The 65,972-nt window shown below is 37.2% G+C and overlaps 1 protein-coding gene and 1 long non-coding RNA gene across 2 annotated transcripts; one reads left to right on the forward strand and one right to left on the reverse strand.

Moving 5' to 3' along the window:
* Positions 1-7,265: 7,265 nt before the first annotated feature.
* EPYC (epiphycan) lies at positions 7,266-24,732 on the forward strand. Its single transcript, XM_054632085.2, has 6 exons — positions 7,266-7,433; positions 17,887-18,040; positions 20,528-20,686; positions 21,312-21,514; positions 23,105-23,200; positions 24,447-24,732. The coding sequence occupies exons 1-6, from the start codon at positions 7,266-7,268 to the stop codon at positions 24,615-24,617; spliced, it is 951 nt and encodes a 316-aa protein (XP_054488060.2). The 3' UTR covers positions 24,618-24,732.
* LOC143694047 (uncharacterized) lies at positions 22,503-34,209 on the reverse strand. The gene is made up of 3 exons (XR_013182222.1): positions 34,059-34,209; positions 23,045-23,205; positions 22,503-22,714 (listed from the first exon to the last, which is right to left on the reverse strand). It is a non-coding gene; the product is annotated as an uncharacterized LOC143694047 (long non-coding RNA).
* Between the last annotated feature and the right edge of the window lie 31,763 nt (positions 34,210-65,972).

Here is a 65,972-nt window from a genome sequence, read left to right on the forward strand (position 1 = left end):
TATCTGCCTCCATTAGCCATGGAAGTAAGAGGTAATAATTAAAGTAAACACAGAGGAAGAGAATAACAGACTTTAAGAGTATGTGAATTGAAAAGGAATCTGCCATCAAGAACAAAAATCAGGCAAATATGAGAAATAACACCCTTTAGTAGATCTTTATGTAAAGAGTAGTTTTTTCTGTGACTCATTAAAAAGCTTCTTTTTATTGCTTGCATTCACTGTTTATGCAGAAATAATTAAATCTAAACAAGACTTTGCTAGCAAAAACAGTTGTAGCTATCTCACATTTTCTGTTTAACTCTCTTTTCCCTGCTGTTTATGCTAATTTGCACAGGGGATGGAACAGTTGGAGCACTCTAAATCCTTCTTTTGTACTTCTTTTAACTTTGATGAGCAAAATGGAAATGCTAATCCCTTCTGCAGACACATGATTTCCTTCCTTTCTCCTCTCTCTGAGATATTTGTTTTTCTGTTATCCAACCTTTGTTCCCTAGTCCCATCAAGCTTCATAGGATGCTGTCCTTTTCCCAGGGCCCTAGGGTGAACGAAATTCCACAACCAGCAATTCATGAATTGCAACTGGTACTGAGACAGGCAAGGGATCTATCAAAGCAGATTCCTACCTCTCCATCCTCTTCCTATGCCTACAGAACAAACAAACAAACAAACAAATAAAAGAGTCAAGAGTGTTCAGTACTGCAGAAGGAATCAGTCTAAAATACTGGCCTGAATTTTAGCCCTGGAAATGATCGTAGTGCCTTCAATGATTCCAGAATTTCACATTGTGCTTTTCCTTTGTTCAGTATAATTCTGACCACATATTTCAGATTGGAAAATGAATGATAAATAATGATTCAGGAAATAATAAAATCATTTAAAAAAAGGTGAGAAAAGCTTTTATTTGGACATGAAGCAGACACACTGGTACATCATGTAACGTCTGTGAAAATGTTGGAGGATTTTCATATTAAATGACTGGGAGAAGTAGGATGTCAAAGATGTGTGATCCAAAGCTCTTTGATATGCACTGTAGTAAAATTCTTCATTCAGTGGGCCTAATCTTGGAATACTAAATACTTTTATTTAGAAAACCAAAACAAATCAATTTTAATTAGGTAAAGGTACATACATATATGTAGGTAAAAGGATATTGTTTGAAAAGTCATATTTTAAATCCTATATTTTTTTAACTCACAATAATACATGCCTTTCCAAATAATTTAAAGTGTCTGTAGATGGAGTTACACCTACTTTGCAGTTACTTGTCTACAGTAAACTCAAAGAAAACTAACATTCATTTGCTTCCTCATACTAACATTACCAAGCTCATGAGTCATAGCATATGTTGAGAAATGAATATTCATGGACCTCCCACTTCTCACCAAAACACAATTGTCTCTGCCACACAATATGAGTGACCCAATTTTGTTCATCTGACACATGCTTTTCTGGTCACAGAATATGAAAAATTTGGAGGAAACCAAATGTGACGTTTTAAGAGACTACATAACCCAGCAGTTGAATTTACTGTCACCATTACAGGAACACTCATGTATTATCTCCCCCCTTATGTAGGACTGGTCCCTGGCCCAGGAGAAGGTGATCTTTTATTTTTTTACTATTGTTCTAGATGAGAATACATCAATATGTTAACTTAGTTTGGTTTGCTTTACTCTTACACAATAGCTTCAGACCAGGAGAATCTTTTAGCCAGGTGCCAAGGTGAAACAACAAAATGAATAAGAAGTTATTTTGGGATTCTCCCATCACTCTTTTAAATGCTGGACATACCTTTCTCCTCTTGTTAAAAATCAGTACTAAAATTTTCCAGAGCTGACACTGTAGACTGAAGACCTCTTCTTCTGTTCAGACTGTCAGGCCAAGAAGCTGACAAGAGGGAAATTTGCTACAATACCCAAGCTCTTTCTGAGATTCAGACAGGATTTTTCATTTTATGGCAAAGATAACATTTTTTCCACACATTTTTTCTTATCTTAAGTTCCTGGAAATGAATCTGTGAGGACTGAAAGAAAAGAAAGCAAAGAAAAAATTATAATGAGTGAATGTTGACAGTCTGAATCAAAGGCTCAGTGCTTTATAATCAAAGCTTTGGAAGAACAAGAATAGGATGACCCTGAGGCTTTGGCACTGAGTTCAAGAACACCCTTAGGAGTCATTGCACCTCCAAGAACTGGGAGAACTGAAATGGAAACAAAGGCCTCTCAAAAAACCAGGGGAATAAATTAATTCATTTACTACTGCCAGAAATTATGCAGTGGGAATACATTCTTCCTAGGAATGTGTTAGGCAATGGTCACAGCTGGGTATGCTTCCAGTTTAAGCAGTGCCCCAAAAACCACTGAATGGGATGGAACTCTCTATTAACTTCAGTGAGTTTTTAATCAAGCCCAACTAAGTCAAACAGCAAGATTTAAAGACAGCTGAGGAAGTTCACAAGACAGTAACTTAGACTGCACAAGGCCAGAGGATCTGGAAAAAACCCAAACGTCAGTGAAGGGACTAATTAGAGGACATGAAAAGCTCACTCCCAAGTCTTGGGAATTTCATTATCTTCTGTGATAACAGGACTCAGAAAATGCAAGCAATGATCTGAATCAGTTTCTAACTCAAGTGCAAATTTACTGTGAGCTTTTTAAAAAGCTTGGGGTTTTGCTCAGTGATGCCACAAGACCTCTAAGTAGTCTTTTTTTTCTTTTATCTTTTTTTTTTTGGTTGGGTCTCTTGGCTTTCTAGCTGGTCTAGAATTGCTAGCGTCAGGACTTCTGTCATCCAAGCTCAAGCAAATTGCCAAACATTAATTTTGGCATCAACTAAGGCATGTCCCCTACAGATGCAGAACTCAATCTCCACATTCTTGTTCTTTAAAACATAAACCAAAACAAACAAAACTGTTTTCTTATTTGTGTGCTTAGCAAACTATCATTCTCATAAGCATGTAAAATTCTTTATATAAAATATATTCTTCTTCGGATAAGTTTCCTAGCTCCAACAAAAAATAGAAATCCAATATTTGAAAGTTAACATTTTCAATTAATTTTACTTGCTTAGTGTTTCTGGAAAACAAGGCCAGCAAAGCATATTGTATTCTGACAAGAGTACAGTATACCACTAAAATCAAAGTTAAGTTCAGACACAAAGTGGTTTGAACTTCATTGGTATTATAAAACGAAAAGGAAACCTACAGATACAAAAGTTTCAGGCCCTGGGTCTCAGTATGCTTAAATCTACTTAGTTGTGTAAGAATGAAGATAAACATTAATAATTATATTAATACCTTGTTACAGATAAGAATTTTCCTTCAATTTTTCCTCAATAAAAAATAAAAAATTGGGATCTTTTGCACAAGTGAAAGCAATGAATATTTGACCTGCCTAGAGAGAATATGTTTTGTAAATGAAAGAGACACATTGGAAGTGAGGATTTAGCAGAACAAATCTTAAATTACCAAGCACAGCAGAAAATACTACACTGAAAAGTGAAATAATGTTAACTACTTGCAAATGGAGCAGCATAAAAATTATCAGTAGCACTAAGAAGGTGAATGACGAATTTTTGCTGCAGCAGGTACAGGTTTGCTTTGTTGTCAGGAAGGAGCATACACAGGTATGTATTGCAAGCAACTAGATCACCAAATTAAGGAGTAAACTGAGGCTACTGATCTGAAGAAAGAGAAGAGCAACAGGACACAATAGTGTGGTCTTTTCACTCTGCTTACTGCCCTGATTCTTCATGGAAGAAGATGCTTTTGCATCTTCACAAAGACAGTGAAAAAGAAATTAAAAATACCTGATTTAATGATTCAAGACTTCTATTTTTATAGAAGCAATTAATGCTAAACTTTCCTCAGAAAGAAGTCTGTCATCCAAGACTGGTCATATTCTAAAAGCCACTGCAGACTTGACTCAATTGCCAAAATAGCACATGAAACCTTGAGCTATTTGTCCCACAACACCCTAACCCCTTCTATCTGCTAACACAGCTATTGCTCTTCTACCCTTTGACCTATTGGCCAAACATCTTGGATTCTTGCCACAAGGCACATGGCTTAAAATTCTTGATGTGCTTTCAGTGGCTTATGCAAATTTTGTCCACTAGGATGGCCTTATTGGAAAAAAAAAAAAAATTGCTGTGGAAGTTACATAAAGCAAAGGGAATAAATTTTCCTTAGCACATTGGAGCCTTATACATGAATCTTCTACATGAATCCCTCCAGGGATACAGAAGAGGTTCTGTTGTAAATATTGGATGTTGACAGTATTAGAAGGCACATTTCATTGAAGAGTTGGAAAAATTATGACAATATTCAGAGGAATAGGTGGATGTTGTACAAATACTGATAATACAATGGTAAAGAATTAAGTAGGAACTGGTAATAAAGAAAACACAATCAATTAAGAAAAGACACAGCTTGACATGCTAATATAGTAAAACTTTTTGTGGTGTAATAGAGCACATTATACTAGAGTGTATGCCCATTATCTGCAGCTTATGATAGAGACTTATATCAATTAAGAAAGTGGCATTTCCTCTTGGAGGGAAAACACTTGAAGTAGTATATTTTCTGAGCATTGCTCCATATGTACTTACAGAAAAGTAAGGGGGGTGAGGGGAAAGTACCTCTGAATACATACCAGATAATACCTGCAGTAGATGGAAATTTGTTAAACATTATCACATATAATAAGCCACAAAATAGAGATGTTACATATAGAGAAAATATTATTATATAACTCAATTTGCTAAAGGCTTGATTTTGGACAAAGACAAATTTGTATTTGTAGGTTATCAGATAATACAAAAAAAGTTGTTTCCAGAACACAAATTATTGCTATATTGGTAGGAGCACCAAGAAATTTGAGGGGAAGGGGTAAAAAAACTGTCATGTGAAGTAAATGCCATTTCCTTACAACAAATCTTTGTTTGACCTTCCAAAAATTCAGTTCAGCAAAATCATATATTAAAGGTGTTTGAAGTCTGAGAAACTCCCTGGGCTGAGGTCTTCAGCTGAGGGTAGAAGCTGTACTACCTCCCACAGCTGCAGAATGCCACTGCCATTGGTCAGGGTCTAATAGCACTGGCTCTGCATTCTGAGTAGCTCCATCCTATTTGAGACAGCGGAAGCTAAAGGTAAGTTTTGGCACTTCTCTCTTAGGTGAATTTTTATCGCTGGAAATACTAGTATTTGTTTTATTTTATCATGCTTAATACTGATTCAAAGCTCGCAGATTGTGGAGACTATTTATTTTTCCCTGGATATGTCTTAGTTCCTTCCTGTGAGAGGTGTGCATAATCTTCATCAAAATATTTGATCTTACAGCTACTGCAGATGCCAATATTTCTACAGTGCATTCCAATATATTTCATGAAAGGGAAATAGAGACATGCAAACACTGCAAATTAGTGCAGATAATATAGCCATAGGTAAACTTTTTTTTTCCAGAGATATTTGATGGGTTTGTCTCTATATATGCAAAATTTAATACTTATCAAGCCTCATACCCTTTAAAAAGCTTTAATTTTTAGGAGTTGTGGCATGCGAGCAATTATGCATAGTGAAAAATTTTTTATTTAAGAATTGTTTATTCAGAGGAAAAATTACACCATATATGTTAGTACTACATTTTGGGTTGATAGATAACATCCTCTATTGCTGAATCATCTGAGATAAATGACATAGTAAGGAAAAGCAAGACCAAAACCAATTCTGTCAAAAATAGGCAGCAGAAAACAAAGACCGACAAAAATCTGCTAATTCTAGCATACTCACTTATTTAAGAGATTGATTGTATTTCTATTTTATTTTAATTTATTTAATTTTTTTTATAAAGCAGAATACTTTTATTAATATTGGAAGCTAATACTGAAAGGTGAAATTCATCTAAGCTTTCTCGAAGAGAAGACCCAGTGACTCTAGCTTCTTCCAGCAGCAGCCGAAGTCTTTCTGAATAATAAAAATGAGAGAAAAATGAACGCCTTGTGTTACTGACCATCCCCAGAGGAATTTCATATCCTCATGCCTAAACCAACTTTATAAAGACCTCTTTTCATGAAGCTAAAATTCAGCTTGTTGCCCAGTACATACATTAAAAAAAAAAGTCTCATGTATTTCTTGTACTTTATTATAAGTAGCTACAATTTTGAAATTAAATATTTAAGACTGTGTATCACGGCATCGCATAAGGAATACAGTTTATTAGACTTATGCATTGCTCATTATCTCTGTGCTTTTAGTGAAATTAATGTGAGCTGTAGATAAATAAAGATGTAAGTAAAGAACATTGAATAGAGCCTTGTGTCAGGCATCTTATATGATAATAATGAATGCATCATTTACAAGGAAAAGGGAATGCATAAACACTGCTTCTCAAGCCTAGCATGAATTTTTCTACCATTTTACAATTCTGGAACCTTAAATAAGTGATAATTCAATTTTATAGAACTTTAAATAGGTGATAACTCAGTTTTACAATTCTATTTTCCAAGGAGAACAGGTGAATACACCACACCACAATTTCTCACTACTTCAAAAATGGTTTTGATTGAATAACGAAGGAATTCAGAGTACTGGTGTTACTGTCCTTGGGGCAACATATTATTTTTTATTTTGCTCCCAAGGCCTTTGCAAAAGTATGGTCCAGATGTGCCACACCAAGTAAAATTATGTTCTGACAAACCAACTAACAGGTGAAAAGTGTTTTGATTATGCTTATCCAGAAATGACAGAGTTTCTAATGTTTTCTAACAGGCTGGTTGTTTTGTTTGTTTGTTTGATTCTATTTAGTGTTTTTTATGATGGAGGAGAGATATAATATTACATTTTTATACATTCCAAAAGATTATTTATTGTGATAGAGACAAGTAATATAATAATTTACCTTTTCTCCAGTTTCTCAAAAGTTCATATCGAATTGCAATGAAAATAGGTCAAGTTAGATGAAAGGGTAAAAATATCGTTCAGATGTTTATTTTTACACCAATAAAATTCCATAGGTCTTTTCTAAATTATATGAATATGAATATGGCCAAAGCAGTATGCAGAATTCTCAGCTCCAGCGACTCTTCATGAAGAAAACCAGATTAAACTACTGAGTCACCATAAATAAATGTTAATTATTCATCAGAAATATTGTGGGGTTTATATATAAATATATATATATATATACACACTGTATTTGTGACATGGTACTCAACACCAGGGTACCTACCATCTGTCCATTTTCTTCTCTTTCAGAAAAGAAAACAGAATGCAGACCTTTGTAAATGTTTTTTTGGGATTTTTTATCTTCAAGTCTGTTGTAGCTGCCCCTATCAGTGATACCATAATTTATGATTCTGAGTTCTATGACATACCACTTGGAGAGCTGCCTCATCCTTTTGCCCATGATGAAAACAAGCAGTCTGACCAAGTAGAGGTAATTAGAACTTAATTTATTCTGTCTTTCCAAAGTGCATAAATGCAGTAGTTACTGATCAGGTTTTCTTTGCCATGAAAATACTTATCTGACAAATCTACCCGTGGTTTCTATTGCCTTTGCAGTTCATTCACCTTTTCCCTAACTTACAAACACAGACAAAATATATTCTAATTGTTCTGGGCTTTATTTGTGGTAATCTTTAAGAGTAGGTGAAAGGTGCCATGCTTTCCTCAGGTCTCCATGAAATACCCCAAATTCTGTTGGAGATTGTCATTGTAATTTATTTATCTGGGTGATGCATGGAGGCAGTTGAGACAAGATTTCCAGCATTTCCCATTAAATGAGGTTGTAAAATGCTGTTTCCTTAGGTTTATGTTCACTAGAAGTGTGTCAGGCTATAAATGCTAATGTTTTCTCTTGCTGCTAGGAAAGTGGCAGAAGGAAGAAAAAAGAAAGGGAAAGCATTTGAATTTAAACACAGGAAAGTAAAAAAAAATAGTGAAAAAAACCTGTTGAAACTCTGATACAGTACAAGTGGATAAGATATGTCACCTGTAGAAGCAAGGGACTCCACTTCTTGACTTAAATGTTTCCTTCCTCTTCTACAATCCTTTATTTCTTTACAATTACTAAAAGGCTACATTAATTTTTTTTTCACCCTGCTGATTAGACATTGGCACAACTTCCCTGAAGGTAATATAAGCACTCTGTGATTCAGGATTGTGTGTGATAGAAGTTTAGTAAAAAATATAACATTTAAATAACATGGTATTTTCATTTTTATACATAATGTTTTGGTGCTTTTTCACATAACAATGCATAATTCATGAAAATACAATCCTTTGAAAGATTCATGATTACAGCAGGAGGGACAGGAGCTCTTCTTTCATCAATGTGAAATAGAAATTGGATAACAGCTTTGAAATCAAAGGACAGAGACAATTTAAGAATAACTATACTCCAAAACAGGAGAACTGAAGAGATAAAAATAAAGTTAGCACTAAGATCAGAACCTTATAATTTGTAGGAAATAAATTTTCAGTCTAAGAGGGATTGAGAAGAACTTTGCTGCAAGGAACTTACCTTGCCTTTGGCCTGTTTCCCTTGTGCCACTCTTGTGCTCTACTTAATCCTGTTTCAGCTCACTTTCCTGATAAAGTCACTACCAATTTTAGTCCCTGTGCTCTATTTCACATTGATTAATAAACCACGGTTTCTGCCTCACTTTGCTCTTAGAAATGAAGCCTTTATCATTCCTACAGAAATTACTTCCTTCCCATAAACGGGAGAAGTTATTTTGAATGTGCCTCATCACTGAGTTTTTCTCATTCAAACAACAGATTTCTTAGTAATGCATTTAATGGTAGGTGGGATTCTCCTGTGCTGTGCTCTCTCTGTGAGGTCCTATAACACCAAAACATGGGGTGGCCCTTTCCAAGTTTCTGAGTGAAGGATAAAGCAAGGCTTTGATGTTCTTTTCCATCCAAAAGGAAACTCAGGATGACTGATGTTGCACCCAACATGAAAAGATACGAGATCCCAACATGGATTGTTTTTTCTAGAAGGCATGGAATAGGCAGAGTCAGGGTTGACTGGTAAGCTTCTTTTCCAGAGCAGGATTATCTTCCATTACTGAGCTCTTCAGACAGCCTTTTTAAAATTCATCAGGTAAAGTTCATCCAACACAGCAGTTGAACAGAGTTTTGTTTTGCATATGGATGGACCTCACTGTGAGAGCCTTATTTTCATAGATGTTTAGCCAAAATCTTTTTTTTTGCTTACATTCCTAATACCATGTACCACCCAAGAGAATCCTAAGCATTCATAGTTCCCCATATCCCAGGAGATATGAGTGGTCAGGGCTGTAGAAATCAAGCAAATTTTATAGACATGTCAGTGTGCTATTTGATAGGGCATGTCAGTCTTGCAAGTTACATTTTAATCACTGATATTACTGATGTCACCCAAGTTTTAAGCAGAATATGTTTGATTCCTTGATTGTGGTTATGACTTTACTGCTTAAAATCTTGTTATCATAAGGATGTGAACAACACAAATGGATCTATGTGTAAAATATTTATTCAAGGTCACAGGTTAGTTTTTATTATGCATAGTTTGCATGATGAGCAATACCACAGAGACCCAGACAACCAGCAGTCCTTCAACAGATCTAGCCTGTGTGCAGTAACTCTTTAAGACTTGAATTTCCATTTAGAGTTCTGAATCATGTATTCAGGCTATTGAAGCAGTGGAGAAAAAACTCAAATAGCATTTTCTGTTGTTGCTGTCTTCAATTTAAGATTTGAAAATCCAGTTATGTGCAAATAGAAGCCATTCTGTTTAATCCATTTTTAGACTCATTGGCTAAAATGCAAACTTTAGCAAGGTTGTGCACCCAACTGATTAGCAGAAGGTCCAGGAAACTGACAAGTTCTAGTACCTCAGATGCATTCAGATGTTACTCCTGATAATTTCAATGTGAATTGAAGTAAAATTAACCTGTGCACCTCAAGGAGTTAAACTAAAGCACCTGTGTCAACATGTCCTTTTCCAGACCATTAGGTACTGTAATCACACATTCAATGTTTAATCACCAAAGTGTGGAAAGACCTGAAGAAAATTAGAAAGGGATTCTTTCCACTCATTCTATCTTAAAAATTAGGCTTGGCATCCCAAAACCATGCTCCAAGACAAGAATGAATCATTCTCTTTGGATATCTGTTGAGGTGGGTTGATCTTAGCTGGCTACCAAGGTGACCATCAAAATGCTTTCTCACTCCCCCTTCTCAGACAGACAGGGAAAGAAGTCAAGGTTAAAAACTTGGGAGTTGACATATATGCAGTTTAATGAAGAAAAACATAGGTTGCATGCAGAAGCAAAGGAAAACAAAAGATTTATCCTCTACTTCCCGTCAGCAGGTAACAGCCAAACACTTCCAGGGAAGTAGGACTTGAGTACGTGTAGCAGGTGCTCCTGATGACAAACACCTTAATAATAAAGCCTACCCCCTACCCTCACTGTCTCCTTTGTCTCAGCTCTTATTGCTGACCAGATACCATATTGAATATCCCTTTGCTCACCTTGGGTCAGCTGTCCTGTTTCCATCCCCTCCTGAGATCTTGACCACCCCTGCCCTACTGGTTAGAGAGGAATGTTGGAGAGACAGCCTTGGTGCTGTGCCAGCCCTGCTCAGCAGTCACTGAGCATTATCAACACCTTTTCAGCTGAAAACACAAAGCACAGCACTGAGGAATGCCATGGGGAAAGTTCATTCCACCCCATACACCTATCTTCCTCAAATAACTTTTGATGAACCCTAGACATGTGTTTCAGGCTTAGTATGAGAATTTATAATCTTAATACAGTTAAGTAAGGGTGACTGAGTCCAAGTTTGCTAATTCTCATACTCTGGAAGTATGGTTTCTTGTGTAGAGTGTATGTGTGTATATACACACCCACTTCATTGGATTGAAAACATTTTTCTGAAAACATTTCTAGATAATGGTTCTTGATGTTCTTCACTTGAATTCTATTTTTGTCACAGATTTTAGAATAATCTTAAGGCTGGGAAAAGTTAGTAATGTATACATGGAATACTTTTTTTAATGCAAATATTTGCATGGGGGAAGTAGTTGTAGCTGTGAATTACTTGTGAGTATTGCACTGAATCCTCAATCAAAGCTACGGATTGTCATGTGTTAGGTGACATTATAGATTATAAAATCTATGGTTTCCAAGATCCCAGGTTAGTGAGACACAGAAGACCTAGCTAATGCCTTGCATCCAAATGGAAATTAATACTGGAACAACTTAAAGTAATATATCATTCAGAAATACAATGTGCATAGAGACATTAAGATAGCAGTATGAACTCTTTCACAGATAATGGCTAAAAAAAGGCTGAGTAAAAGAAAAGCCTATTATCAAGGAAAGAATTCCAAGGTCCTCAAGGAGAAATCTACAGCAAAGAAATGTCACTGTAAGTGTACAAGCTTTGTGTTGAATTTATCTTCTGAAACAGACAGTAACAGTATAAACATGAGCTGATGTATCTCCTCTTTTCTTTACAGTTCATTAGTATTTTGAATTAATATTTATATAATGATAGAGTCCAGAGGCCACAGTCAAAACTAGCTCTCCTAACTGCTCTGAAAGCATATACAAAGAGAGATTTCCTTCTTTAAAATGAATAGAATCAAGCCAGACTCTCAAAGGAATTATTATGTGAGCTTCTCACTTTTTGCCTCTTTGAAACTAAAACTTTGTTTGGAAAATATGTGCGAAAAACAAATTGCGGAGAGAGATTTTTATGTACATCAGCTACTAATGCCTAATAAAATAGCACTGCAATTTTATCACAGTGTCTGTCAAATATAATCAGTCAATTTTTCTTTAGGTAGGAAAAACTAAGAAAAATAAGAAGCAAAAATACAGGAGCATCAGGAAATTATTTTCATTGCTAAGATAGGCCATCAGTGAGGCTGAAAAGCAAAGGAGCACTTAATACGAATGGTTTGCCTAGCACTGAATAAGCAGAAAAGTAAGGGAGTTAAATACAGGTTGGTCTAGGTCTGTTTACACAAAAGAGGTGAGCTGTAAAATACGATCCACAAAACATTCAGAAAGAAATACAGTGGAAGTCTAATATTTGATGCATTTTGACTAGCATTACTTGATAGCTTGTTGAATTTGAATCAACTAATAATAGGGCATTTTGGTGCCTGCACAAAGTTCAGAACTTGAGTTCCACACACATATTTGCTCATGTCTGTGTGCATACACACAAACCATCTCTCCTGTTGGCATAACACACGTGAAGAAGGAGCCATGCTTGAGCAAGAGCTCACTCTTGCCATTCTGCAGAGTTGACAGAGGCTTCCACTGCTGTTCCAGTCTTTGTGGTCAGTGTCTGATTAAATAGGAGACTTCAAAGTGGATATACAATGACTTTTCAGAATATCACATACATTTTTAAAAAACCCTATTAATTGGTACAAGTAATGTACAAATCAGATGGCCACATAGCTGATCAGAAAACCTAACATCATTTGAAGCTTTATCCCTGAATAGGAATTTTTCTAGTTTTTCAGAAAGGTTTTGACTACAGGTCTTGTTATTCACTTGTTTGCAGTGACTAACAATTCCTTTTCTTTTTAAGATAGAACAACAGGAGAAAAGAAGTCTTTAAATGCAAATTTCAAGAACAAGTTTAGACCACTTTTGGATAGGAAAGCAAAACTCCCTGCCTGTGGCAAGGGGGTTGGAAATAGATGATTTTTATGGTCCCATCCAACCCAAACCATTCTGTGATTCTATGAATAACTTCTACCATAATTAGACATTTTCTTGTAAGCCTTTGGTAGTTTCAAAACAGCTATGGGAGAAACCAGTTCCTTTTGATGGGTCAGTGTGTGGAACAACTGTCCCTTCAAGGTTAAAATGCCTATTCTTAAGTTTTGCATTTTTATTTGTGTATTAAATCTATTTTTTTGCAGTAAAAGAAACACTGAAACAGAACACACTTCAGAATTCTTCTGTGGATTTAAACTTATCACATGTAATACATCAGGTTCGATCCTAAAATATGTTGTCATAAAATAGACACATAAAAAAGACACGTAAAATAAACTCCTGAGCCTCTCCGAGTCTTTTGTTTGTCTCACCTCTTTTACTGTCAGTGGTGAGATACAGATACCTAAAGAGCCCACCCTAAAAGGAATTTCTGTAGCCAATATCTGGAGCTGCTTTTCAGAAGTTTTGTCTCATTCTATACTGACTGTGAAGTGATGCTAATATAACTAAATACCCAGCCTATGGATGGCAAGCAGCAAGTTGGACTTTACCAATTGCATTTTATCACTTATGGATGTGTTCTGATTTCTGCATTCTTGACTTTTGTAACTTCCTGGTCTGAAAGTGCCTCTGAATTGGCCAGCCTCACTAAGTAATCTTTCATTGGAAATTGGAGTCACATTGGATAAATATAGGATAGGGAAAAAAGTAGGTACTCCATGCAATCTTAGGAAAGATATCACTGTCCTTTGGCATGTTCTGGGACTAATCTGCACTGGTATTTTCTAAATCTCTTGATTGATTCCAAAGACAGATTAGGGTAACTATTAACCACATAGATGGCTAAAGATAAGTGATGTGATGCCCCTTCAGTTTTTTCTTATGCCATTTATTAAAACTGTCTTGGAAGGCAGATTATTATTTGAAGACTTGTAGATATTGATGAGGAGGAACACATCTTATTGTATTTCTCTACAATGTTCTTCCTGCTTTGTGATTTTTCACAAAGAATATTTCTTAAAGTACCAGATGAAATACAAGTCCACTCCCTGCCTAATTCCAGGCTCCCATCTCCCTCCAAAAAAACCCAATGGAAAATAATGATATTAAGTGATATACAATCATTTATGTTTCAATTTTTTTATATTAAAGTCCAGTTGCCAAAAATAAACAAACATCTGGAAAATGAGGGATTATTCTGTACAGCATATAGTCCAAGAAACATCTTTGTCTTGTTAAAATCTCGCATGATTTATGAAACTTGTAAAAGATACAAAGCTGCATGGATCATATGACCAATAATGGGAAACAGACTTTTACCTTTAGGTCACTGGTTCAAGTCCAAGTTATGTACAGCAAGAAAATACTGATCATGCTCTTGGTCTGGTATGTAAAACACATATATCAATGAACTCCTACTCTGTTGCAAGTATAAAAATTGCAACATCATTAATCTAACATCAATAATTTTTAATTTCTTATGACACTCACAACTGCAGAACACTGAACAGATAAAGTTAACTATTTGGAACAGTTTCCCTAAACCCCAGACAAAGAGCATTTGCAGGGAAACTGCTGGGAGACTTTCAATTGTGTATCTGCAAATCTAGGTTAACATCCTACAGTAAGAAAGAGATAACAATGTAGAAATGGAAGTACTAGAGGTTAACACCTCCACTTGCTACCCAACAGCTGCAGTGATTAATCAACTAAGAACCCTCAGAAAGCATAAAGTAAATATAAAGTAAATAACAAATCCTAAGATAGTAAGTTCCATAAAGCATGCCCCAAATATGCGGAGAGGTGGCAGTCAGTGTAGATGACCCAAACCCCATAACAAGTGAAAGGAAAATTATCTTTGGTCTGAAGCCTATTTACAAAGACTATCTTGAAAATACTCTTCTACAGAATATTACTTTCAGTAGAAGAAAAGTTGCATATAAAGACATTTACAGATCTTAAATCTCTGGATTTAATTCTGAAGTTCAGAAGAGGGATTCTTATCTGATTTCCACAAATCTGGTGAAGAAGTAGCATGTGCAAGAACTTTAGTGCAGCACTAACCTGGGTCAATAAAAGTCTGGAATGTATCTCTCCCTCTAGGCTTCCTCCATTCGGAGAACATCTGTCCCATTTCCTTTGTTCCCAAAGCCTTCTTTTGATTTGTCCCCAAGTCCATTCCTGGTTAAGCTGTCTACTGTCAGTGCTGCAGATGGTAACATTGTGTATTTGTCTGCACAAAAGGACAAGGTACATCCTTACCCTTACTTACATCAACTCAAAGTTACTCAGTTCAGCTGAAGGTCATCTTGCTCATTTGATTACCTTGCATTTTGTGAACTTTGCAACTGTGTTGGAGCATTTTTATCCATAAACTCTAATTAGTAATAGCATTTGTGGCTTAGTAGAATACAACAAAAGAAGATACAGAAAATCTAAAATGTTCTTAGTCAAAATCTGAGCCTGTGTGGTTCAGAGTGCTTACTGGTTTTTTATTGCTTTCATGTTCTCTGTCTTCAGTGAAACTAATTGATATAAAATATTTGAACCTATTGCCATTATATAACCTAAATGAAATTATTTACGTACAAAAAAAATTAGATTTTAGGTAGTTATTAAGATGTTGTAAGGCAATCCAGGATCATAATCCTTAATACTGCCTGTAATTATATATAGCTATGCTGCAAGATAGTCTATTATGAGAGGTAAAGTGTTTTTTTCTGAAATTTTCACAGTTCATAGAGTCATAGAATTGTTTGTGTTGGAAGGGACCAAGATCTTCTACTTCCAATCCCCCTGCCATGAACAGGGACACTTTGAACTAGCCCAGGTTGCTCAACGCCCCATCCTACCTTGCCTTGAGCAAGGGACTCCATAACTTCTCTGGGCAACCATTTCCAATGCCTCACCACCCTCACAGTAAAGATTTTAATAATATATAAAAGTTTCAGCTTCAAGCCATTCCCCCTTGTCCTATCACTACATGTCCTTCTAAAAAGTCTCTCTCCAGCTTTCTTGTAAGGTCCCCTTTGGGCACTGGAAAGCTACTTTTCTCTGGGCTGGACAACCCCAACTCTCTCAGCCTGTCTTCATCTTCTTGGCTCTCCTCTGAACTTCCTCCACACAGGCCCATGTCCTCCCTGTGCTGGAGACTCCAGTGCTGGATCCAATACAGCAGGTGGGGTCCCACAAGAACAGAGTAGGAGGGCAGAATCACATATATGTAACATATTAAATATTAATATGTTACATATTACATATATATATACACATACAAAGAGATTCAAATAGGGATCAAATACAGCAAAGATTTGCCTGTGCTTGGAATCCAGATGTTAGGTGTTTTACTTCCTTTAACTTCTATAGTCTACATACAAAACCAAATTTTAAAAATTCCAACTATTTGGCCAGTCAATTACTTTTTACCTGTCTTTTACAATTATAATTTATGAACACTACTGTGATGGATTTCAACAACTGGTTCATCATGAAAACAGCAAAGAAAGCAGTAGCTGTGGGATGGTGTCAAAAAAAGAGATGCTTGGTCAGGTTAAAGACTTGGGATTCAATAGTTTTGTGGTGGTGTTGTGCTAGAAAGCTGCAGTGGATGAAAACTGAAGCAGAATTTTGGGCTTTGGTGCCTTTGCACTTGGAATAATGGTACTGTGACCAAAATTTCTGTATTTGGCTGTGTCTTAGAAAAAGACAAGGAATGCTAAATGCAGCACAGGGGTGCAGCACCTGCAGGGTTAAATGCATTACCTATTGCAGCCTGAATTACTGCTAATAAAGTCCAGGGCAAGGAAGCAAAAAGGGCCTTTGCATGGTATCCATAGATGCTTTATTCAGGCACCTGGTAAGATGTTCAGGTCCCAGGCACACACAGGGAGGGTCCAGGTTTCTCTCTATCCGAGGGGCAGGGGGTGAACTGGGTCTCGGGGCAGTACAAAGATGAGGGCCAATCAGGGAATAGGGAGGGAGTGGCTCAGGGACATAGGAACGGACATGGGAACAGGGGTAGGAGCCAATGGGGTCTTAACAGCTTTTTGGGTGAAGATTCTTCCAAACCCCTAAACTAGGGGATGCCCCCCAGGGTCTCCACAATTACCTACATTTTTAACAGCACCTCTGATGTGTGAAACCTTGTAATGATAGTAATTAATTGTCTTAGATTTAAAGAATAGAGTGCACTTTCAAAAGGGGCTCTGGCTCAGCTGAACAATACTGTTAAACATGGGGAAATGAAGATACACTGGGAAAGTAACTTGCAAAGATCACAGAACTGTCTGGGTGATTACAGAAAACAACTCTACTTCTTTGCTAACATAGACCCCCCCCCTGCAACAAGCATGGCAAGTCTGCAATACTCTTTTTATGAGAGGTGATGTGAAACAAGAAAATTGCTATACCTTAATTTTTATCCTGAATTGTCATATAAGAAAATCAACAGAATGCATTTTTAGAATTAGAGTTAACCTGACAGAATTAAATGCTTTGATTAGTTATGTTGATTGAAGGACAAAATAAGTTTTCTAGTTCTATGCAAGGATCTTCCAAATTTTATAAGTGTTTTAAAACCAAGGTTTTATCCAATATATCAATTTTTTCATAATACATAATATAGCTACTAATGAATGAAGTTAAGCAGAGTCTTTAACATATTAGAAAGTTATGTGGAGTTCAGAATTATTAAGTAATATTTTAAAATCATGTTAGTGTTATAAGCAGAGCCCGCACACCTATGTTGGATTTGGATTTGTACAATTTATAATTTTATGGTAAATGACTTGCACCTTTTTGATATTTCATAGCAAATTTTCATGTTTTACATACAGTTTATCAATTTTTATCACAAATCTAATTTATCTTTAAATAAATATGGAAAAATAATTTTTCTCATATATATTCTTAGTAATGAAGTATATGCATGTGTGCATACAGGAAAAAACTCAAAACACAGACAAAAAGTGAACAAGTATATTGGATTTTCATGAATTGTTTATACATCATCAGAATTCATTATAGCTCCGGATAAAATGCAGCTCCAGCACTACATCTCAGAAAATATGTGACCTCTAGTGGAAGAATATGAATAACTGCAAGAGAAACAGCTTCCAAGGGAAGTAAACAGTAACAATTCCTTTTAATTTTTCCTAGACAGATATTGGGACAAAACTACTGTCTGTAATTCAAGAGAGTTATTCTTCTGCACCATTGACAGAGGAAACTGAGGATGAAGCATCAACACCAAAATTAATTGATGGATCTTCAGCACAGGGGTCAGGGGTTCTTGGACCCCAGACTCAAGATGGTGAGTAGGAAAGAGAAATGTTTTTGTGTGTAGTGTTGATTTTGAGCAAGCCCATTTTATTTTCTTTTTTACTAAAAATGAAGTACATAGTTTCTGTATGTCTCTTACTGAAGAAAGAATCTATCTTGAATTCTCCTCCAAAGTCAGATAGGTGCTTAGTCAAAAGGTCTCCATACTACTTCACTGTGAAAACAACTGTGCCACTTGTTCCAGAAGATTTACAACTTGAAAATTTGCTGATGGTTGGAAATGCTACCAGTACTTGTGTTTTTGTCTTAGATTTCAATATCATTATCAACTGTCTTTACTTATAATGATTTGCTACATGTTTTTTATAAATGTGTTAATACAAAGTATAATTAAAATGCTGAAGAATTTTTGACCATGAAAGTTATAAACTGAAAAACTTAAGGAAAGGGAGCTACTTAGAACTTTTTAGTGGAGACAATTTTCAGTTCTTCTGACTATCAATAGTGAAATAAGAACTTTATAAATCTTGCAGGGGAATTAAAATTGCAAAACACAATCTGTCCCTCTCCCACACAAATTTCGCACTGCTAATTTTTGGCATTTGTCAGAAGCTCCTCTAAATTATAGTAGGTAAAGTCCACTAGAGTTATCAATTTCTGTGAGGGATCTTTGTGTTTTATGGTGATCAACATACAGTAACAGGAAAATCCTACTTTCTACTATGCCCAACACTACAGCTGAGTTACACAGATGAAAAATGAAATTTAAAAAAAAAAAACAACCCCAAACATAAACCCCACAGTTACTGCTTCCAAAATTGTGTATTCAATGAAGTTAATAATTCATAGCCTTATTTTGGTACATACTACAAGTGAGCTTGACCAGGCAAAAATATACACTGTCAAAACAAATAAAAATGGAATGAGAACCTCCAAGGAGATTCTAGAAAAAAGGAAAAAAAAAGGCCCATACATTTTTTTTCAAATTTGAAAATTAGAGGATTTTACATCATATACTGTAAATATTCTAAATGATGGTTTCTTTGTTTGTCAACATTTTTGAGTACTGAATGCAAATCAAGTAGTGCATCAACTAAAGAAATGCTCAAGACAGTAACACATCAAATCAGATTTCTCTTTTGTCTTTATTTTAGCAACATACTTTCCTGTCAGATGTTGCTGCTATTGACCTGGTACTGAATAAAAGACTACAAGGCTCAGTAACACTAAGCCAAGCTCATTTTTCTTGTTGTTATCTTTTTGAATTCTTCTTCTACCTCTGTTTTTTTTCAGTGTCCACCAGATATAGGTGAAAAATACCACTCCTCCAAGAACAAAAATAGGACAGGGTGAAACCCTTTCCCCATATTATGGTACTGTGTTGCAATACTATGAAAAAATGTCAGCCATCCTTAACTCAATATTCATTTAGGCCCAGATTTTCCAGAACAGTTCAAGGTGGGAATATTTTTTTCCCTGTATCAGACCTACTCTCTGCAGCCAATTTAATCTGTCCTGTGGAGAAAGTTAGGGAAAGCATGAAATGATCCTTATCTCTAGGGAAATTGTATTCCTGGATGTCCAAGTAATGATTATCACATAAAAATAAAAGAGTACTCTGGCTACTGGTTGTTTAATCTTGCCTCAAAAGGCACCTCAATAACCTACAGATAATTGGGGCAGATTAAGAAGGCACATCTCTCATGTGGCCACATCTGACCTGGAGAAAAAACCAATCTGCAAGAAAAACATTTTCGTATTCCTGAATTATCCTACTATTCTATAAATAACAAGAGCAAACCACCCCATCTGCTACAAGGGGGGTGAAAACATGAAACAGGAAAGTATTTCTATGGGATTAAAAGTTGATAAACAGATATGCTGATTTATACTCATAATGTATATTCATAATACACTCATAAAAGATGTATCAAAAAGTCAGTGTCGCAAGTGTTATAAGCCAGTTATTAAAACTGTTAGAGGGATGCCTCTGCCTGAATAAAGGTGTAAATGAGACCATATGCCAAAGTAAATAGGACGAATTCTATTTAATAGTAAATGTGAGGGGGAGAGAGAGAGAGGTAGAAAGAAATGTAAAAAGGGAGGGGGAGGAAAGAAAGAGAATGTCAGAGAGACAGATCAGGTAGAAAATATCATTCATCAGCTATTATTCCTCCATCCAGATGGAAGTGTACACCTGCTAGCTTAAGGGGAAATCAACTTCTGGCTAGTTGCTGTCACCAAATAGTCTATTATAGTCTGAGAAACAATTTATTAGAACAAGTTAATTGTTCTTCTAGGCACAGGGAGAAAAATAAATTCATTTTAAAAAGAATTTAATCACTTTAGTGTTGCAATTATATGGTTTGGTGATCAAAACAGAATGGGAAGTGAACTTTACCATAGACAAAGACTGATCATTAGCTGCTTATGTGAGCATTTCATTGTAGTAATTTATGTATGACTTTTATTCATGTCCTTTCTAAAAAAATGTTTTCTCTTTTAAATTCCTTGATAGGTCTTCCCACTTGCCTTTTGTGTACATGCCTAGGGACCACAGTCTACTGTGATGATCGTGAGCTTCATGCTGTTCCACCATTGCCTAGGAAAACCACCTATTTTTATTCCCGCTATAACAGAATCAAGAAGATCAGCAGAAATGACTTTGCTAACTTAAGTATGGATACCAGTATTATTGAAATCAGCTTTAATTTTGATTATTTATGGCTCATATCAACCAAAAATATAGTGATATATTTTATATAATGTTTGATTATGGCAAATTTTACACACAAATACACATGCATTTTGTTACTTTGGAGGATAAAGGTAGATGCAGATTCTCTGTCAAACTTTTGAATATTTTAGATGCAGATTCTCTGTCAAACTTTTGAATTATTATAAATAACAATGATCATTGATCTTCTTGCTGTTACTTGCAATCATCTCTATAAAAGAAATAAAACTCCCCAAATATTCCATTTAATTTTGGGGTTTTTATTTAATTGGAAAAAGGGCTTGAGTGTATTTTATAAAGAAGTCAATATATCAAATTTCTTACATATAGGAAAGTGTTGAAATAAAGAAATGTGGAACAAGGTAGTAGAAAATATATTTATTTCCCTTTAAAAGTGTCATTTTTCCAAAAGATAATAATTTATAAGGTTCCCAAAACATACAGAAATCTTAAAATTAAACTTTGAGGTCTTTCACTGAAAGATGTATAAAGACATAGACAGAGTTTTTTTTAAATTTCAGGAAATACATTCTTATAAATCTGTTGTATTCTCTTTCTCTGCAAGACCATTTGAAGAGGATTGATTTGACTGCAAACTTCATATCAGATATCCACAAGGATGCCTTCCGAAGATTGCCCCAACTTCAGGAGTTGGTGCTCCGTGACAATAGGATAAGGCAACTCCCTGAGTTACCATCTACCTTAACATTCATTGATGTTAGCAAGAACAGGCTTGGTTGCAGAGGGATACCAAATGAGGCATTTAAAGTAAGTTTGGGTGTGATGGGAAAATATTTTCTTCCTCTCTCCAGAGGATGTGGTTAGAAATGCAGCCTATTTTCGTAAGAGAGATGTTCCAGTCCTCCAATCACCTTTTTAGCCCTCAAATGGACCTGCTCAAGGAGCTCCATGCCTCTCTCTTGTCCTGAGGAGCCCAGAAGTGGACACAGCACCCCAGATGTGCCTCACCAGGGCTGAGCAGAGGCGCAAGATCACCTCCCTTGCCCTGATGGAATGCTCTTCCTAATGTACCCCAGGTCTCCATTGGCCTTCTTGGCCACAAGGGCACTGGTGGCTCATGGACTGTTGCCCACCAGGACCCCCAGGTCCTTCTCTGCAGAGCTGCTTCCCAGCAGATTGGCCCCCAGTCTGTACTGCTGATTATTATTTACCAGGTGCAGGACCCTGCATTTGCCTTTGTTGAATTTCAGACGGTTCTTCTCATCCTATCTCTCCAGCCTGTTGGGGTCCTTCTGGAGCACCGCATGTCCTTCTGGGGTATCAGCCCAGCTTTGTGTCATCAATGAACTTGCTGAGGAGGCATCTGTCCTTCCACCCAAGTCATTGATGAACATGTTAAACAATACTGGGCCCAGCACTGAACCTTGGGATAAGGTTCATAAGTGCATAAGGGGCAGACCTCCCACTGTACTGTGCCATTGATTATTAGGTCCTTCTGGGATCTGCCTTTCAGTCAGTTCTCAATCCACCTCACCCTCCACTCTTCCAGTCCACGCTTCCTGAGTTTGCTAAGAGTATAGTAGGAGAGAAAGTACTGAAAGCCTTGCTGAAGTCAGGGTAGAAAATATTCAGTGTTTTCCCCTCATCCACTCTGGTAGTTGTTTCATTTTAGAAGGCAATCAGGCTAGTCAAGCATGATTTACCTTTAGTGAATCCATGATGGCTACTCCTGATCACCTTCTTATCATCCCTGGGGATGAAGATGGATTCTGGAATGAGGCGCTCCATAACCTTTCTAGGGATGGAGGTGAAGCTGACTGAATGGCAGTTCCCTAGATCCACCTTGCCCTTTTGTAGATAGGGGTGACACTGGCTTACCTCCATTCCTCAGGCACTCTTCCTGATCCCTGTGCCCTTTCAAAGACCACTGTGAGCAACCTAGCTATGGTGTCTGCCAGATTTCTCAGCACTCATTCCTCCAACAAGTCAAGGGAGAAAATTATTTACCTTTTGAAAAGAATGAGAAATGTATTTTTAACTCAGGCATTTCTTATACAATTATAATTTGCTTCAATACAATGCACTTCTGCAAAATTTAGTAGTCTTGTCACAAAAGATAAAGGTAACAACATCATCATTAAAATTACATCTTTAATAATTCTGTAGATTTTTGAAAAACATTTTGCCCTTTATTTTAACCTTATCAGCAACATTCTCAGCCTATACAAATCAGAGTTCATTACTGTCTTTAAATTTCTGTCTTTTCACCATATCATGCTGAGACAAAATGTTTTGCTAACCAGACGTGCTCATTGCAGTGATAGATTTCAAACTTACTTGCCAGAGATTTTCAAATATATCTCTCATTTCCTCCTGTTTTCTTCCATATTCCTCTAGAATCTGGATGAACTGAAGCATCTTTATATCACTGACAATAACTTGGATCACATTCCATTGCCACTCCCTGAAAGCCTCCAAGCTCTTCATCTTCAGGTAGGCTACAAAAGAAATGGCTCTTTATATCATGCTCAAAGTATATGCACAACTCAGAAGGGCAAATATTTGTCTTGTAGTGTTTCTTCTTTTTATCCAAAGGTGTTCTTCCTTGACTAAACAAGCTTTGGGAAACATAAAATTAACTAGTGATTGCAAGTCTTTTAGAGAAGTAAAATTTAGCTCTGCTAAGCATTAATTTTCAGAATTTTTAATAAAATATTTTTCAAAAATCAAATTCTAGAATTACTATGACCCAATAGTTTCTTTCTAAATCCTTCCTTTTAACCTTTTCCAGCTCCGTTTTTTTCCCTTTATCTCATCTTGTACCAATTTACAGTTTTGTTTATCAGATGTTTTTACTTATTACATCATACAGAAAAAACCTTTCAGTAAGCAATGTAATGTGCCTCAGATCATTTAACCTCGATCTTTTAGTAGGTAAATTGATTGAAACTCTCTGCATTCTAGCTGACTTCCTTTTCACCTGTTTGTGCCTGTAAATTAAATATTCAGTGCTATGTGCTACAGAAAAAAGTTAGTGAGCAGGACTTTGTCCGTACCAATTTTTCACTAGCAAAGGAATGGAGAAGGAAACAATTTTCAGCCCTCCTTTTAGGTAATGAGCTTTTTAGTCCCAGTTTCCTGAAATGCTGAAATTCCAGCAATTCATTGTTGAGAATGGTTTGCTTCAAGAATGGAAGCCCAGTGAATATAAGGCATGTAAGAGCAATTTAAATCAAAGGAATAAAACCAAATGCATTAAATTTTGCCAGTACATATACAGGTATGAATTAAACTAATGTGACAGGGCTGGGGAGAAATAAATTACAGATCAAATTACAGAGTTGTACCTTTGCAGATTGAGGCATATTAAGATGTCAGGATGATAATTATGTTTCTAGATTTTTGGACTGGCCTATTGTGGATCAAATTTGTCTTAATATGGCTCTTCTCTATAATCTGGAAATGAAAATGCTCTGTACTTCTACCAGGCTCCTCCTTCAAAGCCTGTCTCTGCTACATGGTTTGAGTTACTTAGTTCTGAAATTTTGCATTGGCCAAGAAATTTTCCCCTGCTTGGAAGATTTCTCTGTTGATGACTTGCTGCCACAATCTGGGCCCTTGAGTTCAAGCAAGTATCTCTCTACACACTGAAAATACATCCATAAATGGTGTTTCAGAATAAAAAATTACTTTCAGGTAACTATTCTGATAGGTCCTTTGTTTGCTTGTTTTCTTTTAGAACAACAACATTCAAGAGATGCATGAAGATACCTTCTGCAAAAGGAGAGATTTTACTTATGTGCGTAGGGCTCTTGAAGACATCAGGCTGGATGGCAATCCCATCAACCTGAGCAAAACACCTTATGCTTACATGTGTCTACCCCGTTTGCCAGTTGGTAACCTCATCTAAGCTACATCAACCTAGATGAATTTTTAAAAACATCATTTATTCAGGAAATATTTCTGTTAATATTGGAATTTATTTTACTGAGATACCGAGAAGATTATGAAATGCTAAAAGACAAATCCATTATCTGCCCAACTGCAAGTTATTTAGCAATATCAAGAAAAATACTTTACTACAAAAACAATGCAAATACAACATTTTTTGCTAAATTGTTCAGATCTAATGTATGAATTCTAAATTTAAATAATTTTTACATATTAAGGTCTAACTATTATATGGTAAACAAAGAAATAAAAATAAAATTGTGTACACCATTGATTATTTACTGGGTTTTATTTTAATTAAATATTATTTTCTCAGAGATACATCTAATTTTCTACTTCTTTCCTTAAAGGTCCCTTTATTTTGGAAAAGTATTAGCAATATTCCAAAAAACATGTTTTCTTCAGAAAACTGAATCCTTCAGATTACCCTTCCATAATCTATCTATATTTTTGCAGCAATAATTTATCTTTGTAATGCTGATGAGATTCTTGGTAAATCCTTTTAACTTGGGATTTTTGGAGTGATGCAGCTATTTCTGCTGCTGGGTTCAGAGCTGGGAAGCATACAGGCTTACCTCAGCAGCACAATCCATTGACCAGTACAAATGCTCCTTCAGCCACAGACTCGACTTGGGAGACCCATGAGAATCTCAAACATGTAATTACTTTAAGTTACAGGGAGTTGATGTTAAATGTCTATTTTCTAGTAAATATCTCACTGAAAGTAAATACATGAAGACATGTTCTGTAGAAAGGCTGAAGCTATCAGAGTTCAACAGGGAGACAAGTAATGGCATTAAATCAAACTCATAATTATGAGGATTAAGCCACATGTCTAAAAGACTTTCTCTTGATGCAATGAAACTGAAATGGCAATGTAGTTTGAAAAAAGTTATAAATGCTTAGTCAATATGGCTCTCCAGTAAGCACCTTTGATACCTCACTCAAAACTGATCACAGATAAGGGAGTGTTATTAGCTAAATGGGCTGCTATAGAAATCTTTGATTTGAGGAGATCCCCAAAATAACCAGGAGATAAAGAATGACTGCAGAACCTGCTATAATTACATTGTGGTTAATGAAAGCACCAGTCTGCCTCTTCTTACATGGAGTTTGGGATCACAAACTGTACCTGGGATAATATCTAGGGGTCACCTTGATCAGGAAAAGACTGTGAACCTTCCTCTTATTTTTTTTGTTTAATTTCTCTGTGGAGCTGTGCTCAGAACTGTCAATATTCATAAGCAAAGACTATAGCTATCTAGAAAAAAAGGCCTTAGGCAGATTTAGTTTCAGTCATGTAGAGCGTCAGCTAATCATTTCATGGACTGCTACTGCCATCGTGTGTTGAAAGATAGCGACACTTGAAATCATACCAACGCCTGACACTAAGGGTAGATGAGACTTGTCTTTACTTGGTTGGTAAACTCGACCCTATGCACTGTTTTTTTTCCCTTTCATCTTTAATGAAAGCTGAAGGAATGGAAAACTCTTTGATGATAAAAACGAAGACCATATGAAATGGTTTTGCTTTTGTTTTTGTTGAGGGAGCTATTTGGTTGGCTTTGGTATTTTGTTTGTGGTAGGAAAATCTTTTTGTATAGCATACTGCAAAACGATTATTCTATATTTTTTTAATTATAATTATTTTATTTTGTATTTAAATAAGTAGACTATAAATGCCATTAGAACAATTTATTGCTGGGCATGATACTATACAGATGTTCTAATTGTTAAGTACAAAAATTCAGAGTCCTTGATGATATCTCTCAGCAAAAGACAAACACAGTTTCTGGTCTAAATAGTATAAATGCATCACTTACTATGAAACCATAAGCCTGGTCTGACAGTGTCAGTGGAAGGACAGGAAGCCTAAAATAATAAATACCTACCTATTCCCAGCAACAGAAAATGTGCAAACTTCCAAAGACAAACACAGCCCCAAAAACCCCATCCTTATCTTTGTGTGGTGAGAATGAGGACACTCTTTTCTTCAACATAGCTGTCATCTATAGAGCTTTTTCTCTCACCATAACAAACACACTGGGGTTTTTGAGAAGCCTGGTGTAGGGGTAGATGTGTCTGCCCGTGGCAGGGAGGTTGGAACTAGATGATCTTTAAGATTCTTTCCAGGCCAACCATTCTGTAGTTCTATGATTTATTAGTTTTTATTCTGTATCACAAAACGCCAACAAGAAGGATGCTACAAATAGCATCTGGTGTTATGCCAATATGCTGTGTAAAGAAAATTAATCTTGAGATAAGCCTGGTATCTATCTTTCCACCTTCCACACTGAAAAATTAGGAATTCATTCAACAGCTGACATAAGGGCTGGACACAGAATTTTGAGTCAGGAGGGTGAGAAAGCCTTTTTGAAGGTGCTGATTTTCTGTGCCAGCTCCTGACAGCTACTTAGTCCCTCCACATCCTTCTTCACCAGGTGCCCAGGACAATTTTCCCTCAGTGCCACGAGGTGTTTGGAGGGAATCACAGAGTAGGGCTGGTGATGCTATCAGGGCTGGTGATGGTTTCAGGGCCAGAGACTGGATTTGTTCCAGTGAGGCCTGGCCTGGGCCTGCAGGGCCCACACGGGAGGGCCCCCTACTGACTGATGGACTGTGCCCTTGTCCCCAGCTCCATGTCACTGCCAAGCACCACTGGCTCCTCCAGGCAGGGCGGCATGGCAGACTGTCACAGAGTGCCCACACAAAGAGCCTCTACAGGACAGCAGGGTGTCAGCATGGACAGGCTCCCTCACCGGCCTGCCAGGTAAGCACCCCCATGGGGCCATGGCTGCTGGGCCAGGCCGCAGCTGGAGGGAAAGCCAACCCCCATACCGCTCCCCCAGCCGTGCCCTGCTGCTGGCTGCCGTCACTGCTGGGCAGTGCTAGAAGGCACAGCAAGGTCAGGACAGGGACAAGAGACCAAGGCAGGGCCACCAAGTACAGGCAAAAGACATGCTTATTGTGCTCCTGTATAGCAACAGGGCTGGCAGGGGCAGGAGGCAACAGCAGGAATGGAAGAACAGAGGCAGGAGACACGTTAACGGAGACAGTCAGCGAGGGCAACAGAAAAGAGAGAAGGACCTCATGGAGCAGAACCCCTGTGCATCGTCCTCAAATGGCTGTGAGAGGCATGGTGGCCAGCACAATGATCCTGTGCATGGACTGCAGCAGAAGCAGCCTGGGAAGGCACAGTGGCAGGGTCACAAGTGCAGCAGGAATTGGAAGCAACAACCACTACAATGCACTGAGCCCCTCCAGCAAGACCAGGCAGGCGAGCAGAGCGGCAGTGATGAAAAGAGCGAGCTGCTCTGGAACGCAAAGAAGGGCTGCTGGATCACAACCTCACATCTGCCAGCAGCAATACAGCGAGAGGCAAGAGCGCGCCTCCGGCCCATGAACCTGGCAGGATACCGCCTGCCAGGGATGTGCACGCCCCACAACACCAACCAGTACTTCATGGGCCACCGCGAGTACACAGATGAAAGAGAAGCGGCGGTGGAGGTGTCTGGAGAAGTTAGTGACTGCAGCACTGAAGATGAGGATTTCCCTCTGATGGCTGCTTTCCCTTCCACAGATCAGTAGGCTGAAGGCACATCAGCAGAAGAGGAAGAGGAGAGCACACAGCCTGCCTGCCAAGACTGCAAGTGCCAAGACAATCTTGTGTGAAACCCAAACCAGAGGGACAGCACAAGGAAAGTGTCTGACTTGTAAAATCACCAGCTATTAAGAGCAGGGAACTGTTTGACATTCAGCTCCCTAAATAAATATATATATTTGTATACTTCTAACCCTGCTGCCTACTGTCTAATGATTCACATACACTAAGAGAGGCCTGGCAGAACCAGAAGAAGGTTAGCATTGCATATGCCAAAGAGGTCAAAACTGTTACCCTAGAGATTTATTTTTAGAGACCCTTTGTTCCCCTCAGATACATATATCCCGTTCAGGAAGGTTTTTTTTAAGTTATACTGAAGTATTATAAATATTTTATTATTATATTATATATGTATTATTATTAACATAATATTTAAGTTATTTTGTTATACTGAAAAGAGAAAGCCTAACTAGATGATGAAATTTCAAAAAATCCCAAAATGGTTTTCAGCAAATGTGATGGTGTTCGCAGGGGTCTTAGGATGAAGGAAGAGATCTGACTCCATGTTTCAGAAGGCTTATTATTTTATGATAAATATTATATTAAAACTATACTAAAAGAATAGAAGAAAGGATTTAATCAAAAAGCTAGCTAAGAATAGAAAAGGAAAGAATGAATAACAAAGGCTTGTGTCTTGGACAGAGAGTCAAAGAGCCAGCTGACTGTGATTGGCCATTAATTAGAAACAACCACATGAGACCAATCAAAGATGCACCTGTTGCATTCCACAGCAGCAGATAATCATTGTTTATATTTTGTTCCTGAGGCCTCTCAGCTTCTCATAAGAAAAAATCCTAAGGAAAGGATTTTTCATAAACTGTGTCTGTGACAAGCAAACATCAGAATGGAGGCTTTTTGGGCATTAAAAAAAAAAAGAGAGTACTTGATAGATAAATATACTTTTTGCCATAAACAGACACTACAACCTGTTTATTGATGACTGAAGTCTGCATTTGCATATATACAAGCAAATTAAATGCATCGCAAAAATAAGAGAAAGAGAACAAAAAAAAACCCTTTAGATCACAGATCATGCACCTTGACCTGTCATGAATGCTCATGTGGTTTTCCTTTTAGAAGATGTCAAATACAGAGGGTTGGTGATATGCCATAGCTTTGCTTTTTAAGGTGGCTGAAATTATAGCCATGGACACCATCACAAATATACTACTATTCCCAAGAGTCAAATCTCTTGGCTTAAGAAGCTGCTTGAGAGAGAATGATGCTGATGTAGTCTGGGGATTTTAAATGGGGAGAAGGCAAAATGTTAGTGGGAAAGGCTATGGATCTGATCCTTGTATTTGTAGCTAAAGATGAGGTGCCCATAAGCCTTTTTTAACTTTGGTCTAAGTTGAGAGAAGATTTAAAACTCGGTTTGTTATACAAGTATTAAATTTTTCATGCTTCTGGTGAAAAAAATTGCTATAAAATAAAATTTTATAATAAAATCAATTAAAATCAATATTAAATACAATGTTGCTGTTGGTATTGATAGGCTTTCTATGCAAAGCAACTATATATATTTGCATATATAAATAGACATATTTAAATTTCTTGAATCCTTCATAAAAGTAAGTGCCTACCTAGATCTGTGGATCTATTTTTCTTCTTTAGCCTTTTTTCTCCAAATAATTTTTTAAAGTCCTAAATTCTGCTCCTGAAGTTCACCTTTATTCTCATAATGCCTTAATACTTTTTGGTCTTCTTCCTTCACACTCTTCTTCACTGCTAGCTAATAGAAACCATCTTAAACCATTAGAATTTGGACAATTAGCAGGATGCAAATCTCTTATTTGGCAGAAAGCCTCGTTTTTAGCTCCCATATCCTGTCATAGCCCTCAAGATGATATCCTGAACTGTAATAAGATAGGGTGGTGTTGAGAGTGAGAGGGAGTAAGAGAGAGGCAGTAAAGCAAGAAAAGCTTTGATATGTCATAAACTAATGAGCAGAATTTTATGCTAGACTTATCAAACCCTTGCTTAATTGAAAACCATGTAATTAAATTTATTCCTCAATCAGTATAATTTTCTATCTTTTTACTGTCTGTAAAAATGACTTCAAATTCACTAATTATGAATTAAAAAAATTTGAATAAATGCAAGGTTTATAGTCTCCTTATAGTATCTCCTTTTGCTATATTTTTGTCTTTGAAAGACAAGAAAAACCTTCATAAAACTTTGGGTTATCAAAAGGGATCTTGATAGATTGCAGCACTGGGCAATCATTAATGGATGAAATTTAACAAGTACAAATGCCATATTCTGCACCATTGAAGAGTAATGCTGGGCACAAGTATAAACTGGGACAAGAGTGGCTGGAGTAGCAGCCCTGCAAGAAATGATACGTGGGTGCTGCTGGGCAGCAGGCTTGACATAGGTCAGCAGTGAGTGAGCCCTGTCAGCCTAGAGGGCAAAAGGCATGGGGTGCATCAAACACTGCATGACCAGCTGGGAAAAAGAGGGGATTGTCCCACTCTACTCAGTGTGGGCTTACCTGGAGCACTGTGTGCAATCCTGGGCCCCACAGTTTGAGAAGGTTGTGGAGATCCTTGAATACATCCAGAGGAGGGCAACAAAGTTGAGGAAAGGGCTGGAAGGCTGAGGATTTTGGGCTTGTTTAATTCAGTGAAGAGGAGGCTGAGAGGCTGTCTCATTGCTTTCTACAGCTTCCCAAGGAGGAGAAGGTGCTGGTCTCTTTTCCAGGTATCCAGTGACAGGATGCATGGGAACAGTTTGAATCTGTGCTAGGAGGGTTTAGCCTGGACGTTGAGAAGCATTTTTTTACTTAGAGGGCAGTCAAACACTGAAAGAGGCTGCCTAGAGAGTTGGTCGAGGCACCAGGCCTGTCAGTGTTTACAAGGCATTTGGACAATGGCCTTAACCACATGCCTTAACTTTTGGTCAGCCCTGGAATGGTCAGGCTGGTGGACTAGATGATCATTGCAGGTCCCTTCCAACTGAAAATACTCTATTCTATTTATTTCTATTCTATTCTATTTAGTTGGAAGGTTAACAAGAACTGCAGCATCACAACAACAAAAAATAGAGCTTCCCCAAAGGCATTTCAAATGTAGCTCCCAAGTATTTTGCATTCTAATTCAGACTGTTTCTATTCCAATTTTCTTACTGTTTTTTCAATTGAAAGATTAAGATAAACATCTTTATTTTCTTTTATGAATAAGAAAGATTTGTTCAATTTATTTAATTTTATTTTGTAATGGCTGAATTTATATTTCAAGCAACATCAGTTAGCATTCAAAATTCAGGAAAAAAATTGGCTTCTTAACTCAGAAGTTCTTTAGTCAATGCAATATCAAGGCCTTATAAAGCTGGAATTGCTGATTCCCTTTCTCTGTTTTGTTATTACACTAGAAAAGATGACTGCACCACAGTTAGTACCAAATATTTATCATTTTGATACACAGCCAAATGAGTTCAAATTCTTACAGAGTATTTTCTCCATTCACAGTGTACAAGTTGTATGTCATCTTTTTGAGTTCAGTGGTGGACCACTGACACTGTACTGGTCACTGACACTGTACAGGAGATTGGTTTAAAGACTAAAACAGTATAAGACTCTTAAACTCTATAACTTGAAAAGTTATAAGGTTGAAATGCCTTTCTTCAAAATTCTGCCATTATTTATGTATATATTAAAAAATTAGTCTTTTAGAAGTACTTGTATTCTGGCAATAAAACTGTTTAAATTCCAAGATTTGGATATCTGACTTTTTCATCTCTTTCATCTGCTTTTGTGATAAGACTGGGAAAAACAGCTCTGGATACTGCTCAATGATATGGCAGAGAATGGTTTAAATATTGAATTTCTGTCTGAAATACTTCTGAGGAAAACCAGCTTATTGCACTTTTAAAATCTTCATCTTCTGACAAAAGAAGCTACAGTTGTTAGAGAAGAGCTGTTCAGGAATATTATTTTATCTCAAGACCATAAGGAAAAATTTGTGGGTTTTTAATTTACTGCTGTGAATTGGAGAAATAGAAAAGATAGAAAGTAGAAAATATTCTTTTAATAGTAAAGAGTCTGGGTAAATTCTGTTAAAGGGATTGATTGATTTTAATGGTACCCCAAGATGGTATCAGTTACACATATGAATTTCTGTGAAAAACAATAGCTGATAGAAAATGACAGTGTCTTCCTCCCCTCTCCCTCTTTTTTTAGAGAAAGAGTGTGCTCTACAGTGCTCTCACAGCTAAGAGGATGAATCAACCCTAACGTTATGGCAATACTTTGAATTTATCCAATTTATCAAACTACAATTTAAGTTCCCCAGACAACCAGCAGCTAATAATTTCAAGTTATCTAAATACTTTCAAAGTTGTGGCACATCACCAGAAGGCCTCCCAAACAAAACTTTTTAGTATCTCCCACAATACACACTTCCTAAAACAGGAATTTATTGTGAACTGTGTCTTAACAGGTATTTCTGATGACATCTGATGGTATGTAAAGATCAGCTTGGTGTTCACACTAAAGAAAGCTCATTACACAAAAATCTAAATCACTAATATTTTTACTGTACATAATTAAATATATACTCAATTTAGTAATTGAGCCTGACAGAATATTGCTATGGAATGCCATTAATGGCAGTCTGTCAGAACCCAGGACATTCCTCTGGCTGCCCTGGGGGACTTGAGACCCTGGCAGGTGGCTCAGAGATCTTGGCACGGAGTCAAAAACACCTGTGCCTTCAATCTCAGCCCATGGAAAAAGTTACCAACTTTGTGTGAGGATTTACAAGCCACAAGAGTTTGAGTAGAATGTTAGTGAATTTATCACAGGATGAAAATCTAGAATTTTGGGGATTTAGAATGGAGGTTCAAGAGGCAAGATGGAGGAATCTGGGCATGTCCTGTCCTTCTTGTCCTCCATCTTCTGCTGTGATGGTGGCACTTCTGCATTAGTTTAGGAGAGAGACAGACTGTCTAATATAGGTGATAGGTTTTGGAAAATTATTGTAAATAAAGTACACTTAGGTTTTAGTATAAAAAGATAACACCACCCCAAGGGTGGTCGGTGTGCCACGAACTGACCTGCCAGACAGACCTCTGCAGGTCAGAAAAAGAATGTATTAGATAAGAACCTTGAAAACCAGAGCCAAAGAATCTGGTCTTCTTCTTCGATCGTGGGGCTGGGAAAAAAGACTCTTTAATACCTCAGGAGCCATTCCAGCAACAACAAACCCAAGAGCAGTCCACAGACCTGGCACTATCTCTCTATTGCACACTAATGAAGAAGCAAGACCATTTTTACTACTCCTTATATCCTAGCAGTGTTGCCTGACAAGAGAGACCCATTCTTCATTCACCCAACAAGATACTGACAGAACAAGTGAGGCCTTTCTGCTCCTTCTCCTTGGGAGGAGATCATACACCACCAAGGCGGTGTCTCTTCCTTTCCATGGTCTTATGTGCCAGAGGCCAGAGATCAGGGTGATCAGTGTTTCGTTTTAGGTACTGCATGCAAAGAGTGGCGAAATAAAAGCTGAGAAGAACCTTGCAGCCACTAGTTTAGCAACTGTAAAGCCACTAGTTTAGCAATTTTGGTAAAGAGCAGAAAAGGCTGAGGCAGATCTTACGAACGTGTGTGAACATCCAAGGAGGACCGGACAGAAGACAGAGTTGGAGATTCTTCTTGGTGGTAGCCAAGTGGTGACCAGAAGCAAGGGGCACAAAATGAAATATAAGCAATTTTGTGTAAATATGAGCAATACTTACCACCTCAGTGAGGGTGGACAAACACTGACTCAGAGAGGCTGTGGCATCTCCATCTCTGGATCTTTAAGACCTGTCCTGGGCAACCTGTTCCAGCAGACCTTGCTGTTTCATCACTGAGGATCCACAATCTCCAAATGGATGTCAGGCTCAGCCATTGTGTGATTCTGTAAGCTCTTTACCTTGGCTGTATTTTTGTCCTTTAGCAACACAGATTAGTTGCTAAGCACTACTTTAGCAAATCTGTGATTCCACTAAAAAAACAGTTCCACACCATTAATTGAGAACATAGTAATTCTCCCTTGCATTTACCTTCCTACTGATCATGAATGAACTTTTCAAAAAGCAATAAAATTCCCACAGGAATTACAGTTTAAATGGGAGGTATGGCTTAGAATATACATCTGAAATGTAAACATTAAACAAATTATGTCACATAGACTTAGGAAATTGCAACGTTAAGGATATGCTTAGAAGAAATCAAAACAATGCAAACGGTTTTGGTTAAGGTTTTTTTGTAAATGACATATCCACATGATTTATGCTTTATTATGTATTAATATCATTACAAAAACACAAGAATGCAACATCTTTCAAAATCCATGAAATCTAATCTGGGACTGCAAAGCCCCAGACTGATTATCATTCTGTCTGACTGTTGTTATTGCTATGTCAGAATAGAGATTTGGGCACCTTGCTTTGATAAATGTTTAGCAGATAAGTATCCAGTATTTGAAAATGATATAGTTGTTTACAAAGATTCCAATTAAATTACTTTCAGATCCCAGCCTTCCCCATCCAGGAGCTTTTCATCCATGGTAAACACTTTCTCTAAAGCCATCTTTCTCCCAAACTTATGTTTTCTATTTGGACTCCTTACTCAGTCATCTTCTCTAATATTCCCAGACAGAGCTGTTCAGTGTTTTTTCTTTTCCCACCTCACTACCACCAGAAGCCTTTGTCTACATGAGAAGAGTAAAATCTGTAGGGCAGATGGGTATACCTCCAATATGGACTGGGCATCTTTTTAACCTGAATGAACTGATGCTTTTCTACACAATACCTGCAGTCAGCAAGGGCTGAAAACCACTCAAAGGCAGCAGTCTGGATAAGGCTATATTTGGGTGGGAAGGGACAGAGCTATAACGAAATAAGCTATGCTGTGTCAGTAGGCCTCAAGTCCAAATGCAGCTTCAGAGACTTTGTTGCTATCTGTTTGTCTTTCCTTTCCTTGTTTGAGCCAACTTTTCTCCCCTCCTGGTTCAAACTTTCTTGTTGATAGCAGCACAGCAGTGAGCTTCTTATTCTGAATTTAGTCCACACTCCCAAGTCAGTCTGCAAGGGCTCAGTGCTGCCCAAATCCTTTTGTAGCCCCTTCAGGATTGAATCCTGCCCTGGAATATGAGCTGGTACATGTGCCCATGTGGATAGCACTCGTACTCAGAGCAAGTGGAATCTTCAGTGAAACTGTAAAGCCTTTGCAAACCTCCTAGAGTCATAACTAAACTGCACTTTTTTTTTAAAGGCTCATAAATGTAAGAAAAAATACTGATGAATTTTCATTCGCAACAGAAGAGGTGTAAAAGGCAAAACTTCATACTTCAGTTCAACATCAAGTTCCTGCCCTTTAGAGGAAGTGCAGGAGGCTGAAGAAGAAGGAGCACAAGGATTTTTAACAGGGACATGACTCTTTTTCATATTCCCATAAACAGCTAAAATAAATTTGATTATAAGTTTCCCAAAGGCTAAAACTGAAGAATATATCTAAGATGGAAAATTTCAGTCCAAGCTCAGTTACAAACACCTGAAGACAGGATACTAGAGTGACAATTACAACTGATAATGGGCTTAAAATTAAAAACTATCTAACTACCAATAAAATCTTCACATATAAGAAATAATTGTTGCCCCACAAAATTACACCTGAATAAAAACATATTTTGAGAATACAACAGGATACCATATGGAATAAACAATTTTGTTCTGTGCCAAACTCTCCACACCTAAACCTGTGATGGGAATCATCCCACCTCTTTAAATATCAAAAAAAAATCTGTTTTCCCCTCCAGGACTTTAAGAACATGGTCCAGACACAAATGAAAACAAAAATGATCTTCAGCCCTGAAAGTGTAAGACAGGTTCTTTAGGTCACACTGAGCATAAGTCATGCCTCATCCACAGCATGGCTGGCTTTAGCCTCAGGAGTAAAGGGTGGTTTCTGAGGCATCATAGAGTTCGAATTACTGTAACATTTTGGCACACCAACACATGCATTATGGAAATATTAGCAGGATACAGTATTTACCTATCCACTTCAGATGCCCACAGAAAGTTTTTGTAATCTAGGTAGGAGCAAGCTGTACAGAGCCATGAGTTATGATGCTTTTAGTCAGAGGACTGGACAGGTAGCTTCAACAAATTTGACGTCCCAATACTGTACAGTTTCTTCAGAACGGTGGCTTAAATTATCTACTATTATCTTTTTTAAGTCCTTTTGAATGGGAAACATTTGGATGGAAATCCTAGAGTAATTACAGAGCCAGTCTGACGACACAAGATATGGTGCATTAACTAAGTGTGGGGGGCTTGGGGGGAGAGTTATTGTGGTGCTGTGTCGTTAGTTTTTGGTGTTTTTCTTTTATTCTTTCTGTATATGAGTGATTTCCAGCCCCTACGTTTTGCTCTTGCATTTCAGAACGCGTTGCTGCCGACTGTCGAGGCGAGGCTGCTCCCGGCCGGCGGCGCTGCGCGCCCGGAATCCCGGCGAGGGAGGCGGAAGGCGGGGAAGGAAGGGGCAAGCCGGGGAACGAAGGGGCAGCCGGGGAAGGCGGGGCCAGGCGGGGAAGGAAGGGGCAGCGGGGAAAGGGAGGGGCAGCCGGGGAAGGAAGGGGCAGGCGATGTGTCCCGTAGCTCCTGCCCGCTCCGGAGCAGCGCCTCGCTCGCTGGCTCCGCGCAGGCCCAGCCCGGGGCTGCCCGGCCGAGGCTGCGCTGTGCCGAGCCCAGGGAGCTGCCGAGCAGGGCAGCAGCGGTGTTCCGTCACTGTCACTTGAACGCGTATTTGTCACCACCAGAGTGGCAGGCCCTTTGCAGCATAAAAGGTTTTATTTGTGATTGTCGCTTTTTGTCAGATCCGGGCTTTCATTGCTGGCGCTGAAACCCGTCTCTGTTCAGCAGAGCTTTTAACACCAAGCCACTGCAGCCTGAAAGGAACAGATTAAACTCAAAATATCCTTTCAATTTCCCTAACAAATGGCACCTGGGCACTCAGGCATTACATTATTTGGGCAGGGAAGGGACAGCTATTTTTGGTTAAGTCTTTAATAGCCTTAATGGTTAAGAAACAAAATAGTTCAAGAAAGCATGAATAATCTGCCCTCAGCCGTGTGAACCCTTGAATTTCAATCTCCACTCCAGTCCTGGCATTCTGAATGGTGATAAGTGAATTGCCAAAGAAATTTAAACTTTGATTTTTCTACAGACAAAACAGCAGTCTTTTACCTGAGGCTGCTGGATATGCCAGTGTGTGTAATCCACTCATAAACTGTTCAGAAAACTCTGGATGCATACTGCAAAAGAAATAAAAATATCTGTGTGTCCAGCAGTCATCCCAGCTCTTGTTTCAGGTGGGGAGTGATTTTAACTGTTACTGAGAAGCAAGAACTAAAAAACAAGAGAAAAGGCTGATTTCAGCCCCAAAGAGAATTGAGGGTTGAGAGTGGGAGGAGAAAAATTTGAAGCCAGTAAAATTTCCTGGGAAGTGAAAAGCATCAACCCTCTGAGTCTCACTGCTGGTGGGAGTAGTACAGCCTTTCCATCTGCTCATCTCTGGTATGCAGAGCTAGTCAGAGAGCCCAACAGAGCATTTTCCTGCTTCAAAACACAGTTTGTCAAAATTAAAGCATAGTTCAGGTTCCCAATGAAAAATTGTCACTGATTAGAAAAGAACAATGGTGACGGGGGAGATTCCACTAAAAGCAAAATGGAACATGTTATGGTTTTGTTTCCAATTAATTTTTCATTTCTATTAGCATGAGTTTTAGGAAACTGAATTATCTATAAATTATAAGAGCAGGACCAAGTTACATCATATACCCCAAAATATTGCTAAAAATGACTATTATATTCCACTGCCATGTCATCTGGATATGCCACAAAGGGTGCATAAGAGCTACTTTAGAAATGTTTTGGAGACTTAAAAAAACCCCTACACATTGATTTTTTTTTTAATGTCATTATCTCTGTGGAATAGTGCTTGAGAGGATGGAACCATCCTGAATTCATTAAGTACAGCGATTACTTTATGCCCACATCCCAAAAAAAAGAGAGTGATTTGTTTAGAAAGATGCCAGTCGCTGGTGCAATATGCCACTGAATTTGGCAGTTGGATTTTTAAAAAAAACCATTTTACCATTCTAGGGCTGAATTTTCTCCTTTTTAGCCTCAGTAAAATAAAGGTTAGAGATACCTTGTGCTTAAATGTAAAAGCAAACGTACTTAAAATAGATTATGTGTGGAGACAGAGGTAAATCAAAATATAACAGTAACTTTCAGAAAAAGAGGGTGCTTGGCCAGAAAATGTCTGAGATAATGGAAGGTTCATGAGAGCTTCATGCACTGAAAGAGAAAAATAATAAACTGTTCTCAGAAGTCTTTGTCTTCATAATGTTGCCTCTTTCTTAGAAAGAACCAAGCTTACAAAGACCTTTTAAAGGCTAGCAAATTGTCCTGTTTGCTGTACGTGTGTGGCATAATGGAAGGTGCAACAAAATTATTCTACTATTCATGTGACTTTATGGGAAAGAAGACCTGCCAGGAGCTAAACTGCCTGGCTATATTTTATCTTTTCTCTCTGCCTTCAGCACCCAGCCCAGAAGGCAGGGTGAGTAGTTTGCTAGATGAATTACAAAAATCCAAACCACATCAAGCTTAATTTTCAGGCTATATTACTAAGAGTGGCATTTATATCCGTGGAACTTTATACAAATATACGTCATCCATATTATTTAAAATGCATGCAGATTTGTCTTGATCTTTCCACCAGCTTTTTCTGCTGTCTTGCCTAATTATCAAAGTGATGTCTTGCCCCTAGAGAGAAAGTAATTTGATATATTTTTCTAGTTGCTGCAGTAGCTGAGTCATAATACATGATTTGTGAAATTACATCCTTTCTTTGGTGATGGCAATAAGATAGAGGGAGTTGCATGAATTAGTATATACATAGGAGAGTTTCAGAGAAGAGAAAGATTTTGGCAAGGCAAAGTCTACTTTTAATCCACAGAACTGTCTCTGTGGTAGAAAAGAAGACTAAAAAACCCCCTGGCAAACTAATGGTTTTGGCAGAGCATTTCTCCTGGAGCCATGCTTTGGTGTGATTTGTCTCTAAAAAAACCCCTTAGATAATATATTAAAGTAACTTGAAAGTACTTCTTGTACATTTTTACAGCCCTAAGCACGTAATTTCAGAGAATCATGTTTTAAAAACCTAGGACTATTTTCAGAAGATGGCTAATTAGAGCAGACATGTCCAGAAATTACATAACTGCAGTAGCATACTGAAAAAAAAAAAACAAACTTCAAGGCGAATTTTTTTTCCTGTTTTTCCAGCAATTAATCTTTTAAATAAATGCCTATACTGATTAAGATAGCTATCTTGGCCAAATAATTAATTAAGAAAGCAATCAAACAGAAGGCATAAGTGAACAGAGTCCTGTGACTGGAGGGCTTTTTAATGCTGCACATGTTCCTACCAGTCAGCATTTCCTTTGAAAGGCTGAAACAGCCTTGTTTGCTCTTCAGTGACAGATTAAGCACAGATGGCAATTCAACAGTCTTGTCTGCACATGTTGGCCCAGAGAACGTGACCTGCATCTGTTTTAAGCAAGAGACTAATGTGTTTGCTCAAGACACCAGCAGGCATTGCTGAGTAATCCTTGGATTCACACAACAGCCTCTTTTCTTGCCTCCAAGACTTCTCCAGTGTGGAAGAGCAAGTGTTCATACGTGCTTGCTCTCAGTTGAATGATGGCTTTCTGGAACATGGTTGAAATTTCTATTTTGAGAGATTTTTTTGTGGAGAATGTGGAAACGAGCATACTATATTTTAGAGAAAGGTTAGTGGATGCTATGCCACAAAAATCTTGTTCTTAATATGTAATCATATTAATTATGACAGCAGGCTATGATTCAAATGTGCTTTTTGAATAAAAATCAAAATATTTGTTGCAAGTCTAAGAAAATTTACTCTGTACATGTACAGCATTATTTGCAGACCAGTATTTTTGTGAAGTAAATACAAAATCTACATGTAGCAATTTTGCCATCAACTAAGCAAACAAAACCCCTTTAAAGTTTCCTTATTGTATAAATTTCTATGTAACACTGGATAAAACTTAGCACATATTCAGTCCTTTGTTCAGAAGGAACAAATTGGTAAGACATAAATCAACATGGAAACTGAGGACTTCATGGATTTTCTGGAAAGAACTCCAAGGTACTATCCCAGATATGTCAGACAAGGCTGAGATCCCAATGGCCAATGCTGGCATCATTTGTTAGTTTTGGGTTTGGTTGGTTTTTTTGGGTTTTTTTTGAAATCTTAATGAAATCCTTACCTTCTGTGTAACATTTAAACAATTACTATTAAAAAAATAAAAGTGCACTCACATTTTGAAGAATTGCTCAAGCTTCATGTTAGTGGAATGTCTATCTGGTTGTCACAGGTACTTTTTTACAAAATCAGTCCTTTTCTCCACTGTGATAATATTGTATTGCAACAGGATATGGTCACAAAATGTACATTTTGGGGGTTATGGCAGAAGGGCTGAGGACTGCATCACAGCAATAAGGAGAAACTATTCATAATGTAGAGACAATTGTAAATTTTAGAAATTTTTCTTTTCAGATTATATGCATTGCTTTCAAGGAAAAGAAATGTCATGATTTTCACACAATTCAGTTAGCACGACCTGCAATTCAGCAGTTAATTTTAATACCGATATACTTAATATTTAAAATCCATTCATAAAACTCTTTAAACTCACAAATAGAGTTAACTTGAAGTTCAGTCTTAAGAAACTTATAATGTAACAGGGTTTTGCAACTCATCCAGCTCTTTTTGCTATGTTTTTTCAGTAGGTCACAAGGAGGACAGATATAAATTCTACAATTTTAAGGAACTAAGAACAGAAGATTTTGGTGTTAGAATATTAAATCATTTCTTGATACAAAATTCCTGAAATACATCCTTGCACTCTAATGAAGGTCTCAGTACACAATACTCCTAAAACCAAGCTAAATATTACTTCTTTTTTTCAATTTTCAGCACTAACACTTTGGATTTCATGAAAAATCAATATTGTTTTTCCTCCGGAGATAGCAGTTGAACCTTGTAATATTTTTTCTTCTGCAATCAGTCTCTGGAGCCAAATGGCAAGACCCAATCAATAAAGAAAATCTCTGATCAGTTTTTCTCCTTTTCCTGGAAGGTATTCTTGGGGAAAAAATTATAAAAGTCTGTCATTCATTTTTTACATGTAACTTGCTCTTGGATAAAAAGTGTCAGAAAATTAAAACTTTGAATTTTTAGATCACATTATTGATTAACTTATTTTAAAAGAAATACAAGAATCACTGGAAGTGTCTACAGTGTCCCTGTCTAAGTGAATCAAGCAGTCTTCACCTAGTAAAGGTTGTTACTTGGAAGAGTTGGAACAGATGGTTAGATTTATTTTTTTTTAATTTTGTTTTTCATAAAGGCAAAAATAAAGAATAAGGTCACATGCAAATCTTTTTCCTTTTAAATGTTAGATTTAGGAACTGAAGCCACTATTTGAGTTAACAATGCTATTAAAGCCTGTATTCCATTCCACTCCAAGGAGTTTAATTTACTCCTTCATTACCTTAAAAGAAAACTGTGTTATACATTATGTGACAAATAACACCTACTCTAGCAAATGATTTTTGCAAGTGGGGCATATACATTACCAACATGTGTATCAGGGATATTCATTGCTAATTCAACTATCATTCCAATCAACTCAGTGTTGCCAGAATTTTGTATTTCACCTGGGTTGTCAGTAACCAATGTCACAGTGAGTACACGGATTAGTTATTGGAGTTTTAGCAAAGACTGCTATCTCTCTAATTATCAAATCAAGTTAATTGAAACACAAAAAAACAACACACAGCATTGACCATAACTACCATAACTGTTTTGTTTGGTTGGTTGGTCTTTTGGGTGTTTTTTTTATTTTGGTTTTTTTTGTCATGAATAAGAATAAAATATTTTCCAGAATGAGAAGGCCATCAAAAGTCGTCAGTGTGGTATCACCAAAGTGAGGTCATGGGTGGATGAGCACACAGTGAGGCAGATTGAAAACTAGGTGAATGACTGGCCCCAGAGGTGATGGACAGTGGCATAAAGTCTAGCTGGAGGCCAGTGACTAGTGGTGTACCCCAAGCATCAGTATTGGAGCCATTCCTGCTTAATATTCTTCATTAATGATCTGGATGATGGGGCAGAGATGATGGGGCATTTTCAAATGCCAGATTGAGAGGAAAGGCTGATACGCCAGAGGGTCGTGTGCCATCTGCAGTAACCGTGGCAGACTGGTGAAATGGGCTGCCAAGAGCCTCGTGAACTTCAGCAAAGGGAACTGGGAAGGCCTGCACCTAGAGAAGAACCAGCCCAGGTACCCAAATGTGCCCTGAGCCACACAGCAAAAAAGTAGCTTGGTAGAAAATGACCTGGGGGTCCTGGTGGACACCACATGGAATGTAAGGCAGACATCGTTCCCCTTTATTCAGTGCTGTGAGGCCATCTCAAATGTATTGGGTCCTGTTCTGGGTTTCTCAGTACAGGACACACAAGGACATCCTGGAGAGAGTTCAGTGAAGACCCACAAGAATGATTAGGGGACTAACTAGGGCATCCAACACATGAGGAAAGGCTGAGAGAGCTGGGACTTTTCAGCCTGGAGGAGGGAAGGTTTTGGAGAGATCTTATCAAAATCTATAAAAAATGAAGGGCAGGTGACTGGAAGAGGATGTAAGCTCACTCACTTCCGTGGTGCCGTGATAGCACCAGAGGCAATAGTCACAAACTGAAACTCAGGAGATTTTCTGAACATCAGGAAACACTTCTTTACTGTGAGGTTGACAAAGCACTGGCACAAGTTGCCCAAGGAGATAGTGGGGACTTTTACGTTGGAGATATTTAAAAGCCATCTAGATGTGGTCCTGGGCAAATGGCTTTAGGCATCCTTCTTAAGAAGGGGTTGGGCACAAAATGAGCTCCAGAGATTCTCTCCAGCTTCCCATTCTGTTACCCTGATTTTGTGACAGACATTCTCTCTGCTTAACATTCAGCCCTTGCTCAAATTCCTGCAGAAGTGCAAATATACGCTTAAAATACACAGGAGAGAAAAAAGAAAATACAGGTAGGGAATGTTGACAGATATCTACTAAACACACAAACTGAAAGTACAGCAAGTTTTAATTACTTTACTTTAGGAGAACAGAAATAGACATTGCTGAGCATGTTATCCTTCCAACTAAGTACAACTTGAAAAATAAGGTATTAAAAAACTTTTTAAAAGATAATCCAATGAGGATTATCATATGAGGATGATAAAAATAATCCATGTGAAAAATTTTATAGATTAAATTCCTGAAATTACTGGATATTTAAAAGGAGGATTCAGTTTAAAGTTATGGACATATTAGGCATCTTTTTTTTCTTATCAGTTTAGGGCCATGGAGAGAAGTGGATCGTAGCCGTGCTATCCTGACTTTGTTGAAGTTACCTAAAATTGGATATTTTCCAAGATCTTTCCTTCAAAACTCAGTTCTCTCTATAGTTTTGATTCTCACCTGCAGCATTCTTCTACAATATTTAATCTTGCACATCTAGATAAGGTGAAAATCTCGCTCATTTCCTTTAAAAAGATATCTGAAACATTTATTGGTGTGCTCAGTGCATCCAAATATACATCTTCAGCCACAGCATAGAAACACTCAGGATTTTCATTTTTATATTTTCTATAATGCATTTCAGGATATAGATTTCTATAAGTACGTTGCTAGAGAAACATATAACCTGTATCTCTAGTAATAAACTGAAGAGTCTAAAGATATATTTCCAGGCCCTGAAGCAATCAGCATAGAACTCTAAATTGTTGGAGTAGGTGCCATGTTGATTTGGCCCAAGTCAGCCATCCCTGCTCCAAGCACCTCTTGAGCACTGCTCAGGGCTCAACATGGGTTGAGTATTACTCTCATTAGGCAGCTACAAGGCTGTTGTGGTTAGAAGATAAGAGTTTAATACCACAGATGAAGGTCCCCAATACATTCAGCTTGTTAGTCTAGATGGTTGCTAATGTCTATAGTCTTTTGAAAGCTGTAGTTTGAAAGCCTCTGACATAGCCTGAAAGCCAATCCTCAAGCCCTTTGTCAATTATTTTCCTCTTCTCTTGGTCATGGAAAAAACTGAATTAAACAAATCCCATGACAGCCAAAAATGACCAATTTCAGGCTCAGAGAGATCATCACAAGGATCTCATACAGCCTTTTATTTACCCACCCTTAAAGGAAGCATGACTGTCTCAAACAATCACCATTCCACTTTGAGATGAATAACTATGTAAAACAACATAGCTAAAATATAGTTTAAAGATTTACACCTAAATTTTATGTTCACACTCTTATCTAAGATCACAATAGAATGTAGATTTCCCCAGTGTAAGGACAGTCTACACACCTTGCTCCGTGTAGGTCTGAAATTCTACTTGGATATCCTTGCATTAGGTGCCATAATCTACAAACTGAATCTGATTTCTTCCTCTATCACTACAAATCCAAACTAAATTCTAAAACTAATTTAGGGTTGATTTGTTGGGTTTTTTTTTCCTTTTCATACAATGGAGATATAATCATTTTTGTTTATTGACTGAAATAGCTAAATTGCATCTGAGCAATCACTAAAAAGTATATTTATGAATGAAAGCTCAAACTAAAGGAAGCTAAAAATAAAGGTCTTGACTTTAATATGACAATCAGTGATGACTTTGTCTTCTTCCCATTTAAAATTGTAGCTACTTTAATGTTTTACTTTGGTTTTGGTTTCTTTTCAAAGATACTCTGTCAACTTTTGGAGCATCTCAATTGGTCTTGGTAATATAGATCAAGTCTGACAGAAAACAATTGATTTTGGTTTCATCATTGAAATACTTTCCTCCTTTTTCTAAAGTATTTATCTGTGACATAGAGAAGGCTTTAAACACATACCTTAGAAACAGTGAATATTAGTAATTCATTAGTTCCACTGTATCTTCAGAGAGATTGGAAGTGTCTAGACAGATAATTCACATGATATTGTGCCATAGATTTTTCTTACTGCATCTCCGTACATGAAAGAATTCAAAGATTTATTAACTACCACTGGAACTTAACCCAATGCAGCTTGAAAAACAGTAGCAAGGACAGTGAACTGAACTATAGATATGTAATTATAGAAAAATAATTACTTTTTCTTTGACAAGATGCTTTCAAATCCTTGCAAAATACCAAATAAAAATGTGTCTGCTAAGAAAGGAAAATCAGCAGTGAAATATCTGTAAAAGCCTCCATCTCAATAGCTCTTCTTTTGCAATAAGATTCATGGGAGTTTTAAAAGAGAAATCCTATAAAGCTGCCATAAAAAAAAATTTCTACAGAAGAGCTCTATCACATATATAGATTTGATGGTTTGAAGAATTAATGTTAACAGAAGAAAAGGCAGCCTGCTGTTTTTATTACCAAAACAAATTAATTACTATTGACAAGGTTTAATTTGATAATTATGTGTGCTATAAAACCTAGAAGTACAATTGACTATTTTAATGTCATTCCTTTTTCTTTAGAATCAAATTAATTCAGCTTTGATATGAAGAATTTTCTAAAAACAAGTTTATTTTCCAGGCATGTCAATGAAATGCTTTTAAGACTGACAGGAGACAGATGAAGAGAAGACAGGCATCAACAGTACTTCACTGTAATTAAATGTAATGTAACTAAATCTATGATTGTAAATAGTAAAAGCATTTACATGAGTCTCTGGTGTTTCTTTTTAGAGTTCACAGCCTGTCAAGAAAGAGAGGTATTTTCTGTGAAGGCCCAGGAATCATAGAATGTGCTCTTAGTCAAGAGCATTGAAAATTTCCATGTACCATTTTCAAAATTGCATCACCAGTTGCATCATCATCAATCTCTTCCAGCCCTCAGTCACAGAGCTGCCTCCTTCCATGTATCCCTACACACTGGAGTGGAATTCACTGCTGTAGCACATCTGCCACATACTCCTATTGTACTTAGAAGATGAGACTTCCCTGCTAAAAATTAAATCGTTTTTAATATTGCAACGTTGGGGTGAATAAGACTATAGCAAGTGCAGCCCCAAGCCTACAGATACAGAATCTAAATTCTGTATTTCATTACAGATTTCTCCAGAAGTTCTGTGAAAAGTGGAAAACAACATCATCCTTAGTCTGTGCAAAAGAGGAACACCCGTAGGTGATGGTGTTCTGTGCCATTAATGATTAAAAATAAAGAAAACCAGAAAAGTTTTCACCAGCACAGAATGTGCCTGTCTGCAATTTAGGACATTTTTGTGACCTATAGAGCATCCCTACCCCATGCTTTATGAACTGTGATATGCTATGTTGCTTGACTGAGAGCAATCATGCCTCACCACATTCCCTGACTACATATAAAAATGGTGCTTAAATGTCACAAATGTCAAGCAGTTTTCTGCAGAGGATAATGGATTTGGCCCTTGCTATTTTGAGGAATGCTTCTTGTCATCTTGATATGTATCATGATTAGAGAAAGGAAATTAAGTTAATGCAGAGCTGATAGTTTGCTTAATACATAGACTTATACTTCCCATAAACCAAACAAGAGGAGACACTTTCAGCTTAGATACAGAGGGAGAAATTGAATAGCCTAAGAACTTTGAAAAACATCTCCTTTATGATTCCCCCATATTTTTAAAAAAGCATATACTTCTAGTAAACAGTCAGCAATTCTCCAGCAGCACTGAGACACCTCTTTGACAGACTCAAATTCCAACTCAGACTTCCAATTCAGGGGCACTACCCTGGCTGTCTAACCCATACTTTCTTTTTTGCTGCACAAAAGGCTTTGAGAATAGTTGATACTCCTAGCTGGTGATTTTTAAATGTTGTGTAGCCAAACTAAAATGATTTTTCTTAGTATCCAAAGTGTTTGACACTTTCAAAACCTTTTCACCCTTTCACTCACATTTTCAATTGTAAATTAAAAGCCTTCAGAACTGACTCATTCCAAAGAGCAACAACAACAGCAACAAAAAAGGTTATAACATTTCCAATTTTTTCCATCATCCAATTCTTTTTTTAGCTGATCCTGAAATAGAGGGATATTCACCATCTGAGAAGACAACACTCTGCCTGACATAGACCTTATAATTTTCACCCTGTCTGATAGAGAGGTTATGACTATCTCCTTTTCCAAACCATTCCCCAAAATGAATGGAAATACGTAAAGAATTAAACTTTAGTGTCTACAAATTTACTGTGGATTTTAAAAATATATTTTGTAGAAACATCACAGACAAATGAGTTCTTAGCCTTTTAATTTTTTCTAGTAATTGATTAAATAACACAGGGACATTTCAGTACACTTAGGGGGCACATTGTTTTTCAAAAATGCTCTAACTTTTCTGACTTCCTACTTTCAGCTGTAGGGGTTTTTTGTTCTAGGCTTTTTTGTTGATAACTATGAAGTACAATAGCACATCTCCTGTCCAAATCCTGGTCTACTCTCTTGGAGATCCTGGTTGTCAAACACTATAAAATTCAGCCATAAAAGAGATTTTGTATATCTGGGAGTTAATCTCATATTTCCAATAATTTTTGTATGTTTAAAACTTCTCTAAAGCTTTAAATTTCTGCATGACTTTCTTGTAGCATACTAAACGAGGGTACCATGGTAGCTGTGGCTTCTAGCTAATAAGATGATTAATTTTATCATCTCTAGTAATTAATTGGAGTGGGTTAGGAACCTGAAGGCAATCAAAAAAATAAATCAAAATAACTGAGTTAATCAGGCTAAAATTTAAAATGTCTGCAGAAGATTTTTTTTTCCAATGTAGAAGCTATCTTCTACAAGAAGAAAGTGCCATAAAGTGGCATAGGTGAACTAAATACAACTTTTTGGAGAATTAGAAAAAACAGTTTTCAGTCCAAAACCTGAAATTCAAAAGGAAAATCTTGTTGTAATAATATTTAAGACTCTTATTCCTAAAGTTACATTTCCAGTTCAATTCCTTCGTCATTGAAAAGTGTTTTTCCTGATCAGTATATGCATCTGAAGTAAATGAGATCAATAGGAGGCTTGCTAAGGCTTGGATTTCACTCTAAATGCTTTGCATGTAAGAAGGTGACCTTTTCAAAATAGCAGTCTTGGCTATTAGGTCTGATGATCCTTCGACTTAGATTTAATTTTTTGCTTGCATACTAACTGAAAGAAAGATAGATTCATAGGAAGAAAAGCTATGGAATTAGATTTTCAGTTTCTACATTTGAGAAAGTACAAGAGGCTGACTCGGCATTGCTATGAAGTGGGAAATGACTTACCTTTTCAAGAAATATTTTTTGGTACAGGAGCAGTTCTATATGTTATTTTACAGCAATTTATTTATCAGAGCTCACTCTTCATAGCTGCTCAAAGTGGAACTGGACAATAGATTCAGAAACACATTTTTTGGTCTGTTTTCTCTCCTCCTGATTTTAAGGACCCAAGGTGCTCTATTTCTGTTCCAGCTTAGAAAGCCATAGGTAGTTTTATTATCAGTCCTGCATTAGAGGAGTTCCTTGTGCATCTTCCTTTCACACAGTCCTAATTTCCTTTCAACCAACATATAAATACTTCAGGTATTTTATACCTGATACTTCTAAGTATCTATATACTTCTATACCTAATACTTCTCAGTATTTTAAACTGTTCTAGAAATCCTGGAGGTGGAGGGGGGAAGGAGGGCTGCTGTGCTGAAAGACAGTAACTCCATAGCAGGAGAGCTTGTGACATCAGGGGCTTGACCACCAGGCACAGCTAATATCCACACAAGACACTTCTGACAGAGCAGGCATCCTGCCTGCTGTAATCTCTACTAAATCACTGTCACTCAGGAATTTATAGCAGCAATATACATGACAAGCAGTTATATAGCTCTGAGATTCTTCTCTACAAGGAGACCACATCTTTCCTAAAAGTCTGAATGTCCTCTACTGCATTTCTGATTTTATTGTAAACCCTGTGTTAAATATGAAGAAGCTTTGCTTTCCTTGGTTTGTTTTCTACTTTCCACGACTGACAGTTGCTGTTTGTAAAGCTTTCCTTAATGTGTACCACAGAAATCACTTCTAGGAACCAGTGGTTGCTTTTTTAACCTGGAATAGAGTTTTTGAACAGCTATTTCTAATAATCTGCTTGCTTACAGCAGAGGTTAATTAAATCCTTCATTTATACTTTCTGGGTGGCTGCATAACTCAGGGATATTTATACTCTCTCACAAGTTCCATGTGTGCCTCATTAGTCTCTGTGGTTTCCTAATTTCCAGTTAATAGACATTCCCACAGATGTCTTGTTCATTCCTTAAGACATTGTGTTGTTCAAAAATCACTTCATGTACTTCAGTCAGAAAAGCTAACATTTGGTGAACAGGACCTTACTGTATTTTTGGATGTAGATGATTAGATACACCAAGGTTGAAAGGATAAATAAAAGCCATGCTAAGGCACAAAGCGCGTGGAATTTTCCCTGGTGCACCAGTGCTGGTATGTCACAGTCACACCTAGTCAGTGATGTCTTGTTGCTTGTGTACTGCTGTCAGACATGGTTTAGAGCCATTGTTGCAAACCACTTGTGGGGCACTGTTAGGAGTGGTGAGCTAAGGGATGGACATTGGTGGCCTTGCTGTCATACTGCACTGTCTGCATCTGGGGTTTCTGGGAGAGTGAAAATAGAACTCCACTAATTCAAAGCTCGGGTTAATTCAGAAAGAAGGACTGACATAAATTCGTCTTTTGATTTTTATTTTTTTCCCCCATTGGAGAAAGACCTCAGATTGTCTTTCTATAGTCACACAAGTAAAATAGCTTCTAATTGATCCTCTGAGGCACTGACAGCACTTTCATCCAGTCAGAGAAATGGAAAGAAGAGTGTTGATTTTCTACAGAAAGACAAGATTCAGCTTTCAAATGCATCCCAGAACAGTATCAAAAGATGCTTGCAGACAGGCAGGGAGAGCACAAAGTTTGTACCAGCTGCAATTAAAAGTTCACAGAAGGTTTGCTGGAACTAATACCTGAATACTGAGCAGAAGTGAATCAGAGCTGCAAGGTGCTTGACATTTTTGTAGCGTGTTTCATAGACCTTTAATGAATATATAAAGCTACAGAACAAATGCTGGACTAATGAATACATAAAGCAACAAAGCAAATAACAGAATTTCATTGAAGAATAAAGCTACCTAGCTGACAGGAGACAGCTGTGTATGGAAAGGGTTAATTTTTTGCATTAGGCAGGAGGGAACATGGCTACTAGAGCACAGAGGTTACTCCATACAGCCTCATGTCATTGCTGAGGGCCAGATAAAGGAACTCTCTTCCAGGGAGAAGAGGTTCCTTTGGGTCGAGGAAGCGCGGTGGGCACAGCAGTGGGGTGACACTTGTCCTGAGCTGGAGGAAGCAGCTGGGGTGAATGGCTGCAGTTGGACTGAGCTCTTCACTCTATTTTCTAGGCTTTTGTTATTAATGTCATTGCTGTCACTGTTGGTTTTCGTATCATTGTTGTTTCCAGGAAATTGTTCTTATTTCAATCTGTGATCTTTGCATTTTGTGCCTCTGGTTCTCCTCTCCAATCTGCTGCAGTGGTGATGGGAAGGGGAAAAGGGGGACAGAGAGTGAACAATGTGTGGTTTGGGGTTTCAGTGGGAACAGTACATTGGGGAGTACCATTCCTAAACCACAAAATCACAGTAATAATGACATATTTAAAGATGGTACATTCCTGTAAAGAGGCATCAATAGCCTAATTTTGAAAAGCCCAGAAGGAAAAAGGCTTTACATTTCTTTTACATACAACCAGTAAGCTGTTGCCTTGGGAAGACATGTACATTTCCCTGCCAGATTATCCTGTGGGAATACCCACAAAAGGGTACCACTCCACATTCGTAACTGGTGAAGGAAGTCAGAGAAGAAATGGAAAGGAAGAGTAAAGGAGAAGATTGCAGTGAGCTGTCATTATCAACTGTTAACACAGCTTCTAGGTAATATAATGGTCTAAACAGATCAATAGTGACAGATTTCCCACAGCTGTTGGAAGCAGCAGATTGGATAATGCTGTCTGTCCATGGCTCAGAGTTAAAGTGGAGGCCACGTGGGTACTCACAGCTTGGGCCATGCCATCTCCAGCAGTTTCCAGAGCTTCAACTGAGGCTGAAGGCAAGATGGGCTAGCAAAGAGTAAAGTTCCTGCAAGTTCTAAGATTTTAAGATCTCTCTTTCTGCCAAACATTTGTTCATCTCTTAAAAAAAAAAAAGTTAGGAAAATAAAAAGGAATGAACATAGTGGTAAGGTTTTCTTTCAAATGCACCTTCTCCATCACTCACTTCCCGCCACCGCTTCCCTGCAAAGATCACAAATTTTACAGAATGACAGTGGAAGTGGAACTCTGATATCCAAAAATATACAAAGCTACTGAATGCTAAAGCCATGTGACCGTTCTTTGCTGGCTTTTTAGATACTGAGGAGAGTGAGAGAAATATACTTGACCTCGCACTGATGTCATTTTGTTAGTGGCACCCACCTGTGGCAGCATATATTCCAGAAAGGGGCTGGAGAGGTGAGAGTGTCATTCATCTAGAAGTAACATCTACATTCAGGATGAAATTCACCTCTTTGCCAAGAAATGCTAGAGTTATTTATAGAGAAATCTCATATACTGGGCCCCAATCAACTCCCTGAAAAGGGCCAGTGTGAGTTCTAGGCTTGCATGAAAATATCTGCTATCCCGACCTGCACATTGGAACAAAGAAAACTTGCAGTAATGTGCTCTGGTATATGTCATGCTGTGTAGCCAGTAAGGCCCTGAAGGTAGATTATTTTTTCCTTTGTTGTGCTCTGAAAGGTTTCCATGTTAACAGAACAATCAGCTTTCTTTTTAATCATAAATTGGCATTTCTAAGCTGTTCAGTGTGGGTGAGCACTGTCACTACTGTAGTTTTTTGCTGCAGGAGACTGTGGAATGAATAAATAAATGATTATTTCTAACTTTCCCCTTCTTCTTGAATGTAACATCTGTCACAGAATGAATCAGGAGAGTCAAGAACTGCTGCCTTCCTTTGACACATCTAGAGCTCACACATTCTCAGTCATCAGCTGAATTCATTAGATATTCTTGTAGAGACTTTGGTAACAGAATTTCTGTAGCAGAAGCTTGCTTTAATAGCAATAATAACAACAACGACAAAAGTATGACCGATGTCTACTGCACAAGCAAAAAGATCTGAGAAATAAAAATAGTAACTGATGATCCATCATGAGTGGTTTAAGTGTGAAGAATTAATGAGACATCTAACTATCAGGCATATTCCATCAGTGGTTTAAAAATGGAACAAAGTCTTCACCAGCATCATCAAAATATAATTCAGTGAGTATGTTTTCAGTGTTCAGGTTTGCTATAAAGTCAATAATTCTGAGCAATCAGAATTAGTTACAAATTGGTGAAAATCTTTTTTGGATAACACGAGAAGAAAAATAGATTTGATGCCCTATTACAGGCTAACATTGCAGAAATGGAAGTATCAGGTAAAAGCACTGACGGATAAGTGGGAAGGAATGCACGGGAGATAAGGACACAAGGAGTAACAGGGAGCAGGGAGGGTTGGTGGGATTTGAATGAACAGAGCTGGTGTTACTTGGAGAGATGAGAGATCTGGCTGTGAGGATCCAATGAGGTGGGGGCTGTAGGTCTTGGGATGTTGAAAATCCATCAAAAAACAGAAAAGGCATATTCACTCACTGAATAAAGCATATTTACCAAAAGCCTAACTGTGGAGGAGAAGGCCCCTGAGGAGTGGATGGAGACAGTACGGAACAGCAGGTCCTGCCTCAGTGCAGGAGATTTCCGTAGTGGTGTTGTCCTTCAATCAGGCCCTGATCAGGCATCTTTGGTCCCTGTCTCTCCTGCCCTTACTGTTTCACTGCCCTGAGCCAAGGCAACTACCTATAGAGCCATTTTCTGCCCTGCCTCCTTCCCTTCCCCTTGACTCCTGTCGTCTCCTAGCAAAGCAGAAAACAAGCCCTCTGGTGTAACTGAAACCTCCAAGGATACAGTGTCAGGGAAGGCGTAATTTGAGCAGCAGTGGGCCGTGGATGGCATGTCACTAGGGAGTAGAGTGGGTGAAGCAGGAAAGCATTAGAGGATTCCGGAAGGTATGAAGACACCGCAGATCCTTCAGGAGAAGGGAGTTAAATAGATGATACCAAGATATATTATTAGCATTACCACTGGATTTTCTACAGTTCAGAAAGACTTTCCATGTTATCACACCCCCATTCCACTGTGTGCATCCCTGGATGCTCAGCTTGTTCGCAGCCTTCATCAGGGAAGGAGGAGGCAATGCCTGACACACAAGTGCTGCTCTGGATGCCACATCCCCTAGCAAAGGGTGCAGAGGGCTGTGTGTATATACTCCAAAGACACTGGTTCTCATGGTCTAGATAGAAAGGTGGACCTAGGTGGAAAGGTTATCTGAACACAAAGGTTGTTATCTGAACAAAGATTGCACAATGCACAGCAAAGAGCTAGGTTAACAAAGAAATTTCCCAGCTCCACCCCTTCCTTTTTTAGCAGTGGTTAGCTTTCCCACAGGAAATCACTAAAATTCAATGTTTCTTGTAGTAGAAAATATTTTGTCTTAGAAGGGACAAGATACTCAATGGACTTTGGCCCAGTGTCTCAAATGTTCTAGTCCACAAAAGACAGGTTTCTTAATTTGACCAAAGCATATTTCCAGTGAGTTTCACAGGATGTTCTAAACAGTCTGTGATATTTTTGGTTCGTTGATTGTTTTGGAATTGTTTCACAGAATGCACTGTGGCACATGTCCTTGTCATGGCAGAAGATCTAGTCATAACCACTCATCAAGCAGTTATTTCTGGGCTTCCTAAAATAAAATCAATCTTCTTTATCAAAGTTTTTCAACTTTTTTCTTCTCAAAAACAAGTGTCATGGTTACAGCTAGGATAGAGTTAATTTCTTCTCAGTAGTTGTTACATTACTGTGCTTTGTATTCAGAATGAGAATGATGTTGCTAACACACTGATTTTACTTTTTTTTTTTGCTAAGACTTGTTTATCCTAAGCTAAGGACTTTTCTTCTTTTCTCATGCTCTGCTAATGAAGAGGTACACAAAAGAAACTGGGAGGGAGTGTAGCTGGGCAAAAGGATATTCCACACCACAGAACACCATAAACTGGGAGGAAATAGCTGGAAGCAGAGACTATCTGGGTTCAGGAATGGGGGCCTGGCATTGGTCAGCGATTGCATTGTGCATCACTTGTTTGTTTCCCTTTTATTGTAATTATTGTTTTTTATCATTTTTTTCTTGATTTTCAATTATTAACCTGTTCTTATCTAAACTCACAAATTTTACTTTGATCCTTCTCTCTACCCCACTGGGGTCAGGGGGATGAGAGGGGAGGGTTGAGTGAGCGTCTGTACAATGCTTAATTTCCATCTGTCCTTAAACCACAACAACAAGACAATAAGAAACCTCTGCAAGTTATTTTTTTTAATTCAGCTTTGTCTTCTAAAATAATTGTTCCTCATGAAATATGTGCTTATCAGTCAAGATGTATAATAGCAAAAAAAAAAAAATCCTCCTTATCTCCTCTGCCTTATTTTCATCACATTTAGGCTCTCTGCGTATATTTTTACTTTTCCTTCTTCAGTTATCTCAGAATCTACCTTCTCTTTTTATACTTGCCATTACAATTCCATTCCACTCTCCTATGCTCTTTTTCATCTCTTTTTTCCTTTATTCCATATGCAGTTCAAATGCCTCATCCTCAGCTCATAAGTGAATTCATGGTGCTATCCTTATCTAAATCTCTGCTTCCAGTTAACACAGTACATTTTTGTAGTTATTTTTTGCAACTTTGTGCCTTCATTCACTGTTAAGCACTTTCCTCCATTCTCCTCTTGGTATCTAAAACATCTTTTTACTTTTTAAGTAACGATATCTTCTGCCTGCATCTAGTGCAAACTGTGAGATTCCCCAGCATGCATAAACTTATATTTTATTTTGAATTCCTATATCTTCATTTGTGTAGTCATTTAAATCTTAACAAACTGAGTGGAAGCAGAGAGTACCTTCATCCCTTATTTCTTCACCTTGCTGCCAGAAGATGGAGGAGGCACTGCACTCTGCAAGAGCTGAGGGGTACAGATGGGGTGAGAACAGTGCTCTACTAAAAGGCAAATATACTTCACAGCAGAGTGAGGCAGGGTTAGAGTAAGAAGTCTGACTGACAAAAAAGTGGTTTGCCTTCTAGAGACATGACACTGAGATGAAGTTTTGTTCAGGAAACATGTATTAGTATAATTACATTCCCTTTCTGGTCAGACAAATTGAGGGTTTTTTGCTCTCCCTTTTCTCAAGTTAAAAACTGTGACCACTGTCGACTTCCTCAGCTTTACTGAAATGTTCTAAAAACATCTGCAGGAGAAAAATACAGCTTTAGATCAAATTGCTTTAAATACTACTTGCTAGTTAGTGGCACTTCAGGGGCTAAGCCAAGTAATAAAGAAAATAACTTGATGTGAATTTCCTGTTTCCTAAGAATGTGGCTACTGAGCACAGACCTAGAACAACTCCATATGTGCTATTTTCAGTAATGTTTTCTGCTACTGGATTAACTCTTCTTTTATTATTTCTGAAAGAATTATTTCATAGCTGATACATAGATCCATTGACCTACAGAAGAATATACAGGTCTTTGGCAAGATCTCATTTGGATAACTCCTGACCATAATTTTAACCCTCAGTAACTTCTGGTTGCATTTCTGAAATGGACAGGGTTTTTTCAGACCAATCCCCACATTTCAAACCTTCACAATGACCTATCTACTCTCTTACAGTTAGTCAGGCATCTTCTTTTCATGCAAGGTTGAACTGAATCCCCACAGCAATTCTGTTTTTCCCTTATTCTTCCATTGGGGATGACCTTTAACTCTTTTCCATAAGTTAATCAGTTATGTTAAGGGAAAAAAAAAACAAAACATGTGCCTAAGAATTTTGAACCATTTTGGTGACGTGCTTGTGGTAACATCTCAGGTATGTACAAGTTATTGAAGGCTCATCCAAGAACAATACCAACAACTCACTAATGCACTGTTCTGTGACTTACTATTATATCAGGTTTTTCGTAAACAGGAAAAATATTATATAATATGTATGTATAAATACACAGAGAATCCCCTTCACCTCTGGGGAATTGTAACATATTTCATACCTGTTCTGAAATACTTCAGAAACCTGATGATAACATAACTCTGAGACTTTTACCCTTAAGCTACAACATCTAAGGCTGCTTTAAAAAAGATAAATGAATTCCTTGTCTGACTAGAGGATTTAGGATAGGCTTATGGAATTGACATCTACTTGACAATGCATCATCTGTAAAACTCATTCTTTTGTGAAGCTGATGCATTGAAATATGTTAACCTAGCTTAAAATGTGTAAAAATAGGAGACTAAGTACAAATGACTGTATGAATTCTTGAGTTGTATTTTGAAGCTGAGGTACTAAACAATAGGTCCAGTATCCCAGAAGTCTTTAATATATTCTTTAGAGAATATATATCTTTACCCTGACAGTGAACCATGGTTTATGTCATGTATTTTGGAAATTAATATTCTAGTTTGATTTAAACTCACACAAGAGTACCCATGAGACTTAAAAAAGAATGTGTTGCTGTACTTAAAAGCATTTGCTGGTTGTTGGATCATAGAATTATAGAATCGCAGTATAGTTTGAGTGGGAAAAGATTTTTTAAGATCATTAGCCCAATCCCCCTGCAATGAGCTGTGACATCTCCAATGAGGCCAGGTGGCTCAAAATGTTTCCAGGGATGGGACATCTACCACCTGTCTGGTTAACTTACTCCAGTGATTCATGATCCTCATTGTAAAAATTTTCTTCCTTACATCAAATTTGAATTGTCCCTCTTTGAGTTCAAAGCCATTACCCCTTGTCCTGTTGCTAAAAAAGTCTGTCCCCATCTTTCTGTCCAGCCCTCTTAAGCATTGAAACACTGCAAAATGTCTCCCCCAGAGCCTTCTCTACTGCAGGATGTGCAACCCTTACTCTCTCAGCCTTTCTTCATAGAAGTATTCCATCCCTCTGATCAGTTTTGTGGCTCTTCTCTGGCTCTGCTTCAACAGGACTTTCCTGCACTCAGAGCTGAATTCAGCACTCCAAGTGGGGCCTCACAAGAGCAGAGCAGAGAAGGCTGGTGAAGTAGAGTGGAAGATCGATTGCTTTTTATTTTTATATTCTTTCATTTGTGCTTTTAGAATGGAGCTTGTTAGCTATCATATATCAGCTATCATGGATATTTTTTCTTGTTTTCAATTGTGCTCTGACTGGAAAGTCTGTATGTTTTTGTTTCAATTTTCAAGCTTGCATATAGCCATTCTTAACTTGTCAGCTACTTCTGAGTTCTCATCTTCACTAAATTATATGCAAGTTATGTTAAGTGCCACAAACACAATTTTTTGCAAGATCGAGTATGGATGGATCTGCATAATAGTTGTATGTCTTTATAAGTTTATTTCGCTCTTCTGTGGAGATAAATCAACCTATGTAATGTATCCTTAAGATGCATGCTATACTTCATATATGCAGCATATAAGTGATATCCAATTCTCATGTATTGCCATATATTTGCTCATATAAACCTGACTAATAGATTGAGTGCTAATCCACACTTGAACAAGGCAACAAATTTGAAACTGATGCCTACATTCACAAGATAATAGGTGGAATTTAATTTAAGAAGTAGGATGTACAGGAAAAAAAAAGATATTGCATACATAACAAATGCACAGAATCTTAAAAATCTCAACATGGCAAACAGAAGAGTATTTTGAAGAGTATTCTCCCTACTTATATGCAAGAAAAAAATTGTGGTTTTTTTCTTCCACAATTTAAAAAAAAATATTTTATGATGAATTTATAGACCTTAATAAGAAGAGAAGTAGTAAATCTTGTTACACAGGGAATTCTCACTAGCATGTGAGGTAGGTTATCCTGCATGTTGCAAAACCCTTTGCGTATTTCTGATCTCCTGCTTTCTCAGATCTGTCCTGACAAATTATTTACATGGTGATTTTATGATATTAAGATAGCTCTGCTAAAAGTAATGGGATTCATATTTTGTTTTTACAGTGTTTTGATACAAAAGTGTGAAGCCAAGGAAAAGAGTTTTTAAGACACTAAACCATGGCAGTCTCCTGTATTTCCTTTTTAAGAAGAGAAATATTGCTCTCAGGTTTGATACATAAAGAAGATTCAAATATGTTTACTCGCCACATAGAATAAGTTTCATGAAACCTGAGTGTTGCTTTTTCTTAGTGTGATAATTCTAGTGTCAGTCTTAAGGTTTAACTTATCTATCATTAAAGCATATTTCTGGCATTTTGAAATGAATAGTTGAGCAGGAAGTATCAAAGATTAGGAGAAAATATCTAATAGTGCTTTGCATCAAATTATTTACATATACTCTTTTTCATCCCATCTAATTTTACACATCTAATTACTCTGCCTAAGATAGTGGCATATCCATTATGAAGTGAATGGAGAGGGAATATCAGCTCATATAAAACTGAATGTGTATCTTCTTAGAGTAGACAAGGACTTACAGAACTATTAAGTTTTAGGTACAGGTGCCTCATTTGGGTAGATGATTCCTGAGGTCAGACCTCTTTTTTTTTGTTTTGGAAGGTCTAACCAGAAATGGAAACATATTTTTAATCAGTCCAGACGGACACAGCTACTAGTAGTGTGTTTAATGTATTTACCTTTTTTTGTAAACATAATCTCTGACCCAGATTAATTACAATTCATATCTCCAGTCTTAGAGTGCAGACTAATTTATGTCATTCCATGTTACACCTTCACATTAACACTGTCAAACCCCTGGCAAGAATAAAAGAGTCTAGGAGAGACAGGAATCCCACATCTTGGTACACGTGAAAATTCTTTGTGGAAGGATTAATGCTGACCACTGGCACAGTCCTAAACAAAAACTCCCAGGTTTTGCAAGACAAGACCCATGGTAAGACATACAAGCAGGCATTTTTCCAAGACACTTATCTGTTTCATGGTGAAGGGCAATACTTGCTAAATTAGTGTTAAGATTGACTGATTTTGAGTTTCTGCTTCATTTTAACAAGATGTTAACTAGTGCATTTTCAAAACTGCAGTGAAATCAGCTACAAGGAATGAGGGGAGGGGACTTCAGAAGAAAATACTTCTCCAGCAGAAATGGAAATGGCATGGCAATGTGCGTTTCGTGAAATGTGGAGTAAATAATTGTCTATTAATGCAGAAGAAAAAAAAACTAAATTCCAGCTCTTCTCAAATGCAATCCTTCCTCCCTCTGCATGGCATTTGAGATAGACTTGGAAGACTTGAGTGGTGCCAGGATGCCTGAGGAGCGATCAGCACTTGTAAATATTGAACAAAGGCACACCTCAAGGCTCTGAAGCAATGAATAGCTACTTGTATGCTTACTCAACTCACATGGACAGTCAAAGTACTCCCACGGATCAGTAGGTAAGCAGGCACACAGATCTCTGCAGGTCTGGGTTTAGCTAGGTTCAGCTAAATGTGGCTGCCTTTCCCCTCCTCCCCTTTTCCCTCCAACAGAATGCCATTCTTATTTGAACTTCACAATTCATTGTTAGTTAATTAACACCTTTTCACCTCTATTTCTTATGCAATTGTGTGAGTAACTGCTTTAAGAGGAAACAGAAAGATCTTGAAAATAACACATTGGTTGAAGTGGAAAAGGAAACAAAAATAAAGGCATTATGATATCTCTCTTCCATTCATTTACTCAAAAATTGTAGTGTTGTTTTCATGCCTTCAAAACATTCAGTTGTTCAGAGATAAATAGCATCTCATTTCACAAAGATGCATTGTTAGTTTTTTTGTTCATGACGACTAAGCTATACACCTCCTGACTGCTATATCATCCTGACTGCTTATTTATTAAGACATTCTTGTTAGTTTAGATGAGTTTCTTCTATTCAATAGCCTATCGAAGCAAAAATCTACCTCCATAGGCATGAAATACCTACAAAAATACTGTTTCCAGTGTATTTAAGAAAATGCCACAAATAAAAATGTGATTTTTTTTTTTTTTTTTATGTGGACAGTACCATGTGCACAAGTCTTAGAGAGGTCAAAGGATTTCTCTTCACAAGTATGGCGATACCATTGTAAAGGCTAAATAATGACCAAAGTCATGCCAAATTTGATGTCTGTGTGTTTTGCCTAGGTTTAAAATTTAGTAATCTATTTTAGGTGGTCATCTAGTTTTCTTCAACAGTAATTGCAGAGGAACAGATAGAAGATGTCTTCCAATCTGAGACACTTATGTATGGGTGGACTGAAGTTTTCATCCCTTTCCATTCATAGAGGGATAATTTAGGTTCAGTAGATCACCTGCAATACATATCAAAGATAAACTTTTTTCTTCTTTTACCAAAAGTAAAGTATCTTTTACTGACTTCAAGAGTTACAAGAATCTTGTAGTGAACAAGTGTACAAGCTAAATGTCCTTCTATTTCCACACAAATATAGACAAAATTATAGTAATGATATACTGTGACGGTGTTCGCAGGGGTCCCAGGATGAGGGAAGAGACGAGAATGTTGACTCCATGTTTCAGAAGGCTTGATTTATTATTTTATGATATATACTATATTAAAACTATACTAAAAGAATAGAAGAAAGGATTTCATCAGAATGCTAGCTAAGAATAGAAAAAGAATGATAACAAAGTCTTGTGACTGACTGAGACAGTCCGAGACAACTGGACTGTGATTGGCCATTAATTAGAAACAACCACATGAGACCAATCACAGATCCACCTGTTGCATTCCACAGCAGCAGATAATCATTGTTTACATTTTGTTCTTGAGGCCTCTCAGCTTCTCAGGTGAAAAAAATCCTAAGGAAAGGATTTTTCAGAAAATATCATGGCTACAATATACAGGCATGGTTTTCTTTCAGTCATGTTGAAAGATACTCTGAGCATTTTGCCTTCCTGGAATTTGCAAATTTCCAATGAATATTCTGTGGTATTTCTTCTTATAATTGGTGACAAACTTAGAAACCTATTAATATGGCAGTTACTGCTCAGCTGATGTACCTTGCTTACTTAGAGTAAAACCCCTCTTTATCATCTTGCTTTATAGTGAATGCATGGAGTCAATGCAATGCCTATGAACCACTGTTTCCACTCTACAGACCCAGGACTGTTGGGGAACACTGTTCATGAATATGTTAATTTAAAGACTCAGTCAATCTCTTACAAATTTATTTGCAAAATCAACATAGAGACCTGCATTAAACATGGAAAAATGCTGTGAATTTGAGCTGAGTTACTGTTGCTATGGTACCCTTCACTTACTCCATTCTCAGTACTGCAGAAGATTCAACAAAATATCCTTAAGCATACAAGCAGGCACTTTGACTTTGGAATTGTTCATAAGCTTTAAATCTGCTGAAAGAGCTTGTTGAGCAAGACCTGTTGTCTCATTTTACTTATCTTTTCAGTTTGTGAGAAGAACTTTATAATAAATGTTTTTGTACAAATGATTTGCAAACTATAGTTTTGAGTTTATGGGCTGGATATAGGCTGGATTTTGTTACCAACTATGCTGTTTTTACAGTGAATAGCTCTATGTGAACCTTGTGCTAGGACAACATGATGGCTCAGAATGCATTGTAGAAATTCAGAATGTCTATACTCTTATGAAATTATTATAGAAAATCACAGAAAAAATAGCCCAGGATTTTGATAGACAAAGTATCCAGTAACAGTTGCAGTCTGAAGTGCACCTGCATTTAAAAATTAATTATTTTTTTAAGATTTATTTTTGCTTCAAGTGTTTTTGTCTTTGTTAAAAGTATGATCACACAAACACTTGTGCAGGCTGTGACTGGTCTAAGGAATGGAAATGAGAAAGAAAGGGCAAAGGCAAAGAAACAGAACAGAAAGGCATCAAGGTTGCAGCTAATATTGCAGCTGGTAATTTTGTGAAATCACAGACTAAGGCTACATTGAACCTGGAATGTTAGAGTCCATTCCTTTCTTCAAAACACAATCATGTTTGTCTAGCTTCTTTTAAAAGAATTGAAATGGTAGATTCTAAGCAACCCAAGCAACCTGTTCCTGTGATGGTCTTTCTCTTCATGTAAATATAAATAAAAACTAATATCCATCACATGCTAGTACTGCTAATATTACTACTGCAAATAACAATCATCATTCCCTTTACTTTGACTGCAAGAGTCCTTATTTTTCAAATAAACATGAACATTGGAACAGGAAACAATGTTAATTTTTGATACACAATTAGTTTTCTATAAAATACAGTGATCCATTTCAACTGTATGAGTAAATGCAATGTTTACCCTACAAAATATATGTATAGTAATTAGTAAGTCTTCATTAAAAACCTCTATATTTTCTAGATATTTTTCTTTTGTTTGTTATAAAATTCAGAAATTAATCTAAAGCTCTATTAAAAGTCTTGTGGTGTGTGAAATAATGTCATGTAACTCAGGACTTGCCATTTGCATCTCACCTATCAAGCATATATATTCCTATTGCATTGGAGACTGATTCCTTCCAACTCTAGCCTGTGCTCCCTGTGATGATTCTGCAGTAGTAAGTGCTATTTCTTAATCTTCTCACTGGCATTAGCTATAGCTACTGGGCCATCAATATGAGCTGTGATCCTTCTTTTTCTGCTTCTTTATGTGAAGAGAAGCTGCATCTCTGGAAGAAATGTCCAACCAATAAATTGTGGCATCATGTGATAAGTTACAAAACCAGGTGAGAAACTATGCCATGAGTCATTGCTAAGGATGGTAGTTTGGCTTATGCCAAGAAAATATCTACCTTACATTGTTACTGTTGCATTTTTTCTACAAATTTATGTTTTAAAGGATCACTAAAATCTCTGACGTTCCCAGAAACAGGGCAGAATTAAATGTCAGTGTGTTTTACTAGTTGCAAATTGCTTTTGACAACTGGCTACCTGTTAACTTGTTTTGTTTTTCAGACAATTATCAACAGGACTGTCCTGTAGCTCAGACACTTGTGATCTTCAGGGATAGGTGATATTCTCCAGAATGAATGCAAAAGCAAGTATGGTTTTCTAAAAAAACACTTTAAATCTACTACTGTTGGTGCCAGCAGATTTGAAGAACTGGCCATGACAGAAGCCACTTGTATGTAAATAAGAATACGTGAAACATGGAAAATATTTAGTTTCCTGAACTCAGATCCAGATAGCTTACAAGAGAACATCTAAAATATGTAGTTAAAAAAGTAAGCTCAATTTTAAGGATATTTTCGACATTATCATCATGATCAGGTTGGGATATATAGGATGAAGAAAAGACTGTTTTGAGGAATACAGTCTATATGAATTTGCCAACTATTACTTTTGTGACACAACTAGGAAATTATTCAATAAATAGCAGTGTTTAAAAAGAATTGCTTTTGTTGCACATATATTTCATTCACAATTTTAAGTGAACTGCCATCCATTTTCTATATCCTAGTTGTAATTCTGTAAGTTCCTTTCTTTCTAATATCACTCAATATGCACTGTGCTTGAAGTAGGCTAAAAAGTCCCTTTTGCTATAGGTGGCAGCACTAGCTTATTATAAAGGTTGATGGGCTTCCCGGTCTTGAAAAGAGCAGTTATAAGGATACCTGGGCAGCATATAGATTCTATGCAAAAAAACTGTTTAAGTTTTAGAGATTCAAAATACAACCATGTATTGGGTTTCTTTTAGGGAAGAAGATAATTTCTTATTACCCTCATGAACATTTTCTAATGCCTTGTCAGGGATTAATAAATTGAAACCATATTTTTATTTTTTTTTAAACTCATTTAAAAATCCAGTGAAAATTAGAACACATTTGTAAACCTGTGGAATGTTTTGCTCTACTAATGAGAAACCCTCCTAAACTCAACTTCCAGAGCATCAGTTTCTAGAGTATTGAAAATCTGTCACACTGATACCAATGTTCTTCAAGGATTTGCTGTGTTTTCTTCTGGTGTTCAGTTGTATGCTATCTGCAGTTCTTCAAGACAATATCCTAAAAAAATTCTGCTGAAGAAATGCAATCTCTGTTCCCTTTTATTTTTTCTCTTCATATTTTTCTACAACACAGCCTTTCTTCTCAGTGTCCTCACCCAGTCACTTATGAATGGCTCTTCTGTATTTTACCCACATTCTTACATTCCTCCTTAGGCATTTTAGGTAAGAAGTACTATGTGAACTTTAACTTTTAATAAATACAGGACAACCTGGAATACATACTGTTTAACACTAATGGTTACTGTTTTATGAACATCAATGGAAAATAATTCTTCCTATATTTTTGGTCATATTTTACAAGACTAGAGAGCTAAGAGCATGAGCATCAAAGGCAACCAGAAAACTTGTGAGTAGCAATCCTTTCCTGGCCCTCTGCTTGATAAGGAAGGTAAAAAAAATACTGAGTTGCCAGACATTGGCCTCTGTCATAAAATATTATTTATAGGCCTGCTAATTTTATTACTTTTTTGCATCAAAGTATGGTTTTCTGAAAAAAAAATATATCAATAAATTAGTGCTCTCTGCTATTCTTTTATATTTACCTGTGCCTGAAATCAAAGCCATGCAAATCAACATGCAATGCAGTATGCCAAAGTCATAGTAAGATGTCAAAAAATTTCCTATTAAAAAGTGTAAGAGATGATTCTACTGCTAAAAGCAAAACTCTTAAAGTTAAAGTCCAGTTTTTAGATTTCTCTGTTCTTCTGTAGTATTTCAAAATGCTGACTGCCAATTCTAATTAACCTCAACTAAAATCACACTTAAGGTCTGTTTTTCCTTAAAAAAAAACACTGTTTCCAGGTGGGTCCTTATAATTTTGTTTATTTCTTACATTGTTTTTATGACTGACATAGCTCAGTTAGTCCTATGTGACGGCTAAATATGACAATAAAATTCAACCAAAGCAGCAGGTGGAAGTTAACTGTTCCCTTTTTTCCCCTGGAATCTTTCAATGTATTGTTTCAGACACTAATGATTAAGAAAAAAAATTAACAAAAAAACAGAATCTTTAGAAATTAATTTGGAAATTCACTCAAAGATCTATAACTTTTTATGCAAAGTAGTGGCCAATCTTGATTTTAAAGAGCTTTTTTTTCTTCTGTTTATGTGTGCTGAATAAAATTTTTTGCTGTTAAAATCTGAGATAAGCATACCAAATATCTCATATTTTTTACTAAACTACTATTCAGATCTAGAGTGCTGTAAAGATCAGAATCCTATGGAGAACCCCTCAAAGTGATTTTTAAAAGAGGTACTGCTTTATTTTGACAGCCTATGCCAAAACACCACATAAGCAACTGCCTTCTCTTGCCCACCTTTCCTTTTTCTCTTGTAGCAGCTCATCATAGGCTGGACTTCACCCATATTCTGATCACAACATAGGTCCATAGCCCCTCATAGACATTCCTAGGTGGCTCAGA

This window comes from Agelaius phoeniceus, chromosome 5, assembly GCF_051311805.1.
Source record: "Agelaius phoeniceus isolate bAgePho1 chromosome 5, bAgePho1.hap1, whole genome shotgun sequence".
NCBI classification, from domain to species: domain Eukaryota; kingdom Metazoa; phylum Chordata; class Aves; order Passeriformes; family Icteridae; genus Agelaius; species Agelaius phoeniceus.

What these genes read in the sequence shown, in the direction of transcription:
- EPYC (XM_054632085.2), top strand. Translation starts at nt 7,266, where the DNA reads ATGCAGACCTTTGTAAATGTTTTTTTGGGATTTTTTATCTTCAAGTCT. An exon ending in TGGACCCCAGACTCAAGATG is followed by an intron (nt 18,041 to 20,527) that starts GTGAGTAGGAAA and finishes ATTCCTTGATAG; the next exon opens with GTCTTCCCACTTGCCTTTTG. An exon ending in TCCAAGCTCTTCATCTTCAG is followed by an intron (nt 23,201 to 24,446) that starts GTAGGCTACAAA and finishes GTTTTCTTTTAG; the next exon opens with AACAACAACATTCAAGAGAT.